Raw genomic sequence first — 72,089 nt, 5'->3', positions numbered from 1 at the left:
CTCTCAAAGCCCACGCCACAACACCACAAAAAGCCGCAGCCACGTAGCCACAGTTAGGGCCCATAGCTCACAGGAGGCAAGAAGCTGGAGTGATCTGGCCCAGGCAACAAGCACACGGCAAACGAAGGGGAGTGAGGCTTCAGCAACTTCCCTGGGTGACCCCCATAGGGACTCAAAGTCGGGGTCACCCCAAACCACCAAGGGCTAAGGAAGGCGAGTTAGTAGTCACCCTCACAAGTCAGCCTGAAGGACACCTGGTTCCCGCCTGGTTCATCCCAGCTACGCCCGGGTTACTCACCCTGCCACCTGAAGTGAGTAAAAACCCTGAAAGACATTCTGCCTGTGTGGAGTTATTCTGCGCCTTGTGGTACTACGCACCTACACCGGGCCCTGGGGCTTGCCTCACTCTCAGGAGGCTATTCCAACTAACTGCACACACCAGCAGCCCCAGGCGACCCTCAACCTGCAGTGGCGGTCCCTACTGGCCGCAATACTGAGAGTGGCGTCACGACAAGAAGAAGATCTCCTACCTGTGACCAGATCCAGCTACGTGGAGTCCCTGAAGGTAATGCACCGACACAACACCTGTGGGGCTTCACATCTGGCGTCACGAACAGGATAAGGACTAGACCTGTTCAGACAGGTGACCATGTGCCTGGGCGGTCCGCTTGAAAAATTGGAAGCGCCGCCATATTGCCACCATGAAAAGCGCGCTGAAAAACAACAGCAGCCCGCGCTGGAAGAAGTTACCGCCCACGAAGAGGTGTGGCTACCCAGAGATCCCCTGCAGAGTTCTGACCTCGCTTGTGAAGAGAGCGGAAGCGTCCAGAGACGTCGGGACAGAAAGGGAGCCACAAGCCTGCTGCTGGGAGAGGAGCTGCTGAAAGAGGCAGAGCGGAAACTGAACAGCTTGCTACTAGAGGCAACGGCGAGTCCACAGCTGGAGAGTCGTGCAGAAGAGGGCGCAGAAGAAATGGCGTCTGACCGCAGAAACCCAGAACCGGGCTCCGCTGCCTGGTGGTATCGGGAGCTGGCCCAGTTCTGCGACCGACTGGAGACTCGGGTCGTGGAGCAGATCAGAGAAGAACGCATGGAACTTCTGGAGATGGCTGCCGCGGTTCAGGCCTATGAAGGGGGAACCGCACGACGAGTGCCAGACCGGACGGCGACGACTCAGACCCCGATGCTGCCACCGATGGGTGAGTCCAGTATTATCCCTGCCGGCCCGGATGCCCCGACCCCTGCTGCCACGCCCGCGGTCCCTGAAGAGGCGCCAGGCGCGGCGACGCTGAGCCAGGCCGCAGCCACGCCAGGTGCGGCCCGCCAAGCCCCGGCCGCCGCAGCGATGCCCTGCTCGGCCCGCCAAGCCCCGGCCGCCGCAGCGATGCCCTGCTCGGCCCGCCAAGCCCCGGCCGCCGCAGCGATGCCCTGCTCGGCCCACCAAGACCCGGTCCCTGCAGCGACGCCCAGCCCAGCCTGCACAGATCCCATCGCAGCTGCGACGCCGATCCAGGCCGCCGCCATACAGGGCGCGGCCCGCCAAGACCAGGCCGCCGCCATACAGGGCGCGGCCCGCCAAGACCAGGCCGCCGCCATACAGGGCGCGGCCCGCAAAGAGATTGCATCACCATTTACCCCGGCCTGCAAGGCCAGAGCAGACACCGCTCCCCAGTCCAAAGAGGTCCCTGCTAGGAAGTCCCTGATAGGAGAGGACCCCGAATACTGGAAGCTGAAGGCTGACCTAGAGGCCCAGTTCCCACAAGAGATGGTGGATCGGTATCTGCTCCCTCCGCACACCCCCAAGAGGGTTCCGGCAACCCCTGCAGCAACCACGCCAAAGAGTCCCCCGCCTGGGCCTGCTGAAGAAAGCCCATCCCCAGCACTGCCACCAAAGGAGTGCCAAGAAGAACTAAGGGGGAGAGGAGGCCAGGAAGCTGAGGAGCTGACTCCGGAGCCACCGGCAGTGGAGCAATACTCAGAGCCGGAGATGTTACCCTATTCCCGTTGGGATGAGGAGGACTTGACACCGTCTGCTGATGAAGACCAGCCCAGAAACCTCACCTGGGGCCCTGCAGGCATTGAGGTAACAGCCCAGCAGAACCCAGCCCGCAAGACCAGGCGTCGCAACAGAACAACGCTGTCCCCTGCACCACAGTCTCCAGAGCAGAGAGAAGTCACAGCCAGAGACCTACAAGAAAAACGGTCCCTCAGAAGAGCCAAAGCCCAGGTCAGAGGACCCCTTTGCAGAGGAGTAGTGGAGGATTTCAATTTGAGAAGTGGATATGGATTCATTGTAGCACCTGGTGTGAAGGAAGGGATATTTGTCAACAGAAGAGATGTGAACGCTCATCTGCCTAGAGGACACCCTGGCAGAAACTTAAAGATGGGAAATACAGTACAATTCACTATGCATGAAGGCGAAAGAGGATTGTATGCGCTTGATGTAGCACCATGTCCCAAAGAAGAAAGAAAAGACAGAGATAAAGAAACAGATGCAGCAAAGGAAACAGATGAAGATCAAGAAAGCAAAGACAAGGAACCTACAGATGAAACTACCTCAGACGACGACAAAGAGCAAGAAAGCAGCAGGTGCCGCAGCCCAACAGGCCAAAGCCCTGGTATGGAGGAGTAAAGTAAAGAAAGAAGTTATCAGTTAAAGTTTTGAAAAGTTTGTTTTGCAACGTTTACGTTTAAGCATGTGCCCACAAAAACTATTGTGAGAAAACCATAAACCTTAAGGCTATGAACTGGCTATAGCCACAAACTCTCGCAGTGTAAATAGTTACACCAAAAGGGCACCACCACCACCAGAGTCAGCCTGTTTAGGGGCTTGGCTCGTCTGCAACCAGGAGGAGCCCGTCCGTATATAGGGCCTTGGCTCACCTGCGACCAGAGAGCATGCCTGTTTATGGGGCCTGGCTCTCCACCACAAAGAGGGTACCTGGTCAGCACCAACTGTGGAGGCCGCCTCTGCATCCTGCCAGAAGAGGCTGAAGGCGCGGATCCACCAGGCCAGGTATACCCTGAAACCACCAGCCCATGTAAGCCGCCTCTACATCCTGCCAGAAGTGGCTGAAGCCGCGGCCAACGTGAAAGGGTTTTGGGTGGGTTAACGGACTTGTGGGTGGAGGGTGGTGATGTATGGTACCTGGTGCTTTTAAAAAATGTTTTACATGTTTTAATGTTTTATGCATTTTAAAATGTTGTCTTGCAGCCCGAGGACGTGCTGGTGATAACTAAGGGGGAATGTGGCGCCCCTGACCTGGTCAGGCACCACTGAGTACTGCACCCATGCTGGGGACAGTACAACACAGGTAATCCAGAAGGCTGACCGGGGTGTGGAACACAGGCGCATAGTAATCAGCTCTCACACATGTACCCATGAGAGGACCCCTGGGGATCCCAGGAGGGGGAAAAGCCTTGACCTTCACTGGAATAGTGGAGGGGGCCAAAAGCCTCCATCTCCTCTCAAGGGGTGTGGTAAGAGAGTCTGGTTGCTAGGTGGCGTAGGCAAGAACAGGAGAGGAGGGGCAGTGAGTCAGTTAGAGCAGAACCCCCATAGGGCTCAGTGAGGAGCAGACCTGTGGGGCTGTTGCTGTCTAACAGCGCCCGCGCAGTGGCTACTGACGGGGGAGAACGGTCAACTAGGAGTGCTACCCGAAATCCATCTTCAGCTAAAGAGAGACCACGGAGTGGGAAGTAAGGAGACTGCTAGAGAGTACCAGGCCCAAACGGGCGGCAGATCCCGAAGCGGAGATAGATCCAGCTTTCTTTTGCTAAACCTGCCGGTGTGGGGCTCTCAAAGCCCACGCCACAACACCACAAAAAGCCGCAGCCACGTAGCCACAGTTAGGGCCCATAGCTCACAGGAGGCAAGAAGCTGGAGTGATCTGGCCCAGGCAACAAGCACACGGCAAACGAAGGGGAGTGAGGCTTCAGCAACTTCCCTGGGTGACCCCCATAGGGACTCCAAGTCGGGGTCACCCCAAACCACCAAGGGCTAAGGAAGGCGAGTTAGTAGTCACCCTCACAAGTCAGCCTGAAGGACACCTGGTTCCCGCCTGGTTCATCCCAGCTACGCCCGGGTTACTCACCCTGCCACCTGAAGTGAGTAAAAACCCTGAAAGACATTCTGCCTGTGTGGAGTTATTCTGCGCCTTGTGGTACTACGCACCTACACCGGGCCCTGGGGCTTGCCTCACTCTCAGGAGGCTATTCCAACTAACTGCACACACCAGCAGCCCCAGGCGACCCTCAACCTGCAGTGGCGGTCCCTACTGGCCGCAATACTGAGAGTGGCGTCACGACAAGAAGAAGATCTCCTACCTGTGACCAGATCCAGCTACGTGGAGTCCCTGAAGGTAATGCACCGACACAACACCTGTGGGGCTTCACAGTGACAGAGCAGAGAGCGTGCAAGCCTGAGAGCCCAGCTTTGTGTAGGGCCAGAACAGCAAGGTCAGCGACGGCGGTGACTGTCTGGAGGGGGACCGTTTGGAAGTTCCTGGAAGGACCCCGTTGGCTGTGTGCCCGGTGGTCTGGAGCAGTGTTCCGAAAGACAGTCAGCACCAGGGCAGGGGCCTCTCGGACCCCGGCAAGGCTAGGAGTCGCCAAATTTGCCGAATCCGTCAGTGAAGGGGACGTAGATTCCCCCAACAACCAAGTCCCGATTGAAGGCAACAGTCCAACCTGTACAACAGAGGCACCGCCACCGCCAGGGCACCAGTCTCTGAGGGCCAGCGCCTGCGGGCAAAGTGTAGTGCTCCTCCGGCCCAGCTTGAAGCCGGGGAGCGGGTTACCGGTGGGGACCCATCGCAACCATCCGTACATACAGGTGCAGAGAAGAGAGACATCACCGTCACCTATCGGGGAAGCAAAGCAGCCGTCTGTGGGACCGTCCTACCAGCCGTTGGTTTACCGTACAAACGGTGTCCAAGTCTCAGGCTGAGTGAGTACCATAGTGCCACAAGGCACAGCGCTGCCCCCGCGTCCCTGCGCCCACCAGGCCCTGCACCTCACAAGCCATCACCGGGCCCCGGGATCACCAACCCCTACCCACGGAGGGGCAACACAACACCTGGCTGCTCCCCATCACCATCCCCGGGATCCCCGCATTGAGCAGCGGTGGTGCTACACATCACCACAACCGTGGGTGGCGTCACGGACATTATCCCAACACCCCAAACAACCCCCCTTTCACTCACGGGCGAGGAGTGCCGCTCGAGAAACCCCGGGATCCGGCCCACCGCTCGAGCCACCACTGAGCAGCTGCCGGACCCGAGCAGAAGGGGTGAGCGCGGTGTGCTGACACCCTCCTCCCCGCCCGCGACAACTTGGCGTCACGAACAGGATCTTACCGCTCTGCTGTCTGGTAGAGGTGCGCCTTGTTACCGCCGGAGGTATCCGGCAGAAAAATTTCAGAAGCCGCCATCTTTGGCGCGAAAAGTTCCCGCTCGAGCGTCTTCTCGAGCAGTAGAGGCGCGAAGGCCAAAACCCCGCCCCGAGAGAGGAGGGGCCGGAAAGAGCTAAGGGGGACGCGATGGCGGCCGGCCGCATGTAGCTGCGGCTATAAAAGCAGGGACGCCAGGACCCTGCAAATATCCCGTTCCTGGAAACAAACGAACCAGCCGTCATGTGGATGCCGTCCCGCGACACCGTGCCCCCCGCGCCTGGAACCGCGGCGTGGGTGGAGATCCGGACCGCGCAGCTCTACCAAAGGCTGCAGGTGAAGATGCAGCTCCTCATGGAGGAGTGGGAGGCCGACATGGCGGACGTTGTAACCACCGTGCGGAGACGCGAGGAGGAAGCGGAGAAAGGGAGGGTGAGTGACCCACGTCCCGACGCCCTTGAGGGGCCGGTCATCGCGGCTGTGGGGCCCGGTCCAAGCCCTCTCCCTTCGCTGCCTCCCTCGCCACCCGTCCCGGAGGCTGTGACCCCGCCACTAGGCCTGCTACCACCGCAACCGGTAGCAGTACCCAGCGTCCCCGCCCAAGCGGGCCAACCTGTAGCCGGAGCCCGCAGCAAGTCCGCAGTGTTGCCGTGGAAGACTCCGAAGACCGAACCGGAGGCATCCCCTGAGAAACTCCCCGAGCCGGAGCCGATGACCCGCTCCGGGCCGAAGGCCCAGCAGCGGAAAGCCCCTAGGCCCATCCCCCACACCTCGGCTGAGGTAGCGCCGGGTTGTTGCTGCAGGGCAGCGCCCAAGGCCATGACACCGCGGGATACGCCACCCACCTTCCTGACAGTGGGTAACGTTCTGGATGTCCCGCGGGGCCCGACCCGTGCGCCGGCGCTGGCAGCAGCGCCGTACTGGGATAGGGAGCCGGTACCGCTGGGCCTGGAGATCGCCGAGAGGGAGAGGAGGAAGGCCGAGCTGGTGGCCAGAGCGATCCGGGAGAAAGAAAATCTCCGGCAAGCGACCTTCCGTGACCGGGGACCGCTGTACGAGGGACAGGTGAGGCGGTTTGATGTCCGCCGGGGCTACGGGTTCATCTATGAGCCGGGCCTGGAGGCCGAGGTGTTTGTAGCCCGGCGGGACGTGCATGCTCACCTGCCCAAAGAACATCCCGGCCGTAACCTGATGCCGGGAGATATTGTGCAGTATACCCGGCACTTTGGGGAGCGAGGATGGTTTGCGCTGGACGCTAAACTCAGGAGGGGCCCGGAGGCCCGAGCGAGCGCAGACCTCTACCCCTTGCCGGCAACCCCAGCGCTTGAAAGACCGGAGTAGGGCAATGGAGGCCCGCAGCACCGTCCCTGTTGGGACCACCTGTCTGTTGAAAAAGTTTGAAAGTTTGCCAAAGTTGAAAGATGATGAAAAATGATTATCCGAGTTTTCACCTGATTCACCGTGTGATTTGCAACCGGCTGGAGCCGGCACCGTTGTCCCCGTGGGGACCGTTTAACGTTTAAAAATGCATGGGAACTATCCATGGACAAGCCCGTGAACTCTGCAGGGCAACCACAAACGTTAGTGGCTTGTAAATATGTTGGATACCGTTACCGTTTCCGCAATGCCGCCTCCGGAGAGGCAGGTTGGAGGGAGGGCCCTGAGCAGAGCAGGCCAGGGCCCAGCCACCAAAGGAACCGGTGGCTACCCTCTGAAGGGAAGGACAGATCCCGCTCGGGTACCGTGTGCTGGACTGTGGGTCAAGGGGTGCTGCCTGGGTTTTAGGGGCAGCATCAGGGCCAGGTTACTTGGGTGGGAGAGAGCGGAAACCGTGACCGTATACCGTTGCAACGTTAAAAGTAAATGTGCCTCCCGTCTTGGGAAGAAGTTATTAAAAATGTATTTATGTTATGTTTAACCCTGTTATCCCTTTTACAGAAAAATAAAACCGGTGTAGGACGGCAGCCCGCGGACGGTCTGCATTTTGCTAAGGGGGAATGTGTCGCCCTGGGCAAGCCAGGGGACACAGGTCACAACACCACCACACCCCACATCCCAGGTAGGCACATCTGCTAATCAGAAATCCTTGTTGCCTTCCTCCAGGAGTCTGTTGATGCACACCAGGGGGTGGGCCAGGCGGTTGGCTCCGCCCACCAAGGAGCTCACAACTCTGGAGGCAGGAAGTGTCAGGCAGATTAGCCCGGGGAGGGCAAGAGTAAACAACGGAGTTGAGTGAGGAGCAGATAAGAGAAGTGAAAGTGAAGGAAAGGAAAGTGGAAAAGGAGGAAAGCAAGAAGTGGTGACAGAGCAGAGAGCGTGCAAGCCTGAGAGCCCAGCTTTGTGTAGGGCCAGAACAGCAAGGTCAGCGACGGCAGTGACTGTCCGGAGGGGGACCGTTTGGAAGTTCCTGGAAGGACCCCGTTGGCTGTGTGCCCGGTGGTCTGGAGCAGTGTTCCGAAAGACAGTCAGCACCAGGGCAGGGGCCTCTCGGACCCCGGCAAGGCTAGGAGTCGCCAAATTTGCCGAATCCGTCAGTGAAGGGGACGTAGATTCCCCCAACAACCAAGTCCCGATTGAAGGCAACAGTCCAACCTGTACAACAGAGGCACCGCCACCGCCAGGGCACCAGTCTCTGAGGGCCAGCGCCTGCGGGCAAAGTGTAGTGCTCCTCCGGCCCAGCTTGAAGCCGGGGAGCGGGTTACCGGTGGGGACCCATCGCAACCATCCGTACATACAGGTGCAGGGAAGAGAGACATCACCGTCACCTATCGGGGAAGCAAAGCAGCCGTCTGTGGGACCGTCCTACCAGCCGTTGGTTTACCGTACAAACTGTGTCCAAGTCTCAGGCTGAGTGAGTACCATAGTGCCGCAAGGCACAGCGCTGCCCCCGCGTCCCTGCGCCCACCAGGCCCTGCACCTCACAAGCCATCACCGGGCCCCGGGATCACCAACCCCTACCCACGGAGGGGCAACACAACACCTGGCTGCTCCCCATCACCATCCCCGGGATCCCCGCATTGAGCAGCGGTGGTGCTACACATCACCACAACCGTGGGTGGCGTCACGGACATTATCTCAACACCCCAAACAACCCCCCTTTCACTCACGGGCGAGGAGTGCCGCTCGAGAAACCCCGGGATCCGGCCCACCGCTCGAGCCACCACTGAGCAGCTGCCGGACCCGAGCAGAAGGGGTGAGCGCGGTGTGCTGACACCCTCCTCCCCGCCCGCGACATTTACACAATATTATTACAGTTTTATTCTTACCCCTAAGGGGTACTTTGCACACTACGACATCGCAGCTGCGATGTTGGTGGGGTCAAATCGAAAGTGACGCACATCCGGCGTCGCTGTCGATATCGGAGTGTGTAAATCGTTTGTGATACGATTAACGAGCGCAAAAGCGTCGAAATTGTATCATCGGTGTAGCGTCGGTCATTTCCATAATTTCGGAAGGACCGATGTTACGATGTTGCTCCTTGCTCCTGCGGCAGCACACATCGCTGTGTGTGAAGCCGCAGGAGCGAGGAACATCTCCTACCTGCATCCTGCAGCTCACGCCGGCTATGCGGATGGAAGGAGGTGGGCGGGATGTTTATGTCCCGCTCATCTCCGACCCTCCGCTTCTATTGGCCGCCTACCGTGTGACGTCGCTGTGACGCCCCACGACCTGCCCCCTTAGTAAGGAGGCGGTTTGCCGGCCAGAGCGACGTCGCAGGGTAGGTAAGTCCGTGTGAAGCTGCCGTAGCGATAATGTTCGCTACGGCAGCTATAACACAATATCGTATGTTCGACGGGGGCGGGGACTATTGCACTCGGCATCGCAAGCATCGGCTTGCGATGTCGTAGTGTGCAAAGTGCCCCTAACCAGTCACCGTTGGCGTTATCGTAAAGAAGATCCTTCTAGTATGGAAACATCAGTGTCACTCTCTTTGTTGTTGACGTCTACTTATCTAAACAACATTATATAGTTTACAGGACCTAGCAGGGTTGGAGACGCTAATTGCTAGGCTGCAAGTCTAAACTGGGGGAGCTCTGCACATCCTCTACTGGTTGGCCGCCTTTGTGTTCTGAAGCATAGTTTAAATCCCCACTCATACCGTATCTCTGTGCATATCATGGTCTCCTACTAACAGCAGGTCATGGTTTTCTACTCGCACAGGTCACAGTCTTCTACTTAGCTTAGGTCACCGTTTGTCCTCTCAGGTCAGGTCACAGATCTTCCTCTCAACTCAGACCTTCTTTGGGTTCTGCAAAACAAGAATGCCGTGGAGACACCATCACATGTTTCTCAACGCTGACAAGAAAACTAGCCAGGTCTTTCACCGGGAAGGAACAACCATGGGAAGGGCAGTCTCCAGTCAAGGAACTTGCCTATACCAAAATATAGTATCCATCCACAGACAGCTGTTTCGGGGTATTTGCCCCTCATCAGTGTGGAATAGGAAACTGACTAGTGGGAGCATTGCCTAGTAGAAGACTGCATAGGTAAAGATGGTTGACCTCGGGGACATCAACATCCAACACCGCGGAGACACCATCACGTGTTTCTCAACGCAGTGACACAAGAACAAGGCCCCCTGGAAAAATATGCAAAACAAGAATGCCGCGGAGACACCATCACATGTTTCTCAACGCTGACAGGAAAACTAGCCAGGTCTTTCACCAGGAAGGAACTACCGCGGGAAGGGCAGTCTCCAGTCAGAGAAACCGCCTATACGAAAACATGGTATCCATCCACAGACAGCTGTTTCGGGGTATTTGCCCCTCATCAGTGTGGAGTAGGAAACTGGGTAGTGGGAGCAATGCCTAGTAGCAGACTACAGAGGTAAAGATGGTTGACCTCGGGGAGATCAACATCCAACACGTGTTTCTCAATGCAGTGACACTAGAACAAGGCCCCTTGGGGAAATATGCAAAACAAGAATGCCGCAGAGACACCATCACATGTTTCTCAATGCTGACAAGAATATTTTCCCAGGGTCTCCCCGAGGTCAACCATCTTTACCTATGATGTCTTCTTTGGGTTCTGACCACTCTAGGACCCTCTTGTGATGATGGGGCTATATGCCCACTTCACTGCCACATGACCTTCCTGAAACAAGATTCTGGAACTAACGCCTCTAAACTCTTCCCTCAAGGAAACACACATATTACTGTTTAGTTCCTGTCTACTGGTTATATCTTCTGCTCTTATTACTTTTGGCCAGCAGATGGCAGAGTTTTCTTGCAGACACTATGGGCGGTTAACTGAATATGTTTTCTGTTTCAGCTGCTCCCTTACTATATAACGCTGCATCTTGGATGCATTTTCACAATTCTTGGAATTTCCAAAATTGGGATCAGCTTAATTGCACACAAGTTAATCATTGTCTGCTTACGGTCACCATTTTTTAATTTTAATTGAACATGCTGTATATAAGAGCCCAGGCCACTGTGTAGAATGTAAAATTCACATTATAATACTTACCTAAGGGGCACCTGTGCAGGACCTCAATAGTGGCCTGTGTGCATGACGTAGGATGTGTGATGCACTCAGGCTTCAGAAGAAGGAGGACAAAGATGGCCGAAAGAGGAGGCACTGGACCCGAAGAACGGAGACACCCCTCTGACCAGTCTGCACCGCACCGCCCTTTAGGTGAGTATTAAAAAATTATTTTTATGTTCTACACAGCAGCTTGGGCATTTATATACAGCATGTTAGAATGCTGTATATGTGCCATCCCCACGCCAGCAGTCGGGCTGCTCGGATCTGGATCCGCAGTGTGGCTCGAGGGATTTTCCGGACCCGGGGGTCGCGCGGACACTTCAAATGAAAGGGGACGTATATGTACGGGGAATTGCTATAAGCTCTTAGTGACGCCACCCACAGTGTGTGGTGAGATGTAGCACCACCGCTGCTGTTGGGGAGCACCCGGGGGCGATGGGATAGCAGCTGGATATTAACCCCTCTGTGGGTAGAGATGGATGCCCCGGGGCCAAGTGTCTCTGTGCGGAGGATGGTAGCTGCAGGGGCCAGCGCGCCAGGTCGGACCGGGGAATGTTAGTGTACTCAGTCTAAGAAATCACACAAGTCCTGTGGTAAACCAAGGTGCCAGTGGACGGCCGCCGTGGCCGGGTGTATTCTGGTCCCTCACTCGGGGTGATGGTCCTCTGCACGGTTTTTAGTTCTCTTTGGACTCCTCAGTATAGAACACGGGAGTCCGCTCCCAGAATATGGGTGGGAGCCTTGCTTGCAGACACTGACCCGTGGGATCTAAAGGGGCCCTGGCGGATTCCCTATCCCACGCGGTGGGCTGCTGGTCTGCTCTTTTGGGACTTTTGGTGGGACAGGACCTATAATCCTGTCCTCAACTGGTGAATTCACAAAGCCGGTGGTTCCGGTCCTTGCTTCAGAGTCCAAGTACCCCCTCTGTGCACGGTTTCCGGGTCGGTTCTCTGGTGTCGGTAGCGGCTGTCCCAGTCCACCTCGGATCTCCAGCAACCGTCTTCCCGTCTCCTGACAGACACGGACCACCGTCTGCCACCTAGCCAGCACGTTGGGGCTCCAACCCCAATGCCTTTCCTCTCTTGCTTCCACTTCAACTCCACTCACTTTCTCCTCTCCTCCACTGAACTCAACTCAACTCAGAACTCCACTACTACTTTTCCCACCCCGGATTCTCTAAACCCCTAGGTGGGCGTTTTCCTTTCGCCTGGTCCTGCCAATTGGTTTGCCTTTCCTACCCTGGGGGGGGGTGACTAGGGTTTTGTCAGCTTGGTGTAACCCTGTGAGGAAAAGTGTAATGTGGGGGTCTACTTGGTGTGTGACACCTGGCAGTGCCAGGGCATCACATATATAAGAGCCCACTGGTGGTAGCCGCAGCTTATTGGGGACAAATCTGGTTACAGGTTCCCTTTAAATGCCACTGGCAATCTCTGATAGTGAAATTTAACTCACTCTGGCAAGGGTGCACGATGTTCTGAGCCCTCATCGGTGTGCACGCAGTTCTATTTTAGGACGTCGATGAGTTGCCATGTCAGCCAGGGATCGGCGGATGACCCCTATCTCTCAGTACCTCAATACTCCGGTAAAAATAATCCCGTGGTTTCTTCTATATACAGCTGTGCAGTAGCATCGCTGTATACAGAACAAGTGATCAGACTATTGCAGTCCTCTAAGGGGACTATTAAATGCAGTACAAAGTAGTAAAACATGTTTTAAAAAGTCTGAAATATATATATATACAGTGTGTCCACCCATATCCTGTCCACCGCCATTAACTTGAGAACGGCGGCAGCTACAGCAGGTGTATGCCACCCCTCCACCAACATTGCAGGACTTAAGACAAGGTATTACAGATGCTTGTGCAAACGTGTCACCTACCATATTAAGATACAGTATGCTGTCCAGAGTCCAGATGTGCATTGCATCTGACGGTGGCCACTTTGAAATGAGCGCCATATGCGTGACCAGCATTCAATGTTTTGGGGGGGTCATGGGTTTCAGATCATAGCATTTCTGTATGTAAGATGTCAATTTGTATTGAATTGATGATGCCCTACAATTTTTTTTTTTAATTCACTTTTCTTCTCTATCTCGTTCCGTTTTCGAGATAAAAATGTTAATTCCGTTGTTTTCCACCAGGTGGCGCTATAGGTGGTTTCATTGCGCAGCGCATGGCTACTTTACTATACCTAGACACCACTTCTATGCCTATAGCTGCCGCCGTTCTCAAGTAAAATGGCAATGGACAGGATATGGGTGGACATCCTGTATATATACACACATAAAATAAATGTATCTGATAAACAGTATAGGTAGAGAGAAAATAAAAACACTAGAATTGCAGTTTTTCGGCTGCTTCAACAACAGAAGAAAATGTAATGGCAGGAGATCAAAACATGTGTAGGAAGGCAGCGCCGGGCCTCTCTGGATCCCTGTGTGTAGATACAACTGTGTGTGGTGCTTGGCACTCATTTGCTTTCCTGGGACTCCATTCACCTTTCTGCTCTCCAATGCAGAGATTGCAGTGAAGAAATCAAGTCACAACAGGGTTTTCACTTTTTTTTTAACACCTTCATGGCAGACATGGTAACCAACATCCTTTCACCCTACCTAAGGGAATACTCTTTCTCTTACCTAAGCCTCCCAATTCGGGTATAGTGGCCACCGCCTAGTATTCGCTGTCAGTTTACCTCCCCATTCTGACATAGTCCTTGGTACTCTGGGACTGTATCCTTGTCACTCTTCTCACTCCTTGTCTGCTGCATCACCGGATGGCTTGACCGAGCCCGCTGGGGTGAGCCATAGGCTCCGGACCTCTAGAGGTGACCTCGGGTTCTGGGACTGTCCCTTGCACCTAGGCCCATGTTCTGTCCTGTTCCTGTCCCAACTCACCCTGCCACTTGATCCCAATATGGTCGCTTTTGATACTTTTTCCCTTCCTCTCATTTCCGTTAACGCTATCTTTTTTAAACTACCCTTACTATGGTGTCCTGCATTTCCATTACCCAACATAGCCACAAGGTGTCAACATTTCTTATCCTGAGATACCTCATAAAATCTGCTTCATGTAAAACCCCTTTAAATACTGCATATAATTTATACATAAATTCGCATTGCTTGATCATTCAAACATAAAACACAAGACAATACCATTATATACATTACTAGGGCTCAGGTACCAGCTACACATATATATACCTCAAAATAATATTAATTTTTAATAAAAAAAAAAACTAGCCTTAGATCCAAAAATGTAAAATGTTACACCTCTCGGAAGGTTGTGACACGAGCAAGATATTTAAAAAAAAAAAATCAGAATTTTTCTTCCCCACCTAAATAAAACAAAAACTATACAAGATTGGTATCTCCATAATCATACTTACCTGAAAAATCATAAAGCCACGTCAGTTTTATGGTAAAATAAACTGATCTAAAAAAAAACCAACCTAAAAACAGTTGCAGGATTTCATTTTATTTGGTATTTTATTTTATTTGGAATATTTTTTTCTGCTTATCACACTGACCCATGTTATTAAATGAGACAAAGCATATGACCGATGATTATTATCACGATTATTATTAATATTGAAAATAATATCTACACTGACCCTCACTTTTTACTTTTTCTGAACTTTGAAAAATTGCCAAAACCCCAATTTTTTGCTACTACTCAACTTCCACTGTCTGTTGTCATTATTTCTAATAGATGAGACTCGCACAGTAAATGTTAATCCACGCAGTTCGGTAACAGAATCCAGACAGAATAGTTTACATGTTTGACTATAATAGGAAACATTTTATGAAGTTACGAGTAACATTCAGTTTTTCGACATATCCTGTAATGATTACACATGCACGGTACATGGCCCATGTTGTGGAATGTGGTTTTTATCGCTGTGACATTTAAACTGCCTTTTGTGAAGATTTATTATTCCTTTTACCTTGGTCTAATTACCCTAAAATATGATTAGAAATGTGTCTATTTCTCACTTCTCTGATTCTGTGTTCTGATTTTTAGCAACAATTATAGTAAGCAGATTTTTTAATTTGCCATAATATTTAAGACTTGTGATGAGTTGACTAACAGCGTGTCCCCCATTACCTGATTTTTAAAATCCGGATGCCGGTCCCCATATAAGTCTACGGGGACCGGTGATTAAAAATGTTGGTAGAAAGGATAGGGGGATTGGAGCAAGCTGGCTTTACTTACTGAGGCCCTGTCGAAGAAAGGCTTTCAGTCCGCACATTCACTTCAGCCTTCATTATATATGCACTGCTCTCCCCGCCCACCAGCATCTGTGATTGGTTGTAGTCAGACACGCCCCAAACTTGCATGACAGTATCTGTCTGCAACCAATCATAGGCGCTTGTCTGCGGGTTTATTTCAAACAGTAAAAATTAATAAATTAACAAAGTGTTGTAGTATCCCCCCATATTATGATACCCAGCATAGATAAAGCATAGGGCTACAGGCTGCAACCCCCAGCAGTGTGCTTATCTTGGCTATGTATCAAAATAGGAGGAACCGCATGCGTCCAGGGCCGTATTTGCCATTAGGCACTTGAGGGCACGTGCCTAGGGCGGCGCCTTCCAAGGGGGCGGCGCCCAGACCAAAACTTTTTTTTTTTTAAATCTTCCTCCCTCCTCCAAACTCTTTATTAAATCCGGCGCCTTTTTGGAGGAGGGAGGGGGCGCCGCAGTCATTTATAGTCGCGTCTATAACACGCGACTATAAATGAAACTGTGAGCGTGCCGGCACTTACTTCCGGGGTCAGAGGAGCTGGAATCAGCTCCCCGCCCCGACGTGCTACCGTGCGCTCACTGTGCAGAGGTCACAGGAGCATGAGGCAGCGCCGCGCAGAGGAGGACGGGAGCCGCCGCCGGAGATGGAACCGCCGCCGAGCAAGATGTCAGATGCCACCGCCACCGCCACCGCCACCGTGGAGAACGGAAGATGCAGCCTGGAGCAGGTAAGCGCTTTACAGCCGAAGACAGCGCCGAACAAGCAACCCGGGGGGGCGCAACATGGAGGATGGGGGGATGGAACATGATATGGGGGCGCAACATGGAGGATGGGGAGGATGGAACATGATATGGGGGCACAACATGGAGGATGGGGGGGGATGGAACATATGGGGGCACAACATGGAGGATGGGGGGATGGAACATGATGTGGGGGCGCAACATGGAGGATGGGGGGGGATGCAGCATGATGTGGGGGCGCAACATGGAGGCTGGGAAGGGATGCCGCATGATGTGGGGGCGCAACATGGAGGATGGGGGGGATGGAACATGATATGGGGGCGCAACATGGAGGATGGGGGAATGGAACATGATATGGGGGCGCAACATGGAGGATGCAGCATGATGTGGGGGTGCAACATGGAGGATGGGGGGGATGCAGCATGATGTGGGGGCGCAACATGGAGGCTGGGGGGGATGCCGCAGGATGTGGGGGCGCAACATGGAGGATGTGGGGGCGCAACATGGAGGATGGGGGCATGGAACATGATATGGGGGCGCAACATGGAGGATGGGGGGATGGAACATGATATGGGGGCGCAACATGGAGGATGGGGGGATGGAACATGATATGGGGGCGCAACATGGAGGATGGGGGGGATGGAACATGATATGGGGGCGCAACATGGAGGATGGGGGGGGATGGAACATGATATGGGGGCGCAACATGGAGGATGGAACATGATATGGGGGCGCAACATGGAGGATGGGGGGGATGGAACATGATATGGGGGCGCAACATGGAGGATGGAGCATGATATGGGGGCGCAACATGGAGGATGGGGGGGATGGAATATGATATGGGGGCGCAACATGGAGGATGGAACATGATATGGGGGCGCAACATGGAGGATGGGGGGGATGGAACATGATATGGGGGCGCAACATGGAGGATGGGGGGGATGGAACATGATATGGGGGCGCAACATGGAGGATGGGGGGATGGAACATGATATGGGGGCGCAACATGGAGGATGGGGAGGATGGAACATGATATGGGGGCGCAACATGGAGGATGGGGGAGGATGGAACATGATATGGGGGCGCAACATGGAGGATGGAACATGATATGGGGGCGCAACATGGAGGATGGGGGGGATGGAATATGATATGGGGGCGCAACATGGAGGATGGAACATGATATGGGGGCGCAACATGGAGGATGGGGGGGATGGAATATGATATGGGGGCGCAACATGGAGGATGGAACATGATATGGGGGCGCAACATGGAGGATGGGGGGATGGAACATGATATGGGGGCGCAACATGGAGGATGGGGGGAGATGGAACATATGGGGGCGCAACATGGAGGATGGGGGGGATGAAGGAGGATGGGGGGGATGAAGGAGGATGGGGGGGATGAAGGAGGATGGGGGGGATGAAGGAGGATGGGGGGGTGATGAAGGAGGATGGGGGGGATGAAGGAGGATGGGGGGGATGAAGGAGGATGGGGGAGGAATGAAGGAGGATGGGGGGGATGAAGGAGGATGGGGGGGGATGAAGGAGGATGGGGGGGATGAAGGAGGATGGGGGGGATGAAGGAGGATGGGGGGGATGAAGGAGGATGGGGGGATGAAGCATGATGTGGGGGGCGCAACATGGAGGATGGGGGGGATGAAGCATGATGTGGGGGCCGCAACATGGAGGATGGGGGGGGGGATGAAGCATGATGTGGGGGCACAACATGGAGGATGGGGGGGATGAAGCATGATGTGGGGGCACAACATGGAGGATGGGGGGGGATGAAGCATGATGTGGGGGCACAACGTGGAGGATGGAGCATGATGTGGGGGCACAACGTGGAGGATGGAGCATGATGTGGGGGCACAACGTGGAGGATGGAGCATGATGTGGGGGCACAACGTGGAGGATGGAGCATGATGTGGGGGCACAACGTGGAGGATGGAGCATGATGTGGGGGCACAACGTGGAGGATGGAGCATGATGTGGGTGTGCAACATGGAGGATGGAGCATGATGGGGGTGCGCAGCATGGGGGATGGAGCAGAATGGGAAAATGGGGGGGGCGAGGGAAAATGAGGGTGGTGGACAGTATAGCGAATGGGAGTTGCAGTATGGAGAATGGGAGGCATGGTATGGGGAATGGGGTAGCATGGGGGGAGGCATGGTATGGAGAATGGGGTAGCATGGGGGGAGGCATGGTATGGAGAATGGGGTAGCATGGGGGGAGGCATGGTATGGAGAATGGGGTAGCATGGGGGGAGGCATGGTATGGAGAATGGGGTAGCATGGGGGGAGGCATGGTATGGAGAATGGGGTAGCATGGGGGGAGGCATGGTATGGAGAATGGGGTAGCATGGGGGGAGGCATGGTATGGAGAATGGGGTAGCATGGGGGGAGGCATGGTATGGAGAATGGGGTAGCATGGGGGGAGGCATGGTATGGAGAATGGGGTAGCATGGGGGGAGGCATGGTATGGAGAATGGGATAGCATGGGGGGAGGCATGGTATGGAGAATGGGGAAGCATGGGGGGGGCATGGTATGGAGAATGGGGTAGCATGGGGGGAGGCATGGTATGGAGAATGGGGAAGCATGGGGGTGCTCGGTATGGAAGGGGAACTATGGTGGGCTTGGTATGGAGGGGGCTTGATATGGAGACGGGGCAGCATGGGGAGTGCTCAGTTAGGAGCCTGGAAGGGCTGGGTATACAGAATGCGAAGCATAAGGCTCATTATAGAGTGGGGACAGCATGAGGGGGACAGTGAAGTGGGGGCTGCATGGAGAGGTGGGGACAGTGGAGGTCATAGTTCATAAGTGAGGAAGGTCTGGAGGGTATAATTCAGTGGGGAGGACAGTGGGGGTTTTCATTTGAGGGGGCAGTGTAGTGGAAATGTTACAGGAGAGAATGTGGAGGCTGTATACTGTAAGTGACGCGGTGTGAGGTCATTCTTTGTGCTGTGAGCTCAGTGATGGGCAATTACTTATTCTTGGGCACAGCCTTGGGCTTACTTAGGGTGCTTACTCTTTAGTGAGGAGAATTATGAGTCTCACAAGGTTTTTGCCACCTAATTTGAGAGCAGCATAATGTAGGGGCAGAGATCCTGATTCCAGTGTTGTCACTTACTGGGCTGCTTAGTGTAGTTTTGATAAAATCACTGTTTAATCAGCAGTAGTTATCATTTCAGGACTGCTTGGTGTGCTGCAGAAATAAGGAGAAACAGAAGTCTTTAAATTTGCCTAAGTATCTGTATATCCCATGGTCAATAATTAGCGATAATAAACGCTATAGTGCACATAAAAAGTTTTATCTTAATTAACCCGATGTGTACTGTAGCTAGGAGAGCAAGGAGCCAGCGCTAAGCAGTGTGCGCGGCTCCCTGCTCTCTGCACATGTAGTGATGTTATGATCGCTGCTGCGTCGCTGTGTTTGACAGCTAAGCAGCGATCATAATGTGAAGCCCCACAGGTGTAGTGTCGGTGCATTACCTTCAGGGACTCCACTCAGCTGGATCTGGTCACAGGTAGGAGATCTTCTTCTTGTCGTGACGCCACTCTCAGTATTGCGGCCAGTAGGGACCGCCACTGCAGGTTGAGGGACGCCTGGGGCTGATGGTGAGTGCAGTTAGTTGGAATAGCCTCCTGAGAGTGAGGCAAGCCCCAGGGCCCTGTGTAGGTGCGTAGAACCACAAGGCGCAGAATAACTCCACACAGGCAGAATGTCTTTCAGGGTTTTTACTCACTTCAGGTAGCAGGGTGAGTAACCCGGGCGTAGCTGGGATGAACCAGGTGGGAACCAGGTATCCTTCAGGCTGACTTCTGATGGTGACTACCAACTCGCCTTCCTTAGCCCTTGGTGGTTTGGGGTGACCCCGACTTTTAGTCCCTATGGGGGTCACCCAGGGAAGTTGCTGAAGCCTCACTCCCCTTCGTTTGCCGTTTGCTTGTGGCCTGGGCCAGCTCACTCCAGCTGCTTGCCTCCTGTGAGCTATGGGCCCTAACTGTGGCTACGTGGCTGCGGCTTTTGTGGTGTTGTGGTGTGGGCTTTGAGGGCCCCACACCGGCAGGTTTAGCAAGGAAAGGTGGATCTATCCCCGCTCCGGGATCTGCCGCCCGTTTGGGCCTGGTACTCCCTAGCAGTCTCCTTACTTCCCACTCTGTGCTCTCTCTTTAGCTGAGATGGGTTTCGGGTAGCACTCCTAGTTGACCGTTCTCCCCCGTCGGTAGCCACTGCGCGGACGCTGTCAGACTACAGAAGCCCAGGGGAAGGGGTCAGCTCTCCTCGGAGCTCCCTGGACTCTGCTCTGAACCGGCTCACATCTGGGACCTTCACTGCTGCTCCTGTCTGAGCTTCACTTTCCTGCTCCTCACTCCTCCACACTCTGCTGCAGACTGTTTACTCCTCCTTCTCTTTTCCCTTTTGTGCCTGCCTACGCCACCTAGCAACCAAGCTCTCTTACCACACCCCTTGAGAGGAGATGGAGGCTTTTGGCCCCCTCCACTATTCCAGTGGAGGTGAAGGCTTTTCCCCCTCCTGGGATCCCCAGGGGTCCTCTCATAGGTACATGTGTGAGACCTGATCACTATGCGCCTGTGTACCACACCCCGGTCAGCCTTCTGGATTACCTGTTTGTACTGTCCCCAGCATGGGTGCAGTACTCAGTGGTGCCTGACCAGGTCAGGGGCGCCACAATAACAGCGACTTACCAGGTCGCTGTTACGTCACAGAAAATGGTGACGTAACAGCGACGTCGCTGTCGCTATGTGTGAAGCACCCCTAAAGCCCCCATACACTATAGTCTGATTTTTAGGCCGGCAGCTATCTTGCTCAGCTCTCCCATATACAGGAGCACTCATTCTGCCAAGTGTTTCTGTGTTCTTTATTAGAGCCGCTGCTGGACATCTCCAGCAGCAGCTTATCATTTAGAGGATAAGGCTATTGTGCGCACAGTGCGTTTTTCGCAGCGTTTTTGCACGTTTTTCGGGTGCGTTTTTGGCCTCAAAACTGCAGGATTTTGCTTCCCCAGCAAAGTCTATGAGTTTTCATTTTTGCTGTCCGCACACATCTGTTTTTTTTACCTGCGTTTTTAAGTTTTAAAAAAAAATGGACATGTCAGTTCTTTCCTGCGTTTTTCTGCGTTTTCCCCCCATGCAATGCATTGGAAAAACGCAGCAAAACGCAGCCAAAAACGCACCAAATCGCGGCAAAAACGCATGTGTTTTTTGATGCGTTTTTCGACGCAGGTGCGTTTTTGTGCGTTTTTAGCGGCCAAAAACGCACAAAAACGCAGCGTCAAAAAGACGCAGTGTGCGAACCTAGCCTAATAGGATCTACACTCTGTAATCGGACATGCTGGATCCTTATTCCCCCCCCGACAATCAGAATTGAGAGCCCCTATACACATTGGGCTGTCAGCAGAACCCGTCGATATTGGCGGGTTTAGACCACTTTAGGTTAATGTGTATGGAGGTCTTAACTACTATCTGAAGGCTCTGGGCTCTATCAGGGAATGTGCACACGTCTTGTAGATGTCTGTGAACCCCCGGAATTATTCAGACAGAATACGCTTCAGGACAGTCATCATTTTATCCTGTAGCAAATATATATATATTTTTTTTTTTTGCTGTTGCTTCTTGGTTGTTTTTTCCAACATCTTTTAGCTACTGGATTTTACTTATTTTTTTAAATGAAGTAGTAAGCGGCATCCAAGCAGCAGGCGGCATATAATGGACCGGTCACTGTCAGCCGCTTCATGTCTGAGGAAACCTGACGCGCTTAAAAAACCTCCAAAGACTGAACATATGGACAGCAAATCGTTTACATTGCAGTGTATGAGTTCATTTCTTTTAATATTTAGAGTTTGGGGTTTTTGGGCGGGTTACAGCGCGGATCTATCTGAAAACAAAATGCTGTGTGCACATACCCTTAATCTGACTGATCAGAAGGGGGCGCCACCACTGACAGTGCCTAGGGCAGCAAAAAACCCAAATACGGCCCTGCATGCGTCTTTTTTTTTTTCCTTTGATTATTTAAATAAATAATTTTAAAAAATGATGTGCAGTCCCCCAAATTTTGATACCCAGCCAAGATAAAGCCCGACAGCTGGGGGCTGGTATTCTCAGGCTGGGGAGACTAACGCTTATTGGGCTGTCACCCAGGCTAAAAATAGCAGCCTGCAGCTGCCCAGAATTGTCGTAGAACTTACTTTACCGGATTGCCATGGTGTGGTGGCAATTGGGGTAATAAGGGGTTAATAACAGCTAACAGCTGCCACTAAGCCCTAGATTAATAATGAGGAGGGAGAACCCCCCATTACTAGTCTGTAAGTCACGGTAAATTAGCACAATCACTGAAAAAATCTTTTATTTGAAATAAAATTCAAAAAACACACCCTCTTTCACCACTTTATTAACCCCAAAACACCCCTGTAAGTCCGTCATAATCCACACGTGGACCCACAACGATTCCAGCTCTGCTACATATGAACTGAAAGTGCGTGATTATGGAACATGACTTCCCATTGTCAGCTTCTGGCAGAGAATGAATGAGCCACAGCGATTAGCTTTGACGTCACTCAGGGGAGTTGCTGGAGGTTCCCAGGAACCTCCACCTGTGACCACAGGTAACCTGACCTCAGAGAACCTCAGATGGCCTCATTAAACTCAGTGAACTCACTTGCATGTCTGGCAGAAAACCACTTTTTTTTGCCAAGAGATGCAGATTTGGTGCTGACATTTTTACACCATATTCCTGCACCCATTCTACACCTCCTGATAAAAAAATTGCATCACTACCACATCATACCGCACTGTGTCAGTGCTTCAAGAGCCACCACACACAGACATCCAGGACATGAGCTACAACTATATAAAGATTCAGCTCGGGCACTCAAAGAACATAAAAATAGAGAATGTTGATACTTTTGATTCCAATTTCATTCATGCAAAGGTATATTATATGACGTTTCGGCCATACAATTAGGCCTTTATCAAATAAATGATCACACAGGAAACGTATATGAAGCTAGAATGGTGAAATTGAGTTCACATGTGTTGGCAAATGGACCTTAGTAATCAACCTTTGCTATTATCTATATGGTACACCTCTTGTGGACACAACGTTCATTAGAGTGCTGTAGCGTATGGCCCACTTTACTATTATCTATGGGATGAGTCTCACATGGACTTCGTGTTGATTAAATTGCACAATACGTGTCAAGATCAATATTATGTAATATAAGAATAAGACTCCAAGTCCTTGAAACATATTCCACTGTCAAGGTCTCCATAGGGTATGAAAGCCCTGTATCTACAGCCCCCCTGTAGAGATCTGGGTGTGCAAGATGCAGTGGTGATTCCGTGGGGATGAAAGGCTGTATATGGGGTGGGAGCCCGTGAACTCCAGAGGTCACCTGGACTTCACGGGCTCCCACCCCATACACAGCCTTTCATCCCCACGGAATCACCACTGCATCTTGCACACCCAGATCTCTACAGGGGGGCTGTAGATACAGGGCTTTCATACCCTATGGAGACCTTGACAGTGGAATAAGTTTCAAGGACTTGGAGTCTTATTCTTATATTACATAATATTGATCTTGACACGTATTGTGCAATTTAATCAACATGAAGTCCATGTGAGACTCATCCCATAGATAATAGTAAAGTGGGCCATACGCTACAGCACTCTAATGAACGTTGTGTCCACAAGAGGTGTACCATATAGATAATAGCAAAGGTTGATTACTAAGGTCCATTTGCCAACATATGTGAACTCAATTTCACCGTTCTAGCTTCATATACGTTTCCTGTGTGATCATTTATTTTAAAGGCCTAATTGTATGGCCGAAACGTCATATAATATACCTTTGCATGAATAAAATTGGAATCAAAAGCATCAACATTCTCTATTTTTATGTTCTTTGAGTGCCCGAGCTGACTCTTTATATATTTGACTCTTTTTCTCGGAGGCACCTAACCCATATGTGAGCCAGATTCTTTTCTATATATGGGCTACAACTGTCACATTCATTGTGTCAAGCCACTCATGACCAATAGACACCTTCAGAAGCATCTTACCTGGGCCAAGGAGAAAAAGAAATGGACTGTTGCTCAGTGGTCCAAGGAGTTGTTTTCAGATGAAAGTACATTTTGCATTTCAATTGGAAATCGTGGTCCCAGAGTCTGGAGGAAGAGTGGAGAGACCACAATCCAAGCTGCTTGAGGTCAAGTGTGAAGTTTCCACAATCAGTGATGGTTTGGGGAGCCATGTCATCTGCTGGTGTAGGTAAACTATGTTTTATTAAGACCAAAGTCAGCACAGACGTCCACCAGGAAATTTTAGAGCACTTCATGCTTACCTTTGCCGAAAAGCTTTTTGGAGATGGAAATTTAATTTTCCAGTAGGACTTGGTACTTGTCCACACTGCTAAAAGTACCAATACCTAGTTTACTAACCACAGTATCACAGTGCTTGATTGGCCAGCAAACTCACCTGACCTAAACCCCATAGAGGATCTATGTGGTATTGTCAAGAGGACGATGAGAGACACCAGACCCTACAATGCAGACAAGCTGAAGGCTTGCTTGCTTGCTATCAAAGCAACCTGGGCTTCCATAACACCTCAGCAGTGCCACAGGCTGATCGCCTCCATGCCATGCCGCATTGATGCAGCAATTCATGCAAAAGGAGCCCTGACCAAGTATTGAGGCATTTACTGTACATACTTTTCAGTAGGCGCCAACATTTCTGAGTTTAACATCATTTTTTCAGTTGATCCTATATAATAGTCTAATTTTCAGAGATAATGAATTTTGGGTTTTCATTGGCTGTAAGCCATAATCATCAACATTAACAGGAATAAACACTTGAAATAGATCCCTTTGTGTGTAATGATTCTATATAATATATAGGAATAGATCCCTCTGTGTGTAATGGCTATATATATAATATATGCATTGCACTTTTTGTATTGAATTACTGAAATAAATTAACTTTTTGATGATATTCTAATTTATTGAGATGCTTGTGCATATATTATGGTTTATTAATCTAACACCCCAATTTATCAAAGCACAATGATAGCTAGAGATCAGCAAACCCGAACTTTAAAGTTTGGTGTTCATACTTGTAGAGGGGGTCAGGGCTACGCTACCTCCCTGTAGAAGTTGCCGGCACACTGAAGGGTTATATTTAATGTATTCAAATGTACTGTGTGAATGGCCACCAGGTGGCAATGTGGCTTAGGGACAGCAGTCCTGGCACCTGGGTATGCAGATTAGGAGTAAGAGGTAGTAAGTAAGAGGAGGAGAGTAGCATATATAAAGGACAGTATGAGGGAGGAAGTGTAAGAGAGTCCCCAGTAGGAGTTATAGAGAAGAAGCCTAAATCTATATAACTTAAAATTATTGATCACCCCTGTGATCGCAGACACATGGGATCCTCAACGTAGAAAATTGTGTTACTGGGTCCCCAGAACTGGGGTATAGTCCAATCGGTCGGGGACACGTCCGTTTTCTCCTGGATCAAAAACCCGAAAAATTCCCCTGCAAGACAGAAAGTCAGTTGCGTCCTCAGGAGTAGGGTAGGGCTTGGTCATGGCCTAAGCACAATCAGAGGAGTGCTGTCACACGTAGCCCTTCCAACGCGCAAGTAATCCCTGTGGGTGGGACGGATAGGCTTAACAAACTATTTGAATTGGTTCATGCTATAGTGATGTCAGACGGGAGAATGAGAGGCCTAGCGGTGTTTAATGGAGCCCACGTGCCAGGAGTACTGTCGGACATTAATTTAAATACTGAATTGGAGTTTAGAGGGAACCCGGATGGGACTAGAGATGGTGTCGTGTAATGTGACTAGAAGATGTACTGTACCTATGTTAACAGTAAAGCTCGTTTGTTGGAAAGAAGAAAATATGTTTCTGATTTATTGTCTCTGAGAAAGAAAGGAGTGAAAATTGGACTGTTGCGGAGTCATTCTTGAAGTGGTGTGGCGACAGGGCGGCAAGTGGTTACTGAGCAGCTGCGCTGTGACCTGGTGATCCCTGTACATACGACTACCTCTGCCTGCCTCGTGCCTCCCACATACTGAACACAGACCTTACAATAAAACCTGTGTTTGAGTTCGTTGTACGGGTGCTTTACATATGTAAAGCGCTCGATCGAGTATTGTTGTGCTCGGGTACACTTGATGCTCGACCCAGTGCAAGCCACTTGTAGTGTTTCAACGGCTCTCACTGGGGGTAAAATCAGCGTTATTTGATGTATTGTGTACAAAAAAAATGAAAAAAACCCTGTCCTCCCTCCCCCAGAATTGGTCTGTTTATGGCTGGCCATATGTGGACTGAGACCGAACTGCTCAATCAGTGACTTCCATTGAGGTTCGGGTCAAGTTCAGTCCAGAACAGAACTTTATGTAAAGTCCAGCTGAACCTGCAAAACCCGAACTTCCACGGGTCCGCTCCTCTCTAGTGATATCAAGTCTATTCTACTATTTCACTAAAGTACATTTTTAACTCCTAAATATTATACATTATCCACTTATAAAGGAATAGCAGATGGCGATGGAGGCAGATTCGGAGAAGAGAAAAATAGAGTAGGAAGTTTGGCTCGCAGATGGTGTACTCAATCGGCCACATTACTACGATGTAAATTTTGACCTTAGTAAATTTTAACCAAAGTCTAATGTTATTTTTTAGTATGACATTCTTTCCATCCAAAATGCCCATGTATATTCTTTACGAAGTTTAAATTATACAATTTCAATAATAAGTTGAAAAAGTTGATTAATATGTTAGGAAACCTTACAACTCCATTGTAATGATGAATGCGATGATCAAAGACTCATCCACTGCCAAAAAGTAGTTAAGCCATTTTTCATATCTTTTTACAAAACCTCTAAGTCTCTTATTTAATTAGCCCAGGAGCAAGTGGTCACAATGTTCTGAAAAGCTCCCGCTATCCACAGCAGCATCTATGACTTTACCCATGTAATTGTTTTAGGGGTCTGCTCTACCTCATTTGTATGGTACGTAGGCCGACTTACAATTAAAATTGCTTGTGCTAAATGGGTTCCATCACTTTGAGTGATAGGCCATGTAACGTTGTCTGCAAAGAGACCTCTGAGCAATTGTTTTTGGCTAAGTAAGTCTATTTCATCAAACATTTTTCAAATTTTTTGCTATCCCTGAGTTTAAGTAACGCTTTCCTTCTGACTGCCGACATCATATTTCCGCAGCCTGTTACTAATTTGAACTGACTTGAAGGACCTTATCATTCGGGGCAGACTTGAGCAGCTGCAGAACTTTGTGTTGTACTTGGAGTGTAGGCAACGTATGACCTCAGCAGATGTTTCTGTAAAGGTGCAATTAGGATTTCCTTCTTCCTAATTACTGGAATTGACATAAAAAATCAAAACATAGAAGCGAAAGGTGCTTAGAAGGACCTGAGGTCTTGACTTTTCATGATGTAATATCTCCATTGCATTGCAGATCTGGTCTCTACGGAACAGCAATCAAAGCTAGAAGTCTCCATGAGGTTACAATAATATTGATAAAATAGAAAAAAAAAGTGTGAAAGAGTCAGAAGCTTTGACAAAGGGGATATGAGAATAGTTGCAGTATACAAGGCTGCGTAAAGATTTTCTGGAAATTCTGAAACGCTTTATTCCCAGTCTTCGAAATGCCAATCTGGCTGACTATCCAGTCATTAAGTGTTTATATCAATGTTCTAAAGGTGTTTCTAAAGAGAAGTCCATAATATTCTATTATGCAAGTGGAGAAGAACCACAAATAAGAATAGTTGAGACCTGCCCGTAACGCACACACCTTGACTATGATAACACAACTTTCTCCTCGTGGCTGCCCTAATGGTGCCCCAGTTGTATGAATGACACTTATTTTCCCATCATGTGGCCTGGGAATCCTTTGGTCCAGACATTCATATGGATGTCACAAGTAGCATTCACCTAAATGTAGTAGAGAACACGTAAACCCTTTTATAGTCAAAATATTCCCTAAATGGCAGAGAGCATGATGCTAATTTAGCCTCCATATTATCTAAACATCAATCAGATGGATCATCGGTGGGATGGGCAGAAAAATCAACTTTTATATATGGATTTCTCACCATTATTGAAAAATTGTTTAAAAGAACAGAGAGTCCTCAGTGGTTGATACCCTTTAATGGCTAACTGAAAAGATGGTAATAATTGCAAGCTTTCGAGACTACTCAGGTCTCTTCATCAGGCATGGTATAACACAAAATCTGAAGAGTCACGTATTTATACACAACAGGACTTAGAATAGTGCAGTAAAAAAAAAAAAAAAAAAAAAAAAAAAGGAACAAGTTATTATAACTTGTTCCTTTTTTTTTTTTTTTTTTTTTTTTTTTTTTTTTTTTACTGCACTATTCTAAGTCCTGTTGTGTATAAATACGTGACTCTTCAGATTTTGTGTTATACCATGCCTGATGAAGAGACCTGAGTAGTCTCGAAAGCTTGCAATTATTACCATCTTTTCAGTTAGCCATTAAAAGGTATCAACCACTGAGGACTCTCTGTTCTTTTAAACAATTTTTTTATCTCTACTGGCTAACACGGTACAAAGATATATTTTACTTGTATCACCATTATTGGAAATTTGTATAACTTGCTTCATTCATACAAGCTCAAGCATGACTATGAGATATCAGCTACTCCTCAGGCATTACTACTGTAGAGACATGAGAGCTTAAAGGGAACCTGTGTCAGGTGCAAAATACACTCACAACCACGAGCAGTTCTGGGTGCATATTGCTAATCCCTGCCTAACTGTCCATGCATCTAGTAGCATACATAAAGAGATCTTTAGAAAGATCTTTTATGATATGCTAATGAGCACTGGGACTAGTCGCAAGGGCGTTAGTTCCTGCACTCATTCCGCCCTCTTGACATGTTAGCATACCCACAGGAACGTGCTAACATTCTACTCAATCCCAGCCCAGTGTCATCATCAGTGGTGACACGCATTGTCACCGCATCAGATGCCATGCAGTGTGTATGATCAGGTCACTGCACTTCCAGTTATATACACTATGAAGCCCAGTGTATTTGTCCTGGCTTCAGAGAGGTCTAGTACGCATGACCGGAAATGCTGGGGACTTCCGATCATGCACACTTCCCAGTATCTGATACGGTGACAATGAACAGTTAGGAACATCACCAATGACGCTGGCATTAAAAACCATGTTAGCACACCCCTGTGAGTGTGCTAACATGTTAAGAGGGCGTAATGAGCGCAGGAACTAACAACCTTGCGACTAGTCCCCGCTCTCATTACCATATCATAGAGGATCTTTAGAAATATTTTTTCTAAAGATCCCTTTATCTATGCTACTAGATACAGGGACTGTTAGGCAGGAATTAGCAATATGCACCCAGAACTGCTCGTGGTTTTGGTGCATATTGCACCTGACAGGTTCCTTGTACTTAGGTTGTCATGTAAAGTTATTACATATCCAAAAGAGAGGTGATAAATTATAGACTAGTTAGGGGGCCAAATGTTGGGACCCACAGTGATTGGTAGAATGGAGCATTTTTATTACCATTAAAATAGAGTGGGACAGCTTTTTCTGGTGGAATGAAATACAATGGTGCTTTGCCTTGCACATTCCAAATGGAATCAAAATGCCCAAGTTCTGTTGATCTGTGCAGGTTCAAATGGTTTGATCTCCATCAATCTTTAAGCTAATGTGACGCCCCTGGACTATCAGGTCGTCACAGGGAACTGCACAAGCTGCCCTTCCGTGCAGTATTCCGCCTCCCTCTTGGTTCTGGGTCCCTATCTAAATGGTGTTGCCTCTAACAGCAAATCAAATCCTAGATACCATATTTTTCGGACCATAAGGTGCACTTTTTTTCCCCCAAATGTTGGGGGAAAGTTGGGGGTGCGTCTTATGGTCTGACTATAGGGCTGCGGCCGGGAATGAGGGTGCTGCGGTGGAGCGGGTCATCGGGGGCACGAGCAGGCTGTAGCAGCCTGCTGTGACCACGTGGGTCCGCTCATTACATATGCACGCCCATCCTCCCGCCCATTTCTCAGCGCAGAAGCCGGGACTGACAGGTGGGTGGGAGGACGAGCGGGGACGCGCGCATAGTAAAGAGCCGGCCGCATGATCACCCCTGGCATCTACAGCCTGGAGTGATCATGTGCGGCTGTATTCACTGCCCCCCGCGCGTCATCATCAGCACGGGGTGCAGAGAATCAGTATACTCACCCGTCCCCGTGTGTGGAGCCGTCCCCCTGCAGCACCCGATGTCTTCCTGTCTGTGCCGGTCAGCTGATCTGTGCTGATCAGGTGATCGGCACAAACAGGAAGACATCGCAATGCTGCAGGGGAACGGCTCCACACACACAGGTCAGTGGCGCAGAGAGGAATATGATTGGTGCTGCAGGGAGTGAGGAAAAGGTGAGTATAAACGTTTATTTTTTTTCTCTGTGCTATAGGATACAGGCCATATACCAGGATGGTATATGAGCACGATGGGGGCATATAGCAGGATGGGAGTATATGAGCAGGATGGATAGGGGGGTATATGAACAGGATGGGGGTATATGAACAGGATGGGGGTATATGAACAGGATGGGGGTATATGAGCAGGATGGATGGGGGTTATATGAACAGGATGGGGGTATATGAACAGGATGGGGGTATATGAACAGGATGGGGTATATGAACAGGAAGGGAGTATATGAGCAGGATGGATGGGGGAATATGAGCAGGATGGATGGGGGGTATATCGATAGGATGGGGGGTATATCGATGGGGGTATATGAACAGGATGGGGTATATGAACAGGATGGGGGTATATAAACAGGATGGGGTATATGAACAGGATGGGAGGATATGAGCAGGATGGATGGGGGAATATGAGCAGGATGGATGGGGGGTATATCGATAGGATGGGGGGTATATCGATAGGATGGGGGTATATGAACAGGATTGGGTATATGAACAGGATGGGAGTATATGAGCATATACAAGGCAGGAGGATCATATACAAGGCAGGAGGATCATTACCAGGATGGGGTACCTTAGTAGAGAATTTGGGGACATTACCCCCATAATAGTGTCAGCAACAGATCCTCGCCCCATAACAGTGTGTCATGACCACATTTATTTGCTTAAAGTTTTTTTTTCCTATTTTCCTCCTCTAAAACCAGGGTGCGTCTTATAGTCCGGTGCGTCTTATAGTCCGAAAAATACGGTACACCCTGCACCACACCCACCAGACACACCAATGGACGGCTTCAGTGGAATAGCATCGCCCACCCTGGGGGTCAGGGAGGGGAAGTGAGGAGTGTAGAGAGTCAGTCAGAGAGTTGAAAGAGAGTGGTTGGGAAGTAGCCCTCGAGCTATGAGGAGCTCAGAGGAAGTCGGGAGCGGTGACTCCTGAAGGAACTATCTAGGTTGCAGACGGTGGTTTGGACCTAGAGGAGTATGACCCCTGGTCGCAGGGGATTGTGGCAAGGTGCTCGGACCTGTCGAGGAGAACAGCCGGCAGCCTAGCACTGTCACCGGTCCGGGGCCGAAGGCACGGCGGGGTACACGGACCCTAGGTCGGGGAGTAGCTTCAGGCAACCCGACAATTCACCTGGGGAGAACAGAGCCTTTATGATCTGTTCCCACCCGCTGCAGAATCAGGGCATTAGCGCAACGAGGGGGATAGGACTTTCCAATCCAAAATGGTTCAGAAAATCCCAAGCGTGAGCCCTGAGAGCAAGCTCCCGTACTTAGCCATAGTAGGGAGCGGGGCCCGGCTAGTTCCATACTACTGGGCCTCCAAGTTGAAGTCAAACTAAGTGCCAGGAGGCAGGTCACGGATCACCAGGCAACACTATTGGGGACGGGACCCGGACAAGCTCCCCTCAGCGGCAGCGGTACCCAGAGACTTGGTTTACCCGGTTGTCAGTGTCTGCTTATGGACTGAGTGAGTATGAGAGTGACCCCTGCACCCCACGGCACCCCCTACACCGAGTCCCGGGGCATCCCCTCTACTCATGCAGGGCTACGACACCTTTCTGCCCCACTTCATCACCCCGGGTACTCCCAGCGGCAGCGGCGGTACTCCCCAAACTACCGTACACTACGGGTGGCATCACGAACTACATATCAACTCCCCTGTAAATACCCCCTTCCATTTGAGTGGCCACACGACCCCCGGGTCCGGAGACCCTCAAGCCACAGCGAACGCGGATCCGAGCAGCTCAGCTGCTTCCACGGGGGCGGCACAGTAACACCTATCCAGACAACCACTTTTAATCAAATTTGTTTTTCAATGATCAATATTTCAGCTTTGCAGCAACTTTATTTTCATAACCTAAACCAAATTTGGGAGGGTTTCTGCTTTCAAAAGAGTAATTTATAAAACCAGTGGATGAATTTAAATTCAGGTTATAAGCTTTTATTTACATAACATGGATAAGCGACAGAACTTCTCACAGGGACTGTATTTTGTTCTTGCATTGGGGCCCTCTTCTGTCTGTGTCCGCCACCAGGTATACGAGTGTTTCAACGGGCTACAATTATGCCTAGGAATCTTCAAAGAGTGGTGACCAAAGCAATTCAATGATTCAATGGCATGGTCTACAGCCATACTCCTCACAAATCTACACTGAACGTCCCTTCTACAGGCAGAAATCACAGGACAACTACATAATATTAAAAAGATAATGGTAATGTTATGGCTAATTTGTTTAAATGATCGATTTTTAATATATTTCTGTATATATTATAAAATAATGTATATATTGTGTCACTTTCTGATTTTTATAATAAGAAGCCTACTTTATTTTTGGGGAATAGAATAGTTGATTAGTTTGAAAATTCTGTAGCAATTTTTGGCGCAGTTTTGCCATAATGACAAATATGTACTGTATTATTCGTTTTATAAGACGCACTGGATTATAAGACGCATCCCATATTTAGAGATAAAAAAATAGGGGGTCCGTCTTATACTCCGGTCGTGTCTTACCAGAGAGGGGGCAGCAGTGGTGGTGGAGCGGGGTCACAGGAGACGAGCGGTCCTGGAGTAGGGTTATGCTGCAGGTGCTACGGTGGGGGCTGTGCTGGCAGCGGTGGGGTCCGTGCTGGCTCTGTGGAGTAGGGCAGTGTGGCGAGTTTCCCAGATGCTCTGGCGGTGGTGCGGGCTTCAAAATGCGCAGATTGAGCTCTTGCCTCAATGTCAAGCCGAGATCTCAATTGCGCATGCGCCACCTCCGGGCACCATTTTCCTTATGTGTGCTGCTGGGAGATTAATAGGCCAGAGTTGGCGCTTGCTCAGATGAGATCTTGAGCCGAGAGCTCTATCTGCACATGTGCCGACTCTGGGCACCATTATTTTAAGCCAGGGCATCTGGGACACCTGCTTCCCTGCCCTGCTTCACACAGCCACCGCAGCAAGCCACCTGCACAGCCAGACGGCTGCCCGCACAACCAGACAGCCACCCACACAGCCAGCCAGCGGCACAGACAGTCGCTGGCACAAACAGCCCCCACCACAGCCAGAACACTCCCCAGCACAGCCCACATTGCAGCCCGCACCACAGGCAGCACAGCTCCCATTCTCCACCTCCCAGTAAGCTAAATTTTAAGACGCACCCCTCATTTTCCTCCCAAATTTTTGGGAGGAAAAGTGCGTCTTATAAGCCAAAAAAATATGGTAAGTTTTACAAAAGGAAGTGACAAAAATTGTAAACTGTTCAGAAAAAAATCTGTAAAATATGTTTTTCTTTTTATCACTATGACAGTAACGTAAAGGATATATAGCATGCTACTTATTGCTATGCAGTGATACATTCAAGGAACATACATACAGTACAAAATAAGTCAATTTACTTAAAAAAGCAGCAGAAGTATGACAGAAACTCTATTAGGGTATGTGCGCACGTTGCTTTTTACCTGCTTTTTACCTGCTTTTTTGCTGCTTTTTCTTCTGCGCTGTTTAATGCCAAAATGGATGTGTTCTTCTATTCAAGCAAAGTCTATGGGAATTTGGGTTTCTTGTTCACACTATGTTGTTCAAAATGCTGCCTTTTTGAGGCAGAACTTTGGTCAAAAACTCAGCTTTTCAAAGAAGCAACATGTCAATTGTTTTTGCCATTTGGGTTTTGCACTGCAAAGCTGAGTTTTTGACCAAAGTTCTGCCACAAAAAGGCAGCATTTTGAACAACATAGTGTGAACAAGAAACCCAAATTCCCATAGACTTTGCTTGAATAGAAGAACACATCCATTTTGGCATTAAACAGCGCAGAAGAAAAAGCAGCAAAAAAGCAGGTAAAAAGCAGGTAAAAAGCAACGTGCGCACATACCCTTACATTCCCATAAAACAAGGTAGTTACAGCCATCAAAAACTTATTGGCATCAAACCCTCCATAATTGGTCAAAATGACCAATTACCATCAACTTTGCACTGGGAATATGGCTTCAATTTAACTTTTGACAAATTGAAAAGAGCATTAAATATGATGACTACCTTTACAAAGCTTTAAATGGTTTCATCACTTTAACCAAATGCAGAAAGTATTATATAATGTCTTCCCTTATTTCCAAAGACTGGATAAACGGCCGTGAATCAGCTAGTTGAGCGGCACTCGTTTACTGGCCTACTTTGACTAGCTGACCAAAGTTCTGTATGTACAGTACAATTGTACCGCCCCCGTGCCAACGGCCGAGCGCTCGGATCCGGAACCGCGGTGGCTCGAGGGGTCTCTGGACCCGGGGGGGGTCCACGCAAACACTCAAATTAAAAAGGAATGGGGGGAATAGTTATGTTCAGGGGATTTGGAAAGTTCGTGACGCCACCCACGGTGCATGGTAAGATGGTGTACCACCGCTGCTGTTGGTGGGGGAGCCTGGTTGCGGTGGTATAGCAGCAAGGTGTTAACCCCTCCGTGGGTAGGGGGTTGGTGCCCCGGGGCCCGTTGGGGAGATTGTGTTTGGGGTGCCGTGGGGTGGAGGAAAAGGGGCTTTCAGTGTACTTACTCAGTCCAGAAATAATGACACCGACAGCTTGTAAACCAAAAGTCTGAGCACCACTGCAGCCTGGAGGGAGAACGCTGGGATCCGTGCCCTTGGTGTTGCTGTTAGCCTGTGGCCTTTTCCGTGGCACCTTCTCTCTAATTGGATTTTAAAGCTTGAAACATTTTGGGTCTTGCTCACCCATATAGCTAACGGCGTGAGCTTGCTCTCAGGGTTCACGCGTAGGATTTCTTTGGACTGTATTTGGGAAAGTTCTATCCCATCGATGCACTAGTACCCCGATTTTGGAGTGGGTTGGGGGTGAATCTTGAAGTCTTCACCCCCGTCGGGTAACTTACCGGGACGCGTGAAGCTACTTCCTGGCCTAGGGTCAACGTACCCCGTCGTGCTCTGGCCCCTGCCCGGTGATGGCTTAAGGCCGCCAGCTGCCCTCCTCGGCAGATCGTGCCCCTTGACGTGATCCTCTGCGACCGGGGTTCCAGCTCCTACCAGGCCCAGACCAACGTCTGCCACCTAATAAGCTTCAGGATCCCTGCTCCAGAACAGTGACCTCTCCCTCGCAGAGAGTCACCTTCCACCTCCTCCTCCTCTCACTCCTGTTTCACTTCTCCTCACTCTTTCACTTTCTCCTTACCAACCCCCATACCCTATTCCCTTCAGGCCCCTCCAATGGTACGTCTGGTGGGTTCGGTGTAAAGTGTTTCTAGGATTTTGACTGGCTAAGCTGTTAGCAACACCAAAGGATCAGGATCCGTAAACAAGGAGGAGTGGATACTGTGCAGAAGGGCAGGTTGCACAATACCCTGTGACGACCTGATAGGCCAGGGCGTCACACAATCGTAAGATGGGGTATTCTCAAGTTGTGTCTTGAGTAGCTCAAAGCAATGCAGTCTCCTTAGGTTCATCACTTCCTGGATTCTGGTGGGGCAGGTTCTCCTCCTTGAGTGACAGTTCTGGTGAATAGTAGAACTGTATTTTTACTAGAGCTATGAATAGAACTATGAAGCTCAGCATAAGGGTATTTGAACGAGCCCACATGTCAAGACAGCAAGAGCAAGGAGTCAAGATTAGCAGACATGCTTGGTGATTTTGCAAGATTTATAACAGCATATCTTCAGACGTTGAGAGGGAGGGGGAGGGGGGCGAACAGCTAACTATTGTATAGAAATGAATGTTCTTTATAAAGGTGACTGGGATGTTAAAAGTATAATACATCATTGTGTTAAAAGGTCTCAGATATAATACTACTCCATGTACAAAATAAAGAATAGACTCCTGCACATATATGATGCAGGAAGGTAGAGGTAGTTTAATAAGAACTGAAATCCAATATTTGTAATGTTTCGGTCTGACTCTCAGACTTTCAAACAGTGGAGTTGACACCAAAAAGTTGTATTTTGGTTTCATCTGACCACATGCCTCCTCTGGATCATCCAGATGGTCATTGGCAAACTACAAACAGGCCTGGGCATGAGCTGAGGGACCTTGCGTGTGCTGCAGGATTTTAATCCATGACAGCGTAGTGTACTACTAATTGTAATATTTGAGACTGTGGTCCCAGCTTTCTTCAGGTCAATGACCAGGTCCTCCCATGAAGTTCTGGGCTGATTCCTGAACTTTCTCAGAATCATCCTGACACCTCGAGGAGAGATATTTTGCATGGAGCCACAACCGAGTAAGGTTGACAGTCATCTTATATTTCTTTCATTTTCTAATACTTGCACCAACAGTTGTTGCCTTCTCACCAAGCTGCTTGCCTATTGTCCTGTAGCCCATCCCAGCTTTGTGCAGTTCTACAATTTTGTCCCTGGTGTCCTTAGACAGCTGTTTGGTCTTGACCATGGTGGAGAGGTTGGAGTGTGACAAGTTCAAACAGGTGCAATTAATACAGGTAACGAGTGCAGAGTAGGAGCTTCTTAAAGAAAACATAACAGGTCTGTGAGAGCCAGAATTCTTGCTGGTTGGTAAGTGATTAAATACTTATTTCATGCAATAAAATGCAAATATATAAATTAACAATCATACAATGTGATTGTCTGTATTTTTTTGTTTGATCTGTCACAGTTGAAGTGTACCTAAGATAAAAATTACTCTTCATTTTTTGTATGTGGGATAACTTGCAAAATCGGCAGTGTATCAAATACTTATTTTCCCTACTGTATTGTCTGTCTGGGTTCCAGTTAATAGATATAAGGGGAGTTTTCCGTCCTAAACAGGATGGGTCTGCCATGGCCATTTTTGTCAATTTTAAGTGTTTTTAAATTATGTCCTGTGGCTTTTTGTAAGTTTAATAAAAATATTTACTTTTAAGCTGATCCGTTTTTCTACATACCTATTTTTTTCTTTTTTATACATCTCTCAGCCAGCTCCATAAAAAGGATCTCTACACTACAAAAATAAAATTTCTCATTGCAGCAGAATTACAGCAGATAGGAAAAGCAAGTCGATTTCAAACTTGCTTAGTTTCATGCTGGCTAACTAATTATAGTAATTTAAGCACTTGAGTACACCCTTTTAATATGCTTATTCTGAATGCATAGAAATTCAGTAGCACATTCTCTGTTTACACTGGATGACGCACTACTGATAATGATTTTTTTTTTACAAAAACCTATCGTAAAATCATTGTTATGTTTTGCTTGTTTATTTGCTGTTGGCTTAACTGTTTAGGCAGTTAAAAAAGAGCAATTCCACAATCTTTTGTTTTTTTTTTAATTTACCAAGTTCAATATATGGTAAAAATGACTTGGCATTAGAATTCCCCAGGTCAGTACGAGGTCGTAGATACCAAACATGTTTAGCTTTTTTTTATTTAAAATGGGAAAAAAAAATTCCGAAATTTGTCAAAAAAAAAAGAATAGCACTTTTGGCACCATTTTCTGAGACTCGTAATGTTCTCATTTTTTTGGGATCTTTTTTGGGACTATTTTTGGGTACATATGATGTTTTGATCTCCTCGCCTGTTATTGCTTTTTGTTACAATGTTGTGACGACACTCGACATAGTTTTGGTGTTTTTGATTTTTTTTTCTTGTTGCATCATTTACCGATCAAATTAAATTATTTTATATTTTGATAGATTTATACACAGCAATACAAAATATGTGTATTATCTTTTTATTGTTTTATTTTCAATGGAACAAAAGAGGGGTGATTTTAACTTGTGGGGTTTTTTTTAAATTTCAGATTTTTTAAAACTTTTTTTTACACTTTTAATTGTTTTTACTAGTTCCCTTAAAGGATTTGAAGCTCATATGATCTAATTACTTCTGCTGTACAGAGCGATCGTAAGCATCAGCGCCACTCTGTACAGCAGCAATGCTGATCTGTGAATGATGGTGCTCTGCCGGCATTCACAGGAACACACCATAACAGTGACAAGGGTCATCAACTGCTCCCCAACTGTCATGAAAACCCATCGGCACCGTGTGTTCATGTCACGGGGCCGCCGATGGGGGCGGGGAAGGACATACTCCCCGGTGGCGTGCGTTAAAGGGGTGCTTCACCTGTATTCACTTTTGGCCACAACGATATTATGTTGAGAAACATGGTTTCTCTCAAATACCTTGTGTTGCCAATAGTGTCTGTAAGCAGCGCTATTGCAGTCTACTCTTCCCCATCGCCTGATCCCCCGGCTCTGTGACCTTGGGGATCCGGTGATGTCACGTCAACTTCCGTCTCACCTCATATCACCGCGGCCGGCCGCAGTCTCCGTGAGTCACTGGGTTGTGGGCGGAGTTTCCCTGCTCGTCACAGCGCAGCACCTCCCTGCTCACTCCTCCTTTGCTTGCAGAGCACACAAGCAGGAGCGATGCTGGGCTGTGATGTGCGGTGAAACTCTGCCCACAGTCCAGTGACTCACAGAGACTGGGGCCGGCTGTGGTGATGTGAGGTGAGCAGGAAGTTGATGTGACATTACCGGATCCCAGAGGTCACAAAGCCCGGGGTCAGGCGATGGGGAAGAGCGGACCTCAATAGCGTCGCTCATAGGCACTATTGACAAAACAAGGTATTTGAGAGAAAACATGTTTCTCAACATAATATCGATGTGTCCAATAATAAATATGGGTGAACCACTTCTTTAAATCACGCCATCAGAGCTTAACAGGCACAGGTGGATGTCCGATCCACTTGAGCCTCTTAGCTACAAATGTCAGCTGATCAGATCAGTTGACATGTGCGGGGAAACATGCAGGCCTAAAGGGGAAGACACGACCTTGGATGTATCGGTATATCTAAGGTCATGAAAAGGTTAAAAAAATAAACGTTGAATTACCCATCCCTGTTCTATAGCAAAAAGTAAAATAATTAAAACATATATTAAACAATAAGCCATTTTAGTATCATGCATTTGTAAAAGTCTGATCTATCAAAATAAAAAAAATTATTTAACACTTAAGTTAAAAGCCATTAATAAAAAAAAATTGAGTAGTCACAGATTTCAATTAATGCACCTGAACAAAAAAAAACAAAACTATGCAATAAAATACCATCAAAAGCAATATATATCCAAAAGTGTAACTGATAAGAAACAAGCCCTCATGCAGGTGCAATGATAAAAAAAAAATTATGGGTATGCAAAATAGTGACATAAAACAATGTCTTTTTTCTTTTTACAAAGTTAATTTTCTTTTAAAGGGAACCAATCACCACTATTTTAGTATATAACCTAAAACCAGGCTATACTGGCGCTATCATGCTGATTCTATACATACCTTTAGTTTTCAGCTCGGATGTTTAGGTTTTGAAATACAAGAAAGTAAAGTTTAAAAAATCAGCAGCTGCTTGAGTGACAGCAGCTGAGGTTCAGATATCTGGGGGATGTTCATACTTATCCCCTCCCCCTATTAGAGTTAGAATAAGTATTATACAATCGATTTACTTTTTCACTAGCAGGACCTGTGTGAGGTCATACCCATGTGACCAGAAGGGGCGCGGCCTCAGATAACAGCTCATACCAGGAAACATTTTTCTTTTGGCTGAGGCCCCGCCCCTTCTGGTCACGTTGTTATGACTTCACACAGGTCCTGCTAATGAAAAAGTACATTGATTGTAGAATACTTATGCTAATTATAACAGTGGGAGGGGATAACTATGAATATTCCCCCCCAGCTATTATCTGATCCTCAGTTGCTGTCACTCAATAGGCTGATGATTTTATAAACTTTACTTTCTTGGTTTTCAAAACCAAAACATCCGAGCTAACAACTAAAGGTATCTAGAGAATCAGCCTGATAGTGCCAGTATAGCACTGGCTTTAGCTTACAGTGCCTACAAGTAGTATTCAACCCCCTGCAGATTTAGCAGGTTTGATAAGATGCAAATAAGTTAGAGCCTGCAAACTTCAAACAAGAGCAGGATTTATTAACAGATGCATAAATCTTACAAACCAACAAGTTATGTTGCTCAGTTAAATCTTAATAAATTTTCAACATAAAAGTGTGGGTCAATTATTATTCAACCCCTAGGTTTAATATTTTGTGGAATAACCCTTGTTTGCAATTACAGCTAATAATCGTCTTTTATAAGACCTGATCAGGCCGGCACAGGTCTCTGGAGTTATCTTGGCCCACTCCTCCATGCAGATCTTCTCCAAGTTATCTAGGTTCTTTGGGTGTCTCATGTGGACTTTAATCTTGAGCTCCTTCCACAAGTTTTCAATTGGGTTAAGGTCAGGAGACTGACTAGGCCACTGTAACACCTTGATTTTGTCCCTCTTGAACCAGGCCTTGGTTTTCTTGGCTGTGTGCTTTGGGTCGTTGTCTTGTTGGAAGATGAAATGACGACCCATCTTAAGATCCTTGATGGAGGAGCGGAGTTTCTTGGCCAAAATCTCCAGGTAGGCCGTGCTATCCATCTTCCCATGGATGCGGACCAGATGGCTAGGCCCCTTGGCTGAGAAACAGCCCCACAGCATGATGCTTCCACCACCATGCTTGACTGTAGGGATGGTATTCTTGGGGTCGTATGCAGTGCCATCCAGTCTCCAAATGTCACATGTGTGGTTGGCACCAAAGATCTCGATCTTGGTCTCATCATACCACAGAACCTTGAACCAGTCTGTCTCAGAGTCCTCCAAGTGATCATGAGCAAACTGTAGACGAGCCTTGACATGACGCTTTGAAAGTAAAGGTACCTTACGGGCTTGTCTGGAACGGAGACCATTGCGGTGGAGTACGTTACTTATGGTATTGACTGAAACCAATGTCCCCACTGCCATGAGATCTTCCCGGAGCTCCTTCCTTGTTGTCCTTGGGTTAGCCTTGACTCTTCGGACAAGCCTGGCCTCGGCACGGGTGGAAACTTTCAAAGGCTGTTCAGGCCGTGGAAGGCTAACAGTAGTGCCATAAGCCTTCCACTTCCGGATGATGCTCCCAACAGTGGAGACAGGTAGGCCCAACTCCTTGGAAAGGGTTTTGTACCCCTTGCCAGCCTTGTGACCCTCCACGATCTTGTCTCTGATGACCTTGGAATGCTCCTTTGTCTTTCCCATGTTGACCAAGTATGAGTGCTGTTCACAAGTTTGGGGAGGGTCTTAATTAGTCAGAAAAGGCTGGAAAAAGAGATAATTAATCCAAACATGTGAAGCTCATTGTTCTTTGTGCCTGAAATACTTCTTAATACTTTAGGGGAACCAAACAGAATTCTTGTGGTTTGAGGGGTTGAATAATAAATGACCCTCTGAATAAACTTTTCACAATTTAAAAAAAAAAAAAAAAAGAAATAACATTCTTTTTTGCTGCAGTGCATTTCACACTTCCAGGCTGATCTACAGTCCAAATGTCACAATGCCAAGTTAATTCCGAATGTGTAAACCTGCTAAATCTGCAGGGGGTTGAATACTACTTGTAGGCACTGTATATGCGGAAATCCTGGTGATTGGTTCCATTTAAGCTAGAAAAGAATAAAAACATTATGTACGTTTGGTATCATCATAATCTCATACTGTCATAAAGATGAATGAAGCCAGGTCATGTTTACCATATGGAAAGTGTCATACACATAAAACAAAAAAACAATGGCAGAATTGTGTTTTTTTAACCATTTTGTCTTACTTGGAATTTTTTAACGGGTTTTTTTTTCAGTACATTATATGGTAAAATGAATCAAAACTAAAATTCACCAAGCAAAAAAAACAAGCCATAAACAAACATACAAAAGTGTATGGCTCTTTGAAGGAGAGAAGTAAAAAAAAAAAACAAACTTGGAAAAAGAAAAATTGACTTTGGGGAGTTAACATGCATTATAACAGAATGCTAATTAGATCGATACTGGCTGCAAATAATTTTTTCCAAGGGGAAAACTCCTTAAAGGGCTTTTAAAACTGTATTGAACACCTTATGACACAAATGTGCCCGTGATCTAACCCTTCAGATGGTGTGAGTATTTTATGTGGGTATGAAATTTCTGACACTATTCCTGATGATATTCATCACATTTGCCTTTAAAGGGAATTTGTCACCCAATCTGACGGCAACTTTATGTGCTTTTTCCTTGCTGTTGTTTTCAGGAAAATTACTGTTTTATCTGCTGCAGATCTGCTAGTCTTCTCAATAATGAGATTTGCTTAGCTGGTCCAGCTACTGATGTTTAGACAGAAAGCTGCCAATCAATTGTTGGGGCAAAGAAAGTTGGAACTTATGAATATGAAGACACATAGACGTAGCTCATCATTGAGAAGACTAGCAGAGATGTAGCACATGAAACAGTGCAAGTAGCTCAGTAAGTGACCCAGTGTTAGAATCAGAGTTTCTGCTCACACATGGGGCAGAAAAAACCTGGTAAAAGATTTTCTTTAAATGATCAGACTGCATTAGTACACTGATCTAGAGCTAATCTAAGAAACTTCTGTAGGATTGTGTTGCCTGGAATAGATGATGCCACAAGAAAACCATAGTCTTATTCATCTGCTGTCATCACTCACATCTTTCCCTGACTATTTCACACCACTGACATACACATAGAGCTCTGTCATTCCTAATGTAACATAGGGTGTAGACAGGTCACTGTTTCATAGAAGATCAGCACACTCCTTTCCTGCTGTGAGAGTAGAGTGGAGTGGTTACTGCTTCCCATAAGACCAGCACACTCCTTTCCTGCTGTGAGAGTAGAGTGGAGTGGTTACTGCTTCCCATAAGACCAGCACACTCCTTTCCTGCTGTGAGAGTAGAGTGGAGTGGTTACTGCTTCCCATAAGACCAGCACACTACTTTCCTGCTGTGAGAGTAGAGTGGAATGGTTATTGCTTCCCATAAGACCAGCACACTACTTTCCTGCTGTGAGAGTAGAGTGGAGTGGTTATTGCTTCCCATAAGACCAGCACACTACTTTCCTGCTGTGAGAGTAGAGTGGAGTGGTTACTGCTTCCCATAAGACCAGCACACTACTTTCCTGCTGTGAGAGTAGAGTGGAGTGGTTACTGCTTCCCATAAGACCAGCACACTCCTTTCCTGCTGTGAGAGTAGAGTGGAGTGGTTACTGCTTCCCATAAGACCAGCACACTCCTTTCCTGCTGTGAGAGTAGAGTGGAGTGGTTACTGCTTCCCATAAGACCAGCACACTCCTTTCCTGCTGTGAGAGTAGAGTGGAGTGGTTACTGCTTCCCATAAGACCAGCACACTCCTTTCCTGCTGTGAGAGTAGAGTGGAGTGGTTACTGCTTCCCATAAGACCAGCACACTACTTTCCTACTGTGATATCACCATTAACATTTGTTTAACTTCGACTCTAATAACACTAAGTATTGCAAACGAGCGCTAAATGCATGATAAATTACTTCATTTTTGAAATATAAATATATCTGTGTATGGATCCAAAGGTGCATAATATAGGGAAATTATGTAATATTTAGAAATATTGTGTAAATATTGCTCATAATTTTCTGTGAACACTTACATGAGTCTTTCCATCCTATTATTACATGTTTTTCTGATATTTATTCTGCGAGAAGTCATACAGTATACCAGGAAACTGTATCATGAATGACTATACACCGGTTGATATTTTCTATTTTATTTTTATTTGTTTTATGACTTTTTTGCTATTAAAAGGCCCATCCTATTAGTAAAGTCAATTCTGATCTCAGCATACCTCTGTGCAGCAGGGGTCAGTGTAGCAACCACGGGGCAGGGGTTAATTGTACTCGTCACCGGGCTGGTGATGTCGGGTCTGGGATGTCACGGATGGGGGCAGGGCCAGATTAAGGTTGGTGGGGGCCCCTGGGCAGAAAATCTGGTGGGGGCCCAATAACGTTAACATTTTTAGCCATAACAGTAGAGCACGAACTGTAGCATTTAGATATAAATACTGTACCTCAGTCTCACATTCCCCCTTATCAGCATACTGTGCCCTCCATACTGTGCCCTCACACTGGCCACCATGCCGCCCCTTCTCTATACTGCCTACCTGCTTCATTATCCAGTCACTATACTGTACCTCAGTCTCACATTCCCCCTCCTCAGCCTACTGTGCCCTCCATACTGTGCCCTCACACTGGCCACCATGCCGCCCCTTCTCTATACTGCCTACCTGCTTCATTATCCAGTCACTATACTGTACCTCAGTCTCACATTCCCCCTTCTCAGCATACTGTGCCCTCCATACTGTGCCCTCACACTGGCCACCATGCCGCCCCTTCTCTATAATCCTACCTGCTTCATTATCCAGTCACTATACTGTACCTCAGTCTCACATTCCCCCGCCTCAGCATACTGTGCCCTCCATACTGTGCCCTCACACTGGCCACCATGCTGCTACTTCTCTGTACTGCTTATCCCCCCCCCCACTACACAGTCTCTATTCTATGCCCCTCACACTTTTCTTTCCCAATACTGTCCACTTACAATTTTCTCCCACCATACTGCTGCCTCACACTTTCCAATGGTGCCCCCCTGATTGCTGTGCAGGGACAAATATGCCACATGCCTTCCAAAGGTACGCCCCTGTACAGTGTACAGGAGAATACATGACTGGTACACGCAAGGCCGGCTCCAGGTTTTTGTAGATCCCTGGGCGAAAGAGTCCTAGTGGGCCCCATCCACACATAGACATGCACAGATACATACACATACAGACATACGTACACATATATATTTAAAGAGAAATTCACAAAAACACATATAAACAGACATAAATCTAGACACAGTCATATACACTGATATACATAGATGACATACATAGACACATCATACATGCACACACAGACACATTTTTACATTTTTATATATATTTCTAATATTGTGAAGCCGGCAACAGCCTCATTCACCTCCCCGCTTGTCTCCATCCAGCTTCTCCTGGGTATGTGTCTCTGCCACGCTGATTGGTGGCAGTCACTAACAGACATGGCCGCATATAGAGAACAGTAACACTGCTGTATATACATCACAAGAGAGGCTGGGGACATACACATTACTGGGGGGCATACATATTACTGAGGAAAGGGGTATATATCAATGGGGGCATACAGCTCTAGAGGGGGACAGTGGCTCTGAAGTGGGGGGACAAACAGCTCTGAGGTGGGGGGGGTGACATGCAGCTCTGGGGGTATACAGCTCTGGGGTGGAAGGGACATACAACTCTGGGGGAATAGTTGTATGAAGCTCCCATAGTCCTCCATATAGTATTATGTAGCCTCCATGTAGCATTATGCAGCCCCCATATGGCACTATGCAGCCCCCATATGGCACTATGCAGCCCCCATATGGCACTAGGCAGCCCCCATATGGCACTATGCAGCCCCCATACGTAACTATGCAACCCCCATATTACATTAAGCAGCCCCTATATAGTACAATGCAGACCCATATAGCAGTAGGAACCCTCATGTCTTATACAGCCCCCATATAACACAATGCAGGCCCATATAGCATTAGGCACCCTTATGTAGTACACAGCCCCTATATAGCACAGTGCAGACCCAGATAGCATTAGGCATCCTCACATAGTACACAGCCCCTATACAGCACAGAGCAGACCAGATAATATTAAGCACCTTCACGTAGTACACAGCCCCTATATAGCACAGTGCAGAGCCAGATAGTATTAGGCATCCTCATGTAGTATACAGCCAGTATATAACACAGTACAGAACCAGATAGTGTTAGGCGTCCTCACGTAGTACACAGCCCCTATATAGCACAGGTGCAGAGCCAGATAGTATTAGACATCCTCATGTAGTATACAGCCAGTATATAGCACAGTACAGACCCAGATAGTGTTAGGCATCCTCACATAGTACCGGGTTTACTGTGATACAGACACCAGATGTTATACAATATACACATTATATACCATCTGATGTGTGTACACAGTATATCACACTGCTCTGTACACTGGATGTGGTATACCATGTACACAGTATATCACACTGCTCTGTACACTGGATGTGGTATCCCATGTACACAGTATATCACACTACTCTGTACACTGGATGTGGTATACCATGTACACAGTATATCACACTACTCTGTACACTGGATGTGGTATCCCATGTACACAGTATATCACACTGCTCTGTACACTGGATGTGGTATATAATGTATACAGTATATCACACTGCTCTGTACACTGGATGTGGTATACCATGTACACAGTATATCACACTGCTCTGTACACTGGATGTGGTATCCCATGTACACAGTATATCACACTGCATGTGGTATCCCATGTACACAGTATATCACACTGCTCTGTACACTGGATGTGGTATATAATGTACACAGTATATCACACTGCTCTGTACACTGGATGTGATATACCATGTGCACAGTATATCACACTGCTTTGTACACTGGATGTGGTATATAATGTACACAGTATATCACACTACTCTGTACACTGGATGTGGTATACCATGTACACAGTATATCACACTGCTCTGTACACTGGATGTGGTATATAATGTACACAGTATATCACACTACTCTGTACACTGGATGTGGTATACCATGTACACAGTATATCACACTACTCTGTACACTGGATGTGGTATACCATGTACACAGTATATCACACTGCTCTGTACACTGGATGTGGTATACCATGTACACAGTATATCACACTGCTCTGTACACTGGATGTGGTATATATGTACACAGTATATCACACTGCTCTGTACACTGGATATGGTATACCATGTACACAGTATATCACACTGCTCTGTACACTGGATGTGGTATACCATGTACACAGTATATCACACTACTCTGTACACTGGATGTGGTATCCCATGTACACAGTATATCACACTGCTCTGTACACTGGATGTGGTATATAATGTATACAGTATATCACACTGCTCTGTACACTGGATGTGGTATACCATGTACACAGTATATCACACTGCTCTGTACACTGGATGTGGTATACCATGTACACAGTATATCACACTGCTCTGTACACTGGATGTGATATACCATGTACACAGTATATCACACTGCTCTGTACACTGGATGTGGTATATAATGTATACAGTATATCACACTGCTCTGTACACTGGATGTGGTATACCATGTACACAGTATATCACACTGCTCTGTACACTGGATGTGATATACCATGTACACAGTATATCACACTGCTCTGTACACTGGATGTGATATACCATGTACACAGTATATCACACTACTCTGTACAATGGATGTGATATATACACAGATATACAATGCCCTGCACTGATCACACCTGGGCCTACAGGACCTCACATATTCTATATGTAATATGGGCCATATAGTGTAATGTGTGCTGCAGGCTCAGATGTGATCAGTGCAGGATTCTGTGTAGTGATGTCTCTGCTGAAGATCAGTGTGAGTTATTGCAGGGGAGGGATGAGGACGATGACCCGGCACTGACAGCCCGACCTGATCTGCAGCAGGTCACACTCCTGCAATAACTCACACTGGTCCTGCCGGCAGAGCTGCCGCTGACACTATGGAATCCCGTCCTGCTCCCTCCTCACTGCAGCCTCCTGCCCGGCACCATGATGGATGACGTCACACTCACCATCATCCACAGAGGCCTCTGCTCCGGTCCTCCCACAAGCTCCTGTACAGCACAAAGAAGCAGCAACAGCAGGCGCGCGGTGACGTCATCCATGCAGACGCAGCCCACACAGCGTGCAGTGGGCGTGTCTGCAGCACAGTGCCGGCCGGGATTGAAAATCTTTAAAGGTACAGTGCGGTCCTGAACACTGCGGCGTTAATAAAATGGCAGCCACACAGATGGTGGTGGGGGCCCCCTCAGAAGCTCTTGTGGTGGGGGCCCCTGGGCTGAAGCCCCGTCTGCCCCGCCTATAATCCGGCCCTGGATGGGGGTAGTTGTCTCGTGACGCCACCTACAATGTGCGGCCAGGGATTAGCCGCCACTGCGGTCGCTGTCCTCTGGGGCAGGTGGTGTCGCAGCTAGGATAGTTCAGCTTCCCGCAGGGAAAGCTAGTCCCCAGGGAGGATGATGGAGGGTTGTAATGGCCGTTGGCGCCGAAGCGCGGGGCGTCGGTGCCGGCAGTGAAGAGGCTGAGTCAGCTGCTGCGGTTCCAGGTCTTTTTACTCACAGTTCAAGTGCTGCCCTCAGAGTACCGGTCTCCACCATGATGTGCCCCAGCCGATCCCGGATCCCTTGGAGGTCAGGAACCGGTACGGTAATCTGTGGACCCTTCCTTCTTGCACTTTTAAGGATGGATCCCCGTGACCTGAAGCTGCTTGGGGACCCCAGTTCTTGTAGTGCTAGCTCCCGTCCCATGTGCAGGTGATGCGGGTCCATGATGGGGCCTGACCTTGATCACGACTCAGGACACTCTGTGCCACTGTGCTCCGGGAACTTGTGGGGGCCAGAGGGACATACAATCCCCCTGTCCTGCAGAATCTGGTGATACAATGTGAAGTCTGTTCCACCCTAGGGTTCTGCACCATGCACTACACCGGTCCCGAGGGAGCAATAAAGCTCTCCCCTCGGTGACCATAATAACTCCTACATACCACAGGAGCTACCGAAAAACTCATCTGCTCCTGTCCTCTCCTGTTGGAGAACTCCTTTCTACTGTGTCAGATCCTCACTCCCCCTGGTGGCCGATCCTCCCCTGGTTCCCTGTCACTAGTGGGTGGCAGCCCCCCATGTTTGGTGACTACCTTAAGACCTGACCCTAGCCAGGTCCCCAATGGGGAGGGCAACCTGACTATATGTATGAGTTTGTGTTCAGTGGAACCGGTACCAACCTCCTCTGGATTCAAGATGAGCATCGCACCTTAAGTGAGGTGCAGTACCCTGTGGCGACTGAAGCCTCAAAGGCGCCACATTAGCAACCTGCAGCACTCTAGCTGTTGGGAAAGTGCAACTTCCAGCATTCTGTTGGAGTGCAACAGGTTCCTGACCCCTGATGTACAGGCTTTGTAAGTGGGGGTTTGGTGGAGGTGTGCCCATTTAAACATGTTTCAGGATAATACAGTTGTCCTCAGCTAGGGATTATAAAAGAAATGTGGTTGTACACTGCAGATGTCGCGGGCGGAGGAGCCGCGCTCGCTACGCTCGGGTACGGGGCTGCTGCTGCTCGGTGGCTCGAGCGGTGGGCCGGACCCGGGGACTCGAGCAGCGCTCCTCACCCCCGAGTGAATAGGGGTGTTGGGTGATTTTTGGAGAGATAGTTCGTGACGCCACCCACGGGTCGTGGTGATGGTGGGCACCACCGCTGCTGGTGACGGGTCTCCCGGGAACGATGGCGGGGAGCAGCTAGGTATTAACCCCTCCGTGGGTAGGGGTCGGTGATCCCGGGGCCCGGTAGTGGACGGGGAGGCAGGAAGGCCGGGGTGCAGGGTTGCAAGGACAGCGCGGCGCAGTGCCGGATGGCACTGTTGTACTCACTCAGGCACAGATTCACAGAGTCTCTGGTAAGGCAAACGGCTGAATGGACGGGTCCCGCAGCCGGCTGCAGTGTCTTTGCTCTCCTCGGACAGGTTGATGGTGGCTGTCTTTCCCTGCACCGCTGTGAATGTATTGACTCCGATGGTTTCCCACTGGTAGTCCGCTCCCCGGCGTGTATATACCGAAGGAGCCCGTTTTGCCCGCAGGCGCTAGCCCTTGGATCTCTAGCCTCTGGCGGTGGTTTTTTATCCTCACTGTGTGGACTGTTTCCTTCTGTCGGGTCTTGGGTGTGAGTGAACCCCTGGGGTCCCGGTCACTATCGGATTTGACCTTTTCGGTGGCTCCCAGCCTGGTCGGGGTCTGATGGCCCTGCCTTTGTGCTTGGTACAGATCTGCTCCCCGGCTCGGTACCGGCAGGCCACCGCCCGTCCCCGGTCCTACGGTTCCGCTGACCTGCACCACTCCTGCGAACGGCCACCACCGTCTGCCGACCTTGCTGTACGTGCCTGGGCTCCTACCCAGACACCAAAAGTTTCTCTCCTGTCACTTTCAACTCCAAACTTAAACTAAACTGACTACTTTTCCACCTCCAGGCCTGTGAACTCCTCGGTGGGCAGGGCCAACCGCCTGGCTCCGCCCCACCTGGTGTGGACATCAAGCTTGGAGGACGGCAACAAGGATTTTGTTTGACTGTTGTTGCCTAACCAGGGGAGGGGGTGTGTGAAATATTGTGTTTGTGACTACCTGGCTAGTCCAGGGCATCACACAAACAGTTCAAGATAACTTTACTCATGAACCGACAATACACTTGTTGGTTTCAGAATCTATTGAAGGGTAATGTACTTTGTGGTTGCAACAAACATAGCGGGTGATAGTTGGTATATATAACAACGAAAAGCTTGCACATAATTTCCAAGAATCCTAAATTTCCTGGGAGAGCAAAATCTTTGATCATCCTGGTACTGTAACTTAAAAGTGGAAAATCCTGTTTGTGTATTGAGCATTCCCAGCGGTGGGACTGTGGGCATGGCTTTAGGAGAACCAATCACCAGGATTTTCGTATATAACCTAAAGCCAGTGCTATACTGGCACTATCAGGCTGATTCTCTACATACCTGTGTGGCACCCCAGGATTCATAAGCCACAGAAACAACACAAAGGGTTAACTCCCCACACAACACTATCACCTCCTGGCCAGAAGGGGGAGACCAAGCTATATATTCTGGTGTGGAGAGGAAGAGGTCAGTCATTCAGTGCAGCTCAGTTCCTGAGAGGACTGAGGAAGAAGGATCTGTAGGTTGGAGCTGGCTCAAGCTCACCAACCAGTATGCTGACCAATTCCAGGCCTAAGCCGAGGATCTGAGGAAAGGAGACAGATTAAACAGAGGAACATACCTGGGAGAAAGTATTGCTGAACTCACACCAGTGGAGCACACAGAACGGATGCCGGATCCGAGGCTGTGAAGATTACACACCGCACAGCTAACACCGGAGAAGTGAAGATTCCACATTCTTCATCTGTACCACAGACACAGCAACACAGCAGATTTCAGGAACATACAAGTAAGGACTCGAGTTGTCTGTCAGGTTGGTACCCGGGAGGAGAACAGGGCCGACTGCCTAGTTTACACAGCAGCAGGGCCACACACACACTGCAGATAAGGAAGCCAAAACAGCCCGGCTGGGTGGGAGAAACCCTGAACCCTTCACAGACTCCGTGGACAGTAGTCTGCTGAATACCATCATCAGTAAAGGACAAAGAAACTGCAAAACCGTGAGTCTGCTTGTTTATTGTGCTCGTGTCTTGCACTCCCCCATAGACTATCACACTGCCCCGGGGAGAAGGCTCTACCCGTGGGGAGCCGTCCCATCTCAAGCTGCTATCCATCACCCTCAGAGGTTCTGCAGCAGCGGTGGTCATCTCTGATCACATTCAACGGGTGGCGTCACATCCTTTTTATTGTGGAACCAGGGATCACAGACCGGGTCACGACACCATGATCCCCTTTCCAGAAGCGACCCCTTGGCCCGGTTCTGGGTATCCCCTTAACCCCTGGTGACACACCTGTAGTGGTCAGCTCGGATGTTTAGGTTTTGAAACCCCAGAAAGTAAAGTTTATAAAAATCAGCAGCTACTTGAATGACAGCAGCTAAGGAGCAGATAATATCTGGGGGGGGGGGGTATTCACAGTTATCCCCTCCCCCTGTTAGAATTAGCATAAGTATTAAACAAACGATTCACTTTGTTACTTGTAGGACCTGTGTGAGGTCATACCCATGTGACCAGAAGGGGTGGGACCTCAGCCAACAAAGCTGATACCACGAAGCAACATTTTTCTGTTGGCTGAGGTCTTGCTACTTCTGGTCACATGGGTATGACCTCAGCACAAGTCCTGCAACTAAAAAAGTGAATTGTTTGTATAATACGTATGCTAATTCTAACAGGCTGAGTCCTGAGCTGAATATTGCATAAAAGCCACCAATGCTCTGCTAACTCCATAACTGTCCATAGGACTTCAGCCTATCTCACTAGGGGAGACCAGGTGGTAACCAGAAGTAACCAACAGCATAATTAACAATAGACTGCAGTATCAAATGTTTTCAAATGGTCTTAAAATTATCCCTTTAAGGGGTGCAGATGCATGCATTGCTGTTGATTATAGACAGGTGATGCATGCATAAGAATTGGGTACAATAATAATCCTTAATTGGGGACTATATAGAACATTGCACTTGATAAAATTAAGAAGTGATATAATTTAGAAGCTGTCAAAAAATTATCACTTGAATAGGGAGATAATCAAGTGGTACTGTACTATTTTGAATGTGAAAAAGCAATAGCTTCTGAACCAGAAATGAAAGAATTATCCCTTTTATGTGGTCCGAAACTGGTTTGCTAACCACTAAATGATTAGGCAATTGCAAAGGCTTTTTAACAAGTCATCCAAAAATGATCCCCATATTTCTGGAGACAAAACAATGGCACTGTTTTGAACATGAATATATTATGGCTTGTAGCCATGAAGCCTTTGAACATATTAGCCCCATTTTCAGAGGTGTTTTTTGAAGGTACCATAACATGAGAGTCTGTTTCCCAGCATTAGTAGTACAGTGAAACACAGTGGGCAGCCAGGAGGTGTGTGGCTAATGTGGCTGTGCAGTAGCGGTGGCAAGAGCAGCATAAAAGAGAGTTATAAAAGCGTGCCACAGTGGAGGATGTCTTCAATCGCATGTATTAAACCCTCTTTACACGCTGCAATGTATCTTACAATGTGTCGGTGGGGTCACGTTGTAAGTGACGCACATCCGGCATCGTAAGGTACATTGCAGTGTGTAACAGCTACGTGCGATTGCGATTGAATGGTAAAACGTTCATCGCACGCACATCGTTCTTTCCTCATGAATTGAACGTCAGATTGTTCATCGTACCCGGGGTAGCACACATCACAGTGTGTGACACCCTGGGAACGGTGAACAGATCTTACCTGCGGCCTGCGGCTCCCGGCCGGTAATGCGGAAGGAAGGAGGTGGGCGGAATTTTTACGTGCCGCTCAGTTCCGCCCCTCCGCTTCTATTGGCCGACTGCCGCGTGACGTCGGTGTGACGCCAAACGTCCCTCCCACTCCAGGAAGTGGACGTTCGCCGCCCACATCGAGGTCATATGGAAGGGTAAGTACGTGTGACGGGGGTTAATCGTTTGTGCGGCACATTCAACAAAATTGAACGTGCCACACATACGATGGGGGCGGTTACGATCGCATACAATATCGTATGCAGAATCGTAACATGTAAAGCAGGCTTAAGCCTCTTTGCTTCTGTGCCGCCAGAAAGAATTAGAGGTGTGCCGCCCCGGCGCAGACCGGGGTGCTCGGATTCGGGATGGTCGTGGCTCAAGATGTTCGGACCCGGGCTTGGCCCTCACTCCGATCCTTGAAAGGGGGATTATTTACAGGGGAGAAGTTTGTGACGCCACCTGGGGGTTGCGGTAATGGGAGTACCGCCGCTGCTGGAAGGAGTACTGGGAAAGATGGTGTGGAGCAGCAAGGTGTCAGTCCCTCTGCAGGTAGGGAAGGCCCCAGTCTCTGGGGTTGTTGGTGAGATGTTTGGGAGTGTAGGGTGCACAGGAACCAGGGTACTCACTGTGTGTAGTCGTGGTGCAGGATGAGGATTATAAAGCAGACACTCACACTGAAGATAAACCAAAGACTCTGTGCATCACAGTCTCTACAGGGAAGCCCGTCCAGGTGTCCACTTAATCCGGAGCCGCCTCCATGCACAAGTTAGTTCTCTGTTGTGGCCCCTTGGTGTGAAGCTGTTGGGGACCCGCTCACTATATTTGTGGTGTAGCTGTTCTCTTGATGGCTGGCACTTAGGATTTTAGTTGGCCGCTTTACTGGAAAGCCCTATCCCCGCGGTGTGCTGTCGCCTTCAATCTCTGAGCTCCTAGGGAAGTTCATAAAGAGACTCCCTCCCAGGTTAATTATCAGGACAGATGAACCTGCTCCTGACCTAGGGTCCCGTACCCCATAGTGCTCGGTACCGGCCAGTTCTTTTGGGTTTCTGATGCCGACAGTCCTAGATTATGTCCGTCGCACCCTTCCAATGTCACTGCCACCAGTCCCCGACTCCTCTAGTCCCGGACCACCGTCTGCGACCCAACCTTGGTCTAGCTCCCCGGGAGCTACTACTCCAGCTCCTCACTCCTAGAGGGCTCTCACTCAACTCTTCTTCTCTTCCCTCCCACCCTCCCTCTGCCTGACCCCTAGGTGGGTGACCTTATTCCGCTTATCCAACCCACTGGTCCGTCTGACAGGTCGTGATGTGAGGTGTGATTGGGATTTGTGCTGATGTTAGTGACTTCGGTTTCTTAGAAACCTGGGACCAGGGGGTAGGCCCTGCACCCTTGGTAAGGATTGCAGTACCCTGTGGCACCCTGATATATTCAGGGGCGCCACACTTCTCTTTGTGGTGGCCAAAAGGGCACTCTTTATGGCTTAATGGAATCCCATGGATATGCTTAGATGATACCACAAATATTATGTGCCCATAGTTTTTGATGGCCTCATCTTTATTATAATAATGTAATTGGAAGAGTTTTAAGCCTGAAAACAAGAAACATTTCATTCAGAAGAAATAATTTGAATAAAAAAATGAGTTTTCATTTTGTTTTCAGGAAACTACATCAACCGAGTACTTTTTCTTATTGGGCAACACAACAATAAATATGGAAGCAGGAAATTTAAGCTTCATGTGGGGGGAAGAACGAGTCATATTAAATATGTCATGATTTATAACTAAACAGGTGTATATTGTGTAGCGTACATTTGATTAGTCCATGTTGTTTCCTCTTGTTCCTGACAAGCCTTTCTTTTCTTTCCAGCTCTCCGGTTATTTATCCGCGTGTGATGGGTTCTGCATTGTGTTTGAAATGTGATATCCATTTTGATGTGACCAGGAATTCTCTATTTTCTATGTGTGTGTGAATTGGACGGCTCCTCTTGGGATGCCCATAATTATAACAATGTGTGCGTCCCTCAGAACTGCCTCCCCGAGGAAGTGATTTCACATACGATGAAAACACGGCCTTCAAGTCCACTTTGAGTCCAGCTCGGAGCATGATTTGCTATTGTAACCTGCTTTTGTTCTGCGTCTATTGATGTGAAGCAGCCGAACTGTCTAAGAACATTATGAAGACATCAAGGACACAAACTCTGAAGTCTATCTAAATCCATTTGCCTTTTGACCTCACTGTAATATTAATTTACAAAAAAAAGAAATTCATACATGAATGTGAAGATTATGGTCATTCTAAAGGGAAAACCCAAAGTGTGAGTCAATCTCAATTCAACTACTGGATGTCTTCTCCACCAGTTGTCCATTTTTCTTGCCTTGCCATCTTATGTCTTTGACCTCTTTTTATACCAAAGTGTCTGAGCAATGTATATGGGGCTTCCTGATTCTCCCATGACAAATGATGTCAGAGGAGAAATAAATCACCTTTTTGCCTCTCTCCTGGGTCTTGAAGCATGTGATGTGTAGAAACTACCTGTTTTCTGGATCATCAGTGTTTTGGGTCACCTGGTGAGGGGGATCCTTCAAGTTCAAGATCTGGGAACACGGGCATCATTGCAGCAGGCAGGTTAGGTGTCTGTGGCCTCTAATAGAGGTACTGGAGGCCACAGGCAGGCAGGACTCCGGTCAGCTGGTAACAAAAGGTACTGGAAGCCACAGGCAGACAAGAGACTGAGATGCAGGTAGCAGAGGTACTGAGGTACTGCTGGCCACAGCAATACATGAGACTGAAGCGCTAAAAGTCTTAATACCAAGATACAGGTGTGTGTCGTGGTGAATCTTTTCTAGGACCAGACAAATAACCACATGGCAGCATGCCAGGCCACCTGCAAAGTCAAATGTGGATCACAGCAGTCTAGCAAACTGGGGTGGGAGTGTACCGCCCCCATGCCAGCATCCGGTGCTGCTAGGATCCGGATCTGCGGTATGGCTCGAGGGACTCTACCGGACCCGGGGGTCGCGCGGACACTTTGAATTAAAGGGGATATACTTGTACGGATGTTGTTGAAAACTGTCTGACGCCACCCACGGTGTGTGGTGAAGTGTAGCACCAACGCTGCTGTTGTGGGGCTCCCGGAGGCGATGGGCTGGCAGCTGGATGTTAACCCCTCCGTGGGCAGGGATAGATGCCCCAGGGCCCAATGTCTCCGTGCAGGGGATGGTAACGGCAAGGGCCGGCACACCCGGTCAGACCGGGGATGTTACTCACGGTTGAATAAATCACACAAGACCTTTGGTAATCCAAGGTGATGGTGGCCGGCTGCCGTGGCCAGGGGTGTATTTCTGGTCCCACACTCGGGCTGGTGATCAATGTCCCTTTCCTCTGCACTTTGATTTTTCTGTGATGGACTTCCTGGTGTGTAACACGGGAGTCCGCTTCCGGTCATTTGGTTGGGAGCCGTGCCCATCTGACGCTGACCCGTGGGATCTACCGGGCCCTGGTGGATGCCCTATCCCTCTCGGTGGGTGGTTGTCTACTTTTCGGGACTTAGGTTGGGACAGGACCTAAAATCCTGCCCTCAATTGGTTAATTAGCTAGACCGTTGGTGCCGTTCCTGGCTTCAGGGTCCAAGTATCCCCTTTGTGCACGGTTTCCGTGTCGGTTCTCCAGTGTCAGTACCGGCGGGCTCCAACCTTGCCCCGGTCCACCTCGGATCTCCGGCAGCCATCTTTCCGTCTCCTGCTGGCACTGACCACTGTCTGCCACCTAGCCAGTACGCCGGGGCTCCAACCCCGACGCCTGCCAACTTGAACTTCTCACTTCCACTCCTAAACTTGACTAACTGTTTTCCCGCCCCGGGCTCTCCAGACCCCTAGTTGGGCGTTCTCCTTCCACCTGGTCCCACCCACTGGTGTGTCTGTCCTTCCCTGAGGGGATTTACTAGGATTTTTCGGCTGGTTTAACCCTGTGTGGGAGAGGTGTTATGCGGGGGCCTGTACTGTGTGACTACCTGGTTTTGCCAGGGCGTCACAGGGAGAGTAAAGCACATATCCGGGACAGGTGTGTAACAGCATTCTAAAATCAGGAGGCCTCAGACCAAAGGATGAGACATCATGGTGTAGACAATAGGGCAGTGTGGGACTGCAGATAGAAGGTAACTGATCCCAAACTTAAGACTGTAATAGTATCCAGGTACAGTAGGGTGGAACATGAATCTATTGGTAAGCAGAGTTTACCTTTACATAGGTCACTTGAGTGACTTCTGTGAGAAACAGCGGATGCCACAGCATTCAGAGACAATCAAATGAACGAGGATTGGGCAGAAGGAGAGTCATTGCTAGAGCCCCTTTGGAAGAAAGGCGAGAGTCTGGGAGTTCTTTGGCCTACCAATCTGACACAGATGCTTGGTCATAACCACAGCTAGCAGCAAGGATTCAACCACAGAGCATTGAAAAGTGACAAGTATCTATGGATCTATTGTAAGATTTTCCAGCAGGAGATAACCGAGAGCCTCCACCAACTTGCCGTCTTCCTTTATTGCATCCTGGTGTGATCTGTTTTTGTGATATGCACCTTGCACCCCACTGCCCAAATGATGTAAAAAAAAATATGTTTCAGACAGGGAAACTTCTTTAATTTCTGAGTGATTAAGTTTTCATGTTCATCTGCCCATTACAGGAACTTTATATGTTGGATGGGGACCAAATTGGGCACCCTGACAAGTCTTTGGACGCAGCCCCAAATGCAACAAGTTCCAAGCACTGTGTGTTGTCACACCTTTCTATTATGCCAAGTGTGGCGCCCTGACCTGGTCAGGCACCACTGAGTACTGCACCCCCGCTGGGTGAGTGCAAACAGGTAATCCCAAAGGCTGAATAGGGTGTGTAAGCACAGACACATAGTGACCAGGTCTCACACACACCTTAGAGGGGACCCCTGGGCAGACCCAGGAGGGGGCGTGGCCTCCACATCTCAGCTAGTGGTGGGGTGGAGAAGCTGGAAACTAGAGTTGTTGCAGTGGCAGTCAAGGAGAAAGGAGCTGGAGGTAGCAGAGTCTGAAGTGCAGACACAGGAGAGCGAACACACTATTCAGACCCTGCAAGTGTAGTGGCTGCTGACGGGGGAGTACATTGTCACACAGTCAGTCTGAAAGACACCTGAAGAGAGAGAGCAGTAAGAAGTCGAGTACGAGGACTCCTGGTAATGAAGCACGCACGGGGAACAGGTCCCTAGAGCCAGACATCCATTTAGTGGTCTGCTAAATCCTGCAGGTGGGGCGACTAGAGGTTCCACACCAACCAACACAGAGTCCGAGCATCAGCAGCAATGAGGGGGCCCATAAGGAGGATTGAGCCTGAAGCTATCCACCTGGGTCCACGCTGCCAGGAAACAGGCCAGAAAGGGGCGAAAAGGCAGCTGCGACTTCCCTGGGTGAATCCCACGGTACTTTAAGTCAGGGGTTGTCCGAAAGAAGAAGTGCTAGGAAGGAGAGTCAGCAGTCACCCCTACACCAGCCTGAAGGATAGCTGGTTCCCTCTGGTCTGTCTCAGTATCGCCCTGGTTACCTCACAAAACCAGCTGAACGTGAGTAAACAAGTTGAAGGACATTTCTGGACTGAGACTGAGTTCTTCTGCGACCTGTTGTTCCACACACACACACCCAAACCCCTGGGGCCAGCCTCACTCTTGGGAGGCCATACCACCAGACTGCAGACACCTTCAGCGTCAGATGCTCTTTAAACTGCAGTGGCGGTCCCCATCACGTTGACCGCAAAACCGAGAGTGGCGTCACGACTTCTATGGAAGTGAACCTGACATACCTGTTGCCAGAAGGGTCCGTACAGAAAAGTCTCTGCAGTGTCCCACAGGGGACCGCTGCAGCGCTGTGGTGGGCGACTCATCTGGCGTCACGAACAGGATAAGGACTAGACCTGTTAAGACAGGTGACCGTGCGCCTTGGAGGTCCGTTTGAAAAGTTTGAAACGCTGCCATATTGCCACCACAGAAAGCGCGCCAAAGAAACAACAGCAGCCCGCACAAAAAGAAGTAACCACCCACGAAGAGGTGTGGCTGTCCTAGAACCCCTGGAGTGCTCTGACCCCGCGAGAAAGAGAGATGGGGGCGAATCTGTCCCTGGATGGCGGGAACATCGCAGCCGGGAAGAAACAAAACTGAAGAGAACGTGCAGGGAGAACTGGTTGAGCAGCGTGCAAGGCAGAATGGAGCCATCGGAGAGCGTCCGCGAGGAGCCGGGCTTGGCCAGACTGATGACTGCTGGTGAGCTGGAGGCTGAAGTCGGGGATATAGCCGACCGGATGGAAGAGCGCAGCAGCCAGGAGATAGCTGCATGGAAGAAGGAGATGGTGGTAGCCATAAGGAATCTGCAGGTGTCGGTGCAGCGCGGCCCGCGTGGAGGTGCCTCCCCCGCCCAACTGAGATCGTCGCCGGTGACAGCGACTCTGCCGTTGGATGTTTCCAGCCGCAGCCCATGTGAGTCCCACACTGCCCCTGCCAGATCGGGTGTACTGACCTCGCCGGCGCTGTTACCAGAGGCCGATGCAATCCCTGCTGCGATCCCCGCAGAGATCCCTGCTGCGACGCCCAGAGTAGTGCCGATGGCAAGACCAGACTAGGCCGCAACGCCCCCTGTCTTGGTTCCCAGACCAGAAGCGGTCACAGCGCCCCAGTCGCTGACAGGGGATGCCGCCCCTAGGTTCCTGCCAGAAGCAGCCAAAGAAGCGGCTCAACTAAAAAGAGACTTAAAAACTCGGTTCCCGGCACACCTGGTGGACATGAAACTGGTCCCCAGGCTGCCATCCGGACCCGGAGCAGTCCCAGCAACCTCTATGCTAGAGAGGGGTCCACCACCCTGGCCAGCTGATGAGAGCTCATCCACGGAGCCGCTGCTAGAGCAACCGGAGGAGGTTAGTGCATGCCCTGCAGAGGAGGAAGAGCTGGCCGTCTTTATGCCCAGCATGCATGTGACCTGGGAGCCTGCAGACGACCAGGTGATGGTGATGAGGAGACCAGCCCGCAGAGGACAACGGTGTGTGAGGTTAAGACATCCCCTTGTGCAGCCTACCCCTAAGCAAGAACGAGTGGAGGCCAGGGACCTGAAGGAGAAACAGTCCCTGTGGCGGACCGGGTTTCAGGCCAGAGGTCCTCTCCATCGTGGTGTAGTGGTGGAATTTAATCTGCGCACAGGCTATGGCTTCATTGTGGAGTCTGGAGTCAAAGAGGGTATATTTGTTTCAAGAAGGGATGTCCAGTCTCACCTACAGCGAGGACACCCAGATCGAGACCTCTATACAGGAGATGTCGTCGAGTACACCATACACATGGGTGAAAGAGGCTGGTATGCCTTAGATGTCAGGCAGTGCCCTAAGCAAAGCTCCACCCCCGCTGCTGCTACCAGGTCCCCAAGGTCACCGCCACCAGATGACACACAAAGTGAAGCACCAGATGACACACAAGACGAAACCCAAGATGACACACAAGATGAAACCCAAGATGAGGTACCAGATGAAAACACAAGGTGTCAATGAAGTTACAGCACAAGAAGAAGTCCCAGATACAGCACAAAGTGCCCAAGAAGTCCAAAACAGCCAAGACACCCCTTACCAGGAGGAGACCACTGCAGTGCCAAGCACCAGTGAGAGAAGGAATTCCGTCTACGTTCTTGAGTAGAAAGAGTTTCCAGAAAATATTTTGAAGTTAAGCAACGTTCAACGTTCAAGTGAAATATGCCCACAAGGACTCTTGTAAGAACTTTTTAAAAAATTTTCCTTTTTGCACCTAGTTTTTGTGCACTTTAAAACTTCGGCCCATAAGGTTATGAACTGGCTATAACCACAAACTCTCGCAGTGTAGAATGTTACCCCAGTGGTACCAACTCAGAGTACGCCTGTTTAAGGGGCATGACTCTACACCACCAGGAAGCACGCCTGTTGATGGGCCTGCTGTCCAAAAGCCCAGAGCATGCCTGTTGAGGGGCATGGCTCTGCACCACAAGGGAGCACGCCTGTTTATGGGGCCTGGCTCCCCAACACTCGGAAGTGGGTCCGCCTGTTTATGGGGCCTACCTTTAACCACCATCCTCAGGAGAGGCAGATTGGAGGAAAGGTCTGGGATAGAGCTGGTCCAGACCTGGTTACTAAAAGGACCGGTGACCTGCCTCCTGAGAGGTTTTGGGTGGGTTACGGTTACGGGTTGCGCGGTGGGTGGTGAAGAATGGTACCTGGTATAAAGTTTTATGATGTTTTATGGGAATGTCTTCCCTGTGTGGGGAAAGTTGTCTTAAAGTTTGCATTGAAAAGTTTCTATTAAAATTTTTATTGTCTTTGCAGCCCGATGACGTGCTGTTGATAATCAAGGGGGAATGTGGCACCCCTGACCTGGTCAGGCACTACTGAGTACTGCACCCACGCTGGGTGAGTGCAAACAGGTAAACACAAAGGCTGGATAGGGTGTGTAAGCACAGACACATAGTGACCAGGTCTCACACACCTTAGAGGGGACCACTGGGCAGACCCAGGAGGGGGCGTGGCCTCCACATCTCAGCTAGTGGTGGGGTGGAGAAGTTGGAAACTCGAGTTGTTTAAGTGGCAGTCAAGGAGAGAGGACCTGGAGGTAGCCGAGTCTGAAGTGCAGACACAGGAGAGCAAACACACTATTCAGACCCTGCAAGTGTAGTGGCTGCTGATGGGGGAGTACATTGCCACACAGTCAGTCTGAAAGACACCTGAAGAGAGAGAGCAGTAAGGAGTCGAGTACGAGGACTCCTGGTAATGAAGCACGCACGGGGAACAGGTCCCTAGAGCCAGACATCCATTTAGTGGTCTGCTAAATCCTGCAGGTGGGGCGACTAGAGGTTCCCCACCAACCAACACAGAGTCCGAGCATCAGCAGCAATGAGGGGGCCCATAAGAAAGATTGAGCCTGAAGCTATCTACTTTGGTCCACGCTGCCAGCAAACGGTCCAGAAAGGGGAGAAAAGGCAGCTGCGACTTCCCTAGATGAATCCCATAGTACTTTAAGTCAGGGGTTGTCCGAAACAAGAAGTTCTAGGAAGGTGAGTCAGCAGTCACCCCTACACCAGCCTGAAGGATACCTGGTTCCCTCTGGTCTATCTCAGTATCGCCCGGGTCACCTCACAAAACCAGCTGAATGTGAGTAAACAAGTTGAAAGACTTTTCTGGACTGAGACTGAGTTTTTCTGCGACCTGTTGTTCCACACACACACCCGAGGCCCTGGGGTCAGCCTCACTCTCGGGAGGCCATACCACCAGACTGCAGACACCATCAGCCCCAGATGCTCATTAAACTGCAGTGGCGGTCCCCATCACCCTGACCGCAAACCCGAGAGTGGCGTCACGACTCCTATGAAAATGAACCTGACATACCTGTTGCCAGAAGGGTCCCAACGGAGAAGTCCCCGCAGTGTCCCGCAGGCGACCACTGCAGCGCTGTGGTGGGTGACTCACCAAGCATTACGTTTTAGTCATTTTTTCTACAGTAGCTCTTCTGTTGAACTGGACTAGATAACCAGTCTTTATTTTTATACACATCAATGAGTCTTCGGGGTACTTTACACGCTGCGACATCGCTAGCGATAGCTAGCGATGTCGAGCGCGATAGCTCCTGCCCCCATCGCTCGTGCGACATTTGGTGCTCGCTGCCATAGCGAACATTATCGCTACGGCAGCGTCACACGCACATACCTGGTCAGCGACGTCGCTGTGACCGCCGAACAATCCCTCCCTCAAGGGGGAGGTGTGTTCGGCGTCATAGTGACGTCACTGCGGCGTCACTAAGTGGCCAGCCAAAAGAAGCAGAAGGTCGGATATGAGCGGGACATAACATCCCACCCACCATCTTCCTTCCGCATTGCCGGTGGACGCAGGTAGATGTTCGTCGTTCCTGCGGTGTCACACATAGCGATGTGTGGTGCCACAGGAACGTTGAACAACATCGTACCGGTGGCAGCAGCGATATTAAGGAAACGACGTGTCAACGATCCCCGTTTTGGAACGATTTTGCGATCGTTGATCGTCACTCCTGCCTGTCACACGCTGCGATGTCGCTACCGGCGCCGGATGTGCGTCACTAACGAAGTGACCCCGACAATATATCGGTAGCGATATCACAGCGTGTAAAGCACCCTTTAGTTTCTAAGGTATGTGCGTGTGACGCTGCCGTAGCGATAATGTTCGCTACGGCAGCGAGCACCAAATGTCGCACGAGCGATGGGGGCGAGTGCTATCGCGCTCGACATCGCTGGCAATTGCTAGCGATGTCGCAGCGTGTAAGTACCCCTTACTGTTTTGATTTTCCAAAGCCCAGCACTATAACAGGGTGGAATTGGTCAGTAAACTGAGTGTGGGGAGGTAACAAAGCACACCATAGTTGAGTAGGTCAGGAGACTCATGGTGGAGCAGAGCCCAGCCTCATAGCAGACTTGAGTAGGTCAGGAGACTTAATAAGGTAATACAGCAGAGCCCAGTGACATAGCAGAGTGAAGTGGGTCAGAATATTGACTTTTGGGAGGTAGAATAGCCTACCATTCTGCCAAAATTAAATAGATCAGGAGAATCATTATTGAGCAGAGACTAAAGGCCGCTTTATACGCAACGAGTTTGAGTCACGGAATTCGTGATGCACATCCGGTCTCCTTAGCGACGTCTTTGCGTGTGACATGTACAAGCGACCGCTAACGTGCAAAAATACTCACCTTATCGTTGCTCGTTGACACGCTGTCCAGTTCCCAAATATCGTTGCTGCTACAGGAACGATGTTGTTCGTCATTCGCTATGTGTGACACCGCAGGAATGAGAAACCTCACCTTACCTGCGGCCGCACACAATGAGGAAGGAAGGAGGTGGGTGGGATGTTACGTCCCACTCATCTCCGCCCCTCCGCTTCTATTGGGCGGCCGCTTAGTGACATCGCTGTGACGCTGAACGAACCGCCCCCTTAGAAAGGAGGCGGTTCGCTGGTCACAGCGACGATGCTAGGCAGGTAAGTAGTGTGACGGAGCGATGTTGTGCGCCACAGGCAGCAATTTGCCCATGACGCACAACCGATGGGGAAGGGTACGCACGCTAGTGATTTCGCTAGCAGGATCGCAGCGTGTAAAGTGGCCTTAACCTTATGGCAGAGTTGAAAAGATCAGGAGACTTACTGTGGCTATATAGCAGAGCCAAATTATGTAGCAGAGTAGAGTTGGTCTGGAGACTAACTATGACAATGTAGCAGGGTCAAACTTTATGGCAGAGTTGAGTAGTCAGAAGACACACTATTAAGATGAAGCACAGTCGACCATTATGGAAGAGAGGAGCAAGTTAGGACACACTATGAAAATGTAGAGTAGCAGAGCCCAACATTAAGGAAAAGTGGTAGCGATTCAAGCAACGGAATGGACACCGACTGTCTGAATGCTCAAGTGCTGTGTCTTTCCACCTGAACTAGGCATTTTGGCATGCATTTTTCAGTTGCTTTTTTTTTAGCATTTTTGGACACCAATCAATGTTATAGAGAGAAATAATTGATAGAGATAGACAGATAGACAGACAGACACACAGACAATAGATAGATAGATAGAGACAGATATATAGACAGATAGACATATAACTGCACAATCCCTCGAAATATAATAAAAATGCACCCTGAGGAGCTTATTGGACAGCTTTTTATGTTTAAATAAAGGAAAAAAAAATGATGTGGGGTCCCCCTATTTTTGATAACCAGCCAATGTAAAGCAGACAGCAGCGGGCTGACATTATCAGGCTGGGAAGGTCCATGGTTATTGCGCCCTTCTTAGCTTAAAAATACAAACCTGCAGCTGCCCCAGACGTAGCGCATCACATTAGATATGTCAATTATTGCACTTTACCTGGCTCTTCCTTATTGCCCTTGTGTGGTGGCATTGGTAGTTGGGGGTCGATGTCAGCTGTATAGTGTCAGCTGGCATTAAGCCCTAGTGTTAGTAATGGAGAGGCATCTATCAGCCATCCCTATTACTAACTCAGTAAGTTAAAAGTAAAAAACACACATAAATCCTTTATTTTAAAAAACACACCCCGACTCTAGCCCCAGTTCACCAATTTCTAAAAAAAAATGCGGATCTAAAATTGTCCACCAACTCCAATGTTGTCGAAAAATGGAAACACGAAAGACATAAAAAAAGAGAAAGAAAGACTAGACATGGTCCCTTATTCACCAATTTATTATTAAAAAAAATATTCCTGGTAGCTCCGACGTAGTCTATGGCATTCCCACGATGTCTACCGATTCTGTAGTACAACTTACGGAGCCTCGTTTTCAGAACGACGTTTCATAGGCCACTCTCGGACAGGGTGCATTCTGCGATGCTCAGCAACTGTGATGAGCGGTGATGACGTCAGTAATGTTACCACTCATCATCACTGTTGCTGGGTCACACAGAGGGCAGCGCAAGACCAGGAATGTCTCACGGTTGGTGACATCAGTAACTCAGTAAAGTCACTGCTTATGAGACATTCCAGGTCTGGCTCTGCCCTTTGTGTGACCTGGCAACAGTGATGATGAGTGGTAACATTACTGATGTCATCACCACTCGTCGCAGTTGCCGGATAGCGTAGAACGCAGCCTCATTGGGAGAGATCGAGTAAGTGTCTTTCTCAGAACAAGGTTCTATAGGTTGTACTACAGAATTGGTGGACTTTGGTGGAACTCCATGGACTATGTCAGAACTACGGGAATCATTTTTTTAAATAATTGTTGAATTAGGGAGAGTGTCTTGTCTTTCTTTCTATCTTTTATATCTTTCAAGTTTCCATTTGTGGACTACATCAGAGTCAGTGGACTACTTCGGATCTGGCTTTTTTTTCTTTAATAAATTGGGGAACCAGGGCTAGAGTCAGGATGTGTTTTTTAAAATAAAATATTTTTGTGTGTTTTGTTTTTTCTTTTAATTTACTGGGTCAGTAATGGCAGTGTAGGGTAGACTCCTCTCCATTACTAACACCAGTGCTTGATACCAGCTGACACTACAAAGCTGACATCAATCCGAATTACCATTGCCCCGATTGCCACCGCACCACGACAATCAGGAAGAACCGAGGCGAAGCACCAAATTTGGAGCATCTAATGTGATGCGTCTTTCTGGGGTGGCTGCGAGCTGGTGTTTTTAGGCTGGGAAGGGCCTAATATCCATGGACCTTCCCATTTTGATATTATCGGCCTGCAGCTGTCTGCTTTACCTTGGCTGGTTATCAAAATAAGGAGGGGACCCTCACGTTGTTTTTTTATTATTATTTATTAGGTTAGACCAGGCTAAACACCCTTTAGTGCCATATGAAAGGTACTAAAAGGTGCAAGTGTATAATATGTATGGTTCGAGATTACTTTGCTTTGGTCAACTTCTAATCTAAGCTCTGCCTCCTAGATAAACTCTCCCTGAACTGCATCCAGAGGACAGTGTGCCAAGCATTGCACCCCAAGGTCTCATTCTAATGATACAATGTGGCTAGCCGATTACAGTAATGCCAGTAGCCACCATGGCTACCACTTTACTGTGCATGGCAAGCAATCCCTACTTGTTTATTGGCTGTCTAACAGCCGTGAAGCAGGGGGGAGCATGGTGCTCCATCACCCGCGATACTCAATAGTTGTCACACGGTATCTTTAAGAACGGACTGATGACTAGAAATTGTAATGAGATACTCAATGTTATTCACTTCACCTATTTTAATGTTATGGCTGATCGGTATATATATATATATATATATATATATATATATTTTTTTTTTTTTTTTTCCTAAACAGTTAACTTTGACATTATCCAGAGCTAAACCGTTATGATAAAAGCTTTTTTAAAGTAAAGAAAAAAAGAAATAATGAAAGAGGAAAAAAAAAGATTATTTTACATACATCAGTGAAGGACAAACTAATAAAGGTTGGGGTCTGGAATATTTCTCTCCCTGACGATTGACTTATCAGCAATTGTCATTGTAACAAATCTGGAAATTACATAATTGCCAGAAACTGGAGCTATTTAACTTGGCAGTCGCAGAGGTAGAGGTGATTTGTTTTTTAAAGCATTGAGCTTTCTAGAAGATGAAGGCTTGTTTAATGGTAAGATGGAAATGGAAACAAGAACGGGTCCACTTTGAAAGGCCTTATGTAACTAAATTGTCATTATAGTGATAGAGCAAATAAACTAGCGGGGCGCACATTGCTTTCATTTACATGGCTGCCTGTTCTTCAGCTGTCATTTGGGAGCTTTTTTTTCTGCATTTTTCCCAGGATTTACTCTATGGTTCTTCAATACCCACCACCGCCCTCCATCTCCGTGTGCAAATATTCCAAAATGTCACAAAATCTCCTTTTCTCCAGTAAAACTGTTTAGGGAATAGAGTCATTAGACTTGAAGTGTTTGTTAAATTATGGACCGTTTAGAAGGTAATGCCGGCAATTACACAGCCAGTTATGATGATTGGATGAAATTAAGGGGAATTCGGTATATTAAAATCTGAGATGGGAAATCATGTGAAACTCCCTTGATATCATTTAGGCCGTAATCTTTTCTACTCGAATGTGTTTAAAGGCTCTTATGCTGAGGTTCAACTAATATATTTCTGGGGTTTTCTATTTACAATTTTGATAGAAAGGTCTCCATAAAAATCAGCTGACCTACAGTAGACCCTTGGCACAAAGTGAATTCCCGTTCAGTGCTACTGCAGAGGAAATTAATGGGAACCTGTCCGGTCACTCATGCTCCCCAAACAGCGAGCAGCATGAATCATAGCCTGGAAACCCGATTACAGTAAGGTATATACCGTAGTTCTCTGAAATGCTCCGGCTTTCAGAGAAAATGTACTGTGAAGATTCGGCTTGGCTGGTGAGCATAGCCAAAGACCGGACTAGTCCACACCCGAATGACCCTTCCCAGTACTGCCAAGTGAATTTACAGTTCTTCCCCTATCTACACACAAGGGTGAGACCTGTCAATCACCTGGAGTGGCACTGGAAGAAGCCAGATCTTCAAAATATCTTTTCTTTACCCTCCTCTTCTACCCCTTCCCTATTAAGGTTTTTCCCATCCCTGTACCCCATTCCTTACCTACTCACTCTTTCCTTAGGAATCTGCTTTACGGAAATAATTTTTTTGCTTTAATTCACCTGCTAATGATTGCTTCTATTTCCTGTATTATTTCCCCTTTAAAATTTAATAAAAATATTTGGAACACAAAATATCTTTTCTCCGAAAGACAGGAGCGTTGACGTATTCATATCTCACGACCCTTTAAAAAGAGTAACTAAACTTTTTGTTTTTATTAAATAATTTTGTCCAACCTGAAAAGTAATGAAACTTTGCAAGTTACTTTATTAGTGGATTTGTCTATATTTTTGTAAAATATTGCTTGCACGTGGATTCCGATCCTCCTGTTTTTACCTTTATCTATTTGCCTTCCCTTAACTACACTGATATGACTGATATCAGGTACCATAGATAAAGCTGGAAGACAAATAGCGCACAAGTAGGGTCTTATCAGATCATACCAGGGGGAAAAAACTCTCTAGGGGAGCTCACCTTCACCAGTTGTGTGCGTAACAACTGACTGTTAGAAACTTGAAAGCCACAGCTGCTGCAGCACCACTTGAAGAAGAGGATGACTGTTGGATAGACAAGAAGATGCCACGCTGCCGTGAAGATGAAAAAGGCCTAGAGGATATTATAGTGATTCTTATTGAACACATTTTGGAGAGAAACTCCTCTTCTTCTTCAGGAACAATCACATGTGATTGCTCCTGAAGAAGAAGAAGGAGAGGGGTATTTCTCCAAAACACATTGAAATAAGAATCATTGTTAACACCCTCTGGGCCCCTTCCTGTCTATCCAACGGTCATGACTGATATCAGAACATACTCATTTGGAGTACAGATGATAGGAGTGAAAGGAGTACAGATGATGGCAGTGACAGCTCAGCTCCTCTTTCTCATAACTTTGTGGATAAACTGCTGCAGGAGATTGTACCGACAAGTATAACAATGAGAAGTGAAGACCTGGTGTCATGATCCAGGCCGGCTTTTCCCTTCTGCTGGTTACACCCAGCTCTGGCCTGGTCATGTCAGGGGTTAACTTCCCTTGCCTCTTTCTGGATCCCAGGATGCTATATATTGCCTCTCTACCTATGGCTCAGTGCCAGTGATATTTCTGTCTTGCAGCTTGTATGCTGGCTCCGGTGACTGTTCCCAATCTGCCCTGCCTCCCTACTGTGTCCTGACTTGTACCCTCCCCTGTTCGTCTGCCTGTCCCGGTCCCTGACATCCTCCTGTCTGTTGTTTGTGTTTCCCTCTGCATACCTGATCTCCCGGCTTCCGACTCGGTTCTGTTTTCTGACTTTGATATTGATCCTCCCTTTGCAGTGACTCGACTTTCCTGGCTAGACCCTGACTCTTTGACTACTCTATTGCCCCCTGGTGGCTTGCCTGTTAACTGCCTGTTGAAGTTACTCTGCTGTACTTCAGCTGCCTTTCCGCTACAATGTTTATTTGTCTCTCCTTCACTACTCTGCTGCCACCTACTGGGGAATATACTGTACTACGTCTTACTAGCCTTTGTACAGCGCGACTCCTGGCTCTTTCACTGCCATTGTCTTCAATCCAAGTTATTATGTTCTAATTTTAATGCAGCTGAAGCCAGGCAAATAAACTGGGGAAAAGTGGATATTTGGAAGACAAATTCCCAAATAAAGTGATATGCAAAATTTCTAACTTTCCATGCTGGATAAAATGATTTAAAAAAAAAATGAAAATTTAGTTAGTTTTTCTTTAACCCTGGAGCCACAAATCTAGAATGCCACTCTATCTTCGCCAGGTATATCAGATACAAGGATAGAGCAGCTAACAATCTGTGCCCAAGAGAAGGAAAACCTGGATACAACTCTCTCTTTTGAAAATGTGGACATATTCATTCAGAGAAGCATAGTTCAGAATCATGACTGATACCGTCTACTACGTTCCTAAATGGAACCTATAGAAATGAAGCTTGACAGCAAGGCCACATCTAAAGCTTATTTTGCTGGCCATCCAACAAACAATTAAACAATTTTTCTCCAATGTTGATGCATCAACTAACGTGATAGTTCTACGGTGTTGTCACGCACCGAGCGTGGCAAGTATATTCAGACCAACCAAGGTCTGACGTACAATGATAAAACACACCTAAAAACACCACAAACGAAGGGAAAACACCGGGGGACACAATAACAATGGTGAGCCCTGGCACTAGTGAGAGGGTGGATGGACACATCCTAACCTCACCAGAGCTGTCCCTATGTTCCTAGCCAGTACCTATACAGTCTCCACAACTGTCACCAAGCAGCACCCTAGGTCTCTCCGAAAACCCTATAGATGCCCTGACTAATGACAGGCAGGTGAGGATCACTAGACCCACCACTGCACTAAAGAAACAAGAGGGTAGGAGCGGCAAACAAGGAATTAAGAATCAAAAATGGAGAGGATACGACTTCAGGACAATCTGTGCAGCTCCTTCCACCAAGGCAGCTTTCCTACAAATGATTGGTATAGTCAGCAAAGCTTACTGGGAGACCTCGCTATTTAAGCACAAGGGGGTGTGTCTACAAAGCAGGTGCAGCTGACCTCAACTGCAGGAGAGCTGCAAACAGAAAACTGGCATTAACTACTTCAGTGCCAAAGGAAACAAAATTACATTTAAATGCAGAGTCTCAGATAGAGATAAGGAGCTCCAGTCCCCAAGCTGCCACTAGTCTCCACAAACAAGGAGACAACCGTAACAGGTGTTGTGTTTGTGCCACAGGACCCCATGAATTCACCTCCATCAACAAGTGCCATTTCAAGTTAGTCAGGGGCTCTACTCTACCACATAGTCTAGTGTAGTGGAAATGAGCTTCAATACCCAACATAGCCCATGTTCAAGTGTGGTACTGTTTTTGGAAGAAAGCAGACATGTTTCTCTAATCCTGAACCTACACTTTGCCTTTTGACTAAAGTACCACTAAAACAATGGCTTTACACATTTGATGCCTTTCAGCCTAATGATTATTTGAAGCACTGTAATAGGGTGTATAGTGCCCTACTGCCCCCAGACCGAAGTAGTGACTGCAATGCAAATGTTTGAGACTATTGTATGGTATTCTTGTGCTAATGTAATGCATTTTCCTGTAATACGACCAGCTGCCATCAGGTGTCCTAGTTTCCCAGTTCCCTTGGTGAGAAGGGATGGATATAGGGAGTGACAGTACAGCAGGGGTTAAGTGAAAGGGTGGCTCACCAACACAGGAAGAAAAGGCAGCTTCCTGTTTCAGGCAGATAGAGAGATGCTTCTGTAGTGTGCAGAGCAGGAAAGGAAGGACCTAAAGGGTCAGAAGAGTAGAGTGGAGTGAACAGGGTGGAGGTGGGTGAAGCAGGACAGAGACAGGACAGAAAGGAAAAGAAGAAGAAAACATCAAAGATATTTCAAGGAGGCTCATTTGCAGTGGAGTGTAAGTCCAGTGTGTCATGGAGACATAAAAGGAGTTGGGGTGCCTCTCCCTTAGGCTGTCATCTGCCGGTACCTGCAGGAAAGCAGTTGAGGCGGGAGGGAAAATGGGTCCATCCATCTGTGAGCCGAGCTGAACATTCCACCACCATGCTAGGGGAGTGGGTCAGAAGCAGGAGGATAAGTCGCCCCATTACGGCCGTCCCTATAGAGCGTAGCCGGTTGCAGAAGCAAATGTGTATGAAGGATGATAATGATGATGTCTCAGTCTTAAGAAAATGGAAAGCAAATGTAACGCCTCTGTTTAGTAAAGTCGTTCAAGTGTTACCTGGTAGTCTTCTGCTTGCTG

The sequence above is a fragment of the Anomaloglossus baeobatrachus genome, chromosome 3, assembly GCF_048569485.1.
Source record: "Anomaloglossus baeobatrachus isolate aAnoBae1 chromosome 3, aAnoBae1.hap1, whole genome shotgun sequence".
Classification (NCBI taxonomy): domain Eukaryota; kingdom Metazoa; phylum Chordata; class Amphibia; order Anura; family Aromobatidae; genus Anomaloglossus; species Anomaloglossus baeobatrachus.
Note: the sequence above shows the minus strand (reverse complement) of the source record.